Here is a 69,292-nt window from a genome sequence, read left to right as displayed (position 1 = left end):
ATTGGAACTGACCACATGCAAACCTACTGTTTCAGTATCAGTTATTTTTTTTAACACACACACACACACACACACACACACACACACACACAATCACACCTCACACTCACTGTTTCTGCACCATGTCTGTGTAGGCCCCAGAGTTGAGCTTCTTGCGGATCCAGTCACAGATATGGGAGGTCTCTCCTGGGCATCGTGGAAGACCATACACACCTGACAAAGCCGAAACAGCAAAGAGTCACGGAAAGCAGAGAGGAATGGAAGCGCATTAGAGGAGACAAAAGGATGGAGGAATGTGTTTATGTAAAGTGTTTGCCGTTGGGTCAGCTCACCTTGCTGTTGCCCCCCCACTGAGATCAGGTTCTTCATGGGAGGAGATGGGCATCTCTGAGCCACTGCCCTCCTGAGACAGGCAAAGACAAAAAAGGAGGGAGGTTGTCATGGGCATGCTAATATTTAGTGAAGATCTGTGTGTGTGTGTGTGTGTGTGTGTGTGTGTGTGTATGTATGCGCAGAGAGAGAGAGAGAGAGAGGAGAGGATGTGGCCGCTCATAATGGTTTTAGTGCAACACAGCTTGCAGGAAGGGGTTCTGGGGTACTTACAGGAACTGCCCCCCCTGAGAGAAGCCCATGGCGTTGTAGCCGTCCTTCAGTTTGGGGTTCTGTGCCAGCTGGTCACACACAAATGCCACCTGATCATTCACATCCTTGAAGAAGCCATTTTCTGTGTCCTGGGAGAGTAGAGAGTGATATTAGCCTTGAGTGCTAGCAGAGGCTCACTCGTATAAATGTAAGAAATAAAGTGTTGTATACGATGAAAAGCTATTGTACAAAATATGTACCTTCATTTAAAACCGAAGTCAAACCAAATACTGTTCCAGTACGATACTTCCTTAAACTTAATATTGTAATTTTAATATGTAATATTAAATTTGGAACACCAAGGAACTGACCAGGAATGTTTTCTGACTTTTGTGTAATTATCAGGGGATGTGTGATGTCAAAAGCAGGCCGTGGTGTAGTCTCTGTGTGCTATCCCTGTCTATGTGGTTGTAAGTGTGAAGGTGTTGGGGGTACAGGAAACAATAATATTGCAATTCTATATTTTTTACGATACAGCAACTATTGCAATTTGATTTTGCAATACATTGCGATTTTTCCTCTCCCATATATAACATTTCATATACTGTGAGTCTGCAGCCATCTTGGTGTATTTAACGTGTTATCGACTCTGACTTCTTTTCCAAGGTCTTGTGCCATCTTGTGGACTTCAGAAGCAATGTTTTCAGAGTAGACGTATGTACCAAAATAGAATTAAAATCATACTATTTAATACATTTACAAATATTGCGATACTTGGTATTGATATAATATTGTGCCAAAAATATTGTAAAACTACACTGTTTGGATTTTTTCCCTCCAACCTTTAGAAGGTATAGTCTGTCTTAACAGTACATTTATGATTGCTTGTCTGTGCTAGTTCAGTCTGTTAGTTTAGTAGCTGTATTACCAGTGTATAGTGCATTGTGAAGTGTGTCTCGAGGTGCCCGTTTGTAAGTAAGTAAGTACATGTTAGTCAGTGTAGTGTAGTGTAGTGTAGTGTAGTGTAGTGTAGTGTAGTGTAGTGTAGTGTAGTGTAGTGTAGTGTGTGTGACTATGCAGCGAGGCGTTTCCCCATGAAGAGTTGGTACCTGTATAACTGACTGCCCAATCATGAGGGAGAGCACGTAGATGCCTGGCACGTCCTCCTCCACCATCTTCTTGATAGAACCCATGCTGAGTGGGTTGCAGCAGCTGTCACCTGTTCACAGTTCAGAGATAACAGCTAGCTTGAGGTGCGCATGGATGGAGCAAATCCTCAACGACTCCTAGTCAATCACTGGAATGTCCTTAACAGCATAGGCAGTTGTAATTGTAGTCTAGCTAGCTAACCAAGTTCCCCCTCAGTATCAACTCAACTAGCAATATTGCATGGATAAGGTAAATACTGCTTTCACTTTTTCACTTCGTCTGGCCTCGATATTTTTCATTTCCTGAAAAAAAGCCACACATCACTGCTGAACTGACAAGTAGCAACTAAATACAAAGCAAGCCAGAGGGCAATACCAGACATTACATTTACAGAGAACAGACAATAATTAGTTTATGTTTAAATGTTAGTTAAAGTGTCGCCTGCATGGCACTTGTGTGTCGCAGCTGGAGGCACTGCAATCAAAAGCTGACGAAGCCATGTATAAAGCAGTGGGCCTTGAGTGTCTCACCCATGCCATGCCAGAGTACCAGTGGCACAGTGTCGTTGGAATCCTTCGCTGAGCCGGACGACGACAGCAGCAGAAGAAGAGCGGTCCCCACCAGCATCTGGGTTGCTGAGATGGTCATTCTTAATCAAAAAATTGTCCTAAAGACAACCACAAGAGACACGACAAGAGTTAGGAGATCAGAGGCTAGCACCCAAGTAAGAAGGAAGAGGAAGTTAATGCTGGGAAGAACCTGACCAGGTGATTTTTTTTTTTTAACTTTATCCACACATTTCGAAACAACATTTCGGTTCTCTTTCCACAAATATGTCTTACACTGGTTAATCATTAGCTGATACTGATTAAGTCTGGACTCAGTTGAAGGAGCTAGCAGGCCAGATGGCTGGCCATGCTACTGTACAGAACGCGTGAAACACCATCACAGTCAAAACTATAACCTTATATCACTACCTATCTACTGCAACCTACCTCGGTGATACTGTGAATATCAGCAATCGGGTTTAGTTTGAGCGTATTATGGAAAACGACAGGGAAAAGTCACTCAGGTTTTGAAATCCACAAACGATGTTGTGACCGATGAGAAGGCTTGAAGGCACTTCTGCGGTAGTCACATGACTTCAGAGCTGCACGAGGAAATGTTACTGGCTACGCAGTGTTTGATCTATAATGCAGTTTTCGTTCAAATAGACAGAATGCAGTTGGTGCACATGCTTTAGGACTCTACACTTCCTATTCCACGGGATGCCAGCTATGTCACGTGACTGACGCAAAACAATAATACCAGCCTATGATCGTCCGGTCGTCGTACTGGACAGTGTTGAACCACGGTTACAGATGGATTCTCTTCCCAATTTCTCATAAGTGCATTAGAGATACAACAAACGGCATGCGGTGGTATTTTCCGTGTATTGTTTTCATACCGAAAGAATAAAAAACTTCAATCCAGACACGGTTCAACCGTGCTGCCTGATTCCTAAAATCATCCTCAGCACATCGGGTCCTCCGAAATGTTGACATCTTTGTTTACACTGGTGAGTAGTACTTGTCTTGTATCCAAATCTATGGGCAGTGTAAGATTCTACACTATAATCTTAGTGTCTTACTATATTATGGTGCGTTCACGAACAACTGGGAAGTGAAAATATTACCCGAGAGGGAGAATACACCTGAACGCCTATGTAATTTCGAACATCAATACAAATATATTGAAATATGTTTTGAATGATCTTTGGGTTGTGGTCAACAAGTCTGCTATGTCTTGTTATAAAACATGTGATTTCGAGAACAAAAGGGGAAGTGAAAAATAAGGAGTCCACATTCTAAACTAGGACACAATAGATGATCTGTTGTTGTGACAGGGCCGAAGAACCGAAGTCTGAACAACCCTGCCAGACTTAAGTCCACCGTAGCTAATAACTTAGTGATGGAATAATATTAGATTCCACTTGTTTTTATTCATTTCAAATATGAAACAATGTGACTGAAAGTGAAGCCCTGGCTTCTTCTACAATGTAAGCTGTCCTTTGGACAATGGGATTCAAATTTGCTCCTTGTTTTGGTGGGGACGGGATTAAAAAATATTATATTAACAACCAAGCACCTGAACTTACTTGGCCCATGATATTCAATCTGGCTACTGTAATTTGTAAATCTTTGCCACCACTAATTTGAAATATGAAACAATGTGACTGAAAGTGTAGTCTTACCTCATGAACTAGGACTATCTGAACTGTTCATTTTCTAGCACTTCTACACTGTACGCTGTCTTTTGGACAATGTGATTTAAATTTGCCCCTTCTCTGTTGCAAAACAAAACAGTACGTACTCTCCATACCCAATACCTGCATAATTTAGGATGCTGCGCTTTTTTTTTTTGAGGGGGGAGGGGGGAGGGTTACAAAAATATTATATTAACAACTAAGCACCTGAACCAACTTGGCCCATGATCTTCAATCTGTCTACTGTAATTTGTAAGTCTTTGCAGTTTCAAATCTGAGCCAGCACTCTACAAGCCAGGCTTACACACATGATCCAGTGCCTAGATCTGACTGCCCGCCCTAGTTGGTTAGTAAACCTCCAATTCCACCAGAAACAATTATTTTCTTCCGTGTTTTCATTGACCCCATGTAAGCTCTGTGAAATGTTTATGCTCTGGCTCATGCAGGTGTACTGGTAAACGAATGAAATGTTTTTTTTGCTGGAATGTCTTCAGCATTTGTACAAGAAAACTCAATACTTTCAAGAAGTCAATAGTTTGAAGAAAGAGAAGCATTAACCCATAACAAGAATCAGAAGCCCGGTCAGATGGAGAGACTAATCTGAATGGTTGTGGTGTTAATCTTTCTGTTTTTTCATGTTTTTTGTTTTTTACCAGACCATCACCAGATACCAATGGTTCACTGACATTTGGTGTGGACGCACTAGCCTGGAGCAGTTGCCATGGCATCAAGCGGTGGCTACTCTATTAACTCAGCCCAGGACGACGAATCGGATGAGACCACACCCCTGCTGACTGGCAATGGGCAGCCAACTGGACCCAAAGCAGGTACAGCACACCTGGTTGACACTGATCATGTGTAATGGAGCCTAAACAGTAACAAGTCATGTGGCCTTGAGGGGATGACTCCATGTTGAGGAATAGCTATAATTGTGTTCTGTTATTGTTTTTGTTACATATAATCCTAACGATGTGTGTATTTACTTTCGGGCTATGTAGCTGTGCAATCATATTTAATGTGTACGTGTGTTGTTCTACTGTTGAACTGCGTATCAAGCATTTTGTACGTGTGTTATCTTGTCTCGCTGTGTGCATTTGTGTGTGAGGTGCATGCATCAGCTTGAGTGAAGTCATGAATCATTTTTTCTTATCTATTAGAGTATGCCTGTGGGTTTTAGTGGTATCAATGTGTATCTGTCAGCTCCTCAGTGCTGCTCAGCGCGATGGAATTTGGCTATCCTCATGTACTTCGGACTTGCTGTTGTCTACGGTCTCCGAGTCAATCTCAGCGTTGCTATGGTAGCCATGGTTAACAAAACGTCCCCTCAGCCCTCCCTGAACCACACCATTGGTCAGGAGTGCCCAGCACCCATCCCCAGCATTGACAACTCCACGCAAACCCCAGAACAGCCAGATGGGGTGAGAAACTCACACACATACCTATACCTGTACAAACAAGATCTCACATACAAATATACACTTACACTTTCAGTCACAAACAGTGAAAATATATATTCATATATACATGCATATGTGTCAATCATAAACGTGTGTTTTTCACTGCAAAGTTCTCCTGCACCCTTTTCGCCTGTTCATTCTTTCTCTGTATTTGTCTTTTCCTTTCTCTCTCCACTTCTTTTACGCTTCATTCCTCCTGTACCTTCTCCCCTCCCCACCCGTGTCAGATCCCTCGGTTTGCGTGGGATTCTGAGACTCAGGGCATGCTGCTGGGGGCCTTCTTCTTTGGCTACCTGTTCACCCAGATCCCTGGCGGGTACCTGGCCGGGCGCTTTGGGGGCAGCTTGTTTCTGGGGGGCGGTGTGCTGGTCACAGCGGCCTTGACCCTGCTGACCCCAGTGGCTGCTGAGATGGGTGCCGACTGGTTGTTGGCACTCAGAGCACTTGAGGGATTTGGAGAGGTGAGTTTTGAATGTGTGTTTTGTGGACTTGTTGGAATTCGAGGTAGTCTTGATGTGTTTATATGATATGATATGTAGATATGTTTACCACGTCTGTTTTCTCTTTTTCGGTCTCGTAATAGAGTTTTTGTCACTGTTATTGTATAATGCCTAAACCAGTGGAATTCTTGAAAGCTTATACCTAAAACAATCAAACCATTATATAAAAATAGTATTTATTCCTCATTGTTATCATGGACATTTATACTTCTGATCCATGTATCAATGAGTAATCTACCTCATAAAGTATATGAATTATTTGGCTGATTGTTTTCCACATGTGGCTTGGCTGACACGGTGTTGCGCTCTCTTGTGCTATTTATGTTTTTGTTCTGTACGGTCTTCAGCACTCCCTCTACGATACTATTTTAGACTTCTTTGACCGTTGCACTGTTTGTATTGTTTTGTGTTGTGATTTATATTCTGTGTAAGCTGAGAGCCACTTTAACAAGTCAAATACCCTTGTTTGTGCAAACTTACTTGGCCAATAAAACCTGATTCTGATTCTGAAGGGTCTGCTGATGTGTGACTGTTTTGCTCTAGGGTGTTACATTTCCGGCTATGATGGCCATGTGGGCGCGCTGGGCACCTCCTCTGGAGCGGTCGGGACTCATTGCCATTTCTGGTGCGGGAGCGAGCTTCGGGGCGTTCGTGGCCATGCCCCTCACCGGCTACATCTGCCATGCGTGGGGCTGGCCAGCTGTCTTCTACTGCTGTGGTAAGTGACAAACTCAGGCGGACATCTTTTGTTCAAGTTCAAGTATTTATTTGTCAGATACACAGAAAAGTCAGACTGGGCATGGAAATTCTCAGGACAAGACACCGCACAACAACCTACCATACCATAGCATAACATAACATATAAATTCTCTGAACCTAAATTACACATATAATAAACGTATAATAAATCTACAAAGCACATACATATATCTAAACATTACACATCCAAAATCACTCATACCATGGGTATGTCAACTGTGTCCGACAGCTGTTGTAAGAACATTACACATGGCCCTTTGCTACCTTGATAAATGTAACTGATACCAATTCTAATTTTGTGTGTGTGTGTGTGTGTGTGTGTGTGTGTGTGTGTGTGTGTGTGTGTGTGTGTGTGTGTGTGTGTGTGTGTGTGTGTGTGTGTGTGTGTGTGTGTGTGTGTGTGTGTGTGTGTGTGTGTGTGTGTGTGTGTGTGTGTGTGTGTGTGTGTGTGTGTGTGTGTGTGTAGGAGGTGCTGGCTGTGTCTGGGCTGTTTTCTGGTTCGCTCTGGTGTCTGATGATCCTCGGACACACCCTCGGATCAGCGAGTGTGAGAGAGACTACATCACACAGTCCATTGGCCATCAGGTACCCCAGTCAACTCCCTATCTCTCCCTGACACACTTTCTCTTTCCTCCTCTTCTTTTTATCTATTCACTCTCTTGTCCTTTGTCCTTTGAGCTAGGTATTTCCTCTTTTTTATTTCTTAGTTTCCTACATCTCCTCTCTCTCTCTCCATCTCTGTCTCTATCTGTCTTGTTTCATCATCTGTTTTACTTCATCTCACTCCTGCTGTGCCTGTGTTAATCACTCTCCTCCATTCTGCATCCCTCTCTTCTATGACATGTTCTCTATGCCTTCTCTCTTGTCCTTGTCTCTCACTGTCCATCTGTCTGTCATGATTTGTGTCTCTCTCAGGCAGGTGCCCATGGCTGGTCTGTACCGCTGCTGCCCATGTTGTTGTCCGTGCCACTTTGGGCCATCATTGTGACTCAGATGTGTGCCAACTGGTCCTACTACACCCTACTGACCTCTTTACCAATATATATGGACACGGTGCTGCACTTCGACCTGCGACAGGTGAGGTCACACGCAATGTGGAGCCAAATGGATGTGTTGTCCATTGTTTATATGCTCTTATGGATGTGTTTTGGTACGAGGAAGATTTGGTGTGTTTAGTGGAGGTTGTAAATGATCAATACTTAAGAGGTTTTAACACGGAGGCTGCTTGCAATTGGGTGATGACCATCTTAATCCCAACAGGCACGAAAATATTAATACGCTCAAGCCACAGAACAGGGTATTTTTTTTTTTTTTTTTTTTTTTTTTTTTAAGATTTATTTTTGGACATTTTTTGGCCTTTTAATCGATAGTTGAAGTGATGAGTGGGACAGGAAATGAGAGGGAGAAAAGGTGGGGAGTGGACAGGAGAAAGGCCGGAGGAATCTGCGTCCTCCATGGGCATCAAGCCCGAATGTGGTCGGGGCTACTGGTTGCGCCACAGTGCCCCCCAGAACAGGGTGTTTTAATGTTTGTACCATCTTGATGTTTATCCCTCTTTGTTGTGTTTATATTTCTCTCGGTGTGTGCTTTTTTCCCCTTACAAACAGAACTCATTCCTCTCCTCACTGCCTTATCTGGGAAGCTGGTTGTTCTCGGTTCTGTCAGGTGTAGTAGCGGACATTCTCATAGAGAGGGAGCTGTTGAGCACCACGGCAGTACGCAAGAGCTTCACCGTCATAGGCATGTCAATTTGCCCGCAGCATTCACACCTACCTCCATAACTTTTTCATAATCACATTAACAGACGAACACACCCACTTATACTGTATATCCCTCATATTACTGAAAGTCCTAAAAGTAGAAAAAAAGAGAACAAAATGAAACAAAAATATTGTATTTGGTCCTTTTATTATTGAGGAAAATGATCCAATGTTACATATATGTGAGTGACAAAAGTATGAGAACCTTTGCTTTGCGTTTCTAGTGTGACCCCCTTGTGCACCAATAACTGCTGCTAAAGGTCCAGTTACCGTAGGTCAGTTCTGCACCTTAGCTTGGAGGAATGTTAGCCCATTATTTTATACAGAACAGCTTCAGCTCTAGGATGATGGTGGGTTTCCTTGCATTAGCTGCTCGCTTCAGGTCCCTCCTCAATATTTCTATTAAATTAGGGCCAGTGTCTTTGACTTGACAAACTATCTTTTGTAGAACGACTTGGGTGCTTAGGGTCATTGTCTTGCTGACCTACGTTCTCTTCAGGACATTTTCCATCAGAATTCTCTGGTATTATTCTGGATTCATTGTTCTATCAATGGTGGCAAGTAGTCCTAGACCAGATGCAGCGAAACAGACCCAAACCACACAAATGGTCAGCAGATGGGATTACGTTCTTATGATGGAATGCTGCGTTTTCCTCACTGCAAACATAACAGTTCTCTTTTAAACCAAAAAGGTTATTTTGGTCTCATCCATCCACCAAAAAAAATATCTAGTAGACTTCTGGCTTGTCCAGTGTTCTTTAACAAACTGCACACGAGCAGCAATTTTCTTTCCGGAGAGCAGTGGCTTAATCCTTGCAAACCTGCCATCCCCGCCATTGTTGTTCAGTGTTCTCCTGATGGTGAGTTCATGAACATCAACATTGGTCATGTGTGAGAGGCCTTTAGTTGCTTAGGAGTTCCCCTGGGTGCCTTTGTGACCTTGCAGCAATCGCATACCCTATTCTTGATGTGATCTTTGTTAGTTAACCACTCCGTGGGAGAGTAACAGTGGTCTTAAATCTTCTCCATTTGCATACAGTCTGTCTGTCTGTCTGTGTATTGAGAAGGTTTTGTAAACTTTTCCAGCCTGGATGAGCATTATAAACTCTTTTTCTGTGGTCCTCAGAAATGTCCTTTTTTCATGCCTTGATACACTTCTACAAATATGTGATGTGAAGATCAGTCTTTAAAAGAGGCCTGTTCTTTAAATAAAACAGGGTGCCCCCTCACACCTGATTGCCATCCCATAGATTTAAAACACCTCTCTAATTCAAATTAACTGCTCAGCCAAAAGTTCATATACTTTTGCCACTTACAGATATGATATATTTGATCATTGTCCTCAATTACAGAGTTGAATAGTTTTGTCTTTTGAGTTATCTTCGTCTACTTTGTCTGATGATGTTTTAGGTCATATATAGGCAGAAATATAGAACATTCTAAGGGGTTCACACGTTTTCAAACACCCCTGTATATGAAATGCCCTAATTTGTCATTTCACATATCACATGTGCTGGGTATGTGATTGTCCTATGTCCCGTTCACTGTTTTCAGCACACATACACCCAACCTCAAATTCTCCTCATTTTCTATAATCTGTTGTACTTGGCACAGTGCTTATATCAGACAAGTATATGAAAATGTCATCATCATTGTGGCGTAAGATGCATAGACGCATACCTAACGACCCCTAACCCAACCCCACAGGTTTGCTGTTACCGGCTGCATTCCTGGTTGCTGTGGGGTTCTCAGGCTGCAGTGGCCTGCTGGCTGTTTTGTTCCTGACCACTTCCTCAACCTTAGGGGGCGTCGGTGCCGCTGGAGTCTTCATTAACCAGATCGACATAGCCCCACGGTGAGGAGCCCTTAAATATGTATGGTGTTAGCATGCTACTTACCAATTACAGTCCCAAAACGAAGGCCATTAACATATGGCTTCACTATCACATCACCCTCAGGCATGCAGCCCTCAAGCCGTCTCACCCTGCTCCTGTAGACCTACTGTTCTTTTAGAAACACGTCTTGTTGAACTCGTCGGGGCTGAAAATCTTGAAACCTGAGCAGACATGTTGAGCAGATCTGGGCCTGAATGACAGATGCTAGTGAATCTGCTCCCAATCAGCACCAGACTCATTCCAGCAGACTGTTACTTTACTGAGTCCCCAGTACCACAACTAACACATTTATAGTTCCTGATTTCGCAGACACTGTAGGGCAGCTGGCAGTACAGGTGGAGAATGCCTTACTGCCAACGTGTGCACTCGCTGGGTATAAAGGTTGAGGGGTTGGAGTTGTTACTACTTTATTTTATCAGTTGAGCAACAGGAAAACAGATACATTTCTTTGAGCTCAATATATCAACAGCTTCTCTCACCGGAAAAACTTAAGTTGAGGAATTGATCTCCAATAATCTCTTGCACTAACATCCCCTCTGTACTGACCTGCTGAACTCTACACCACATACTTTGATTTAATAGTCTAAGTGCACACATGGGCTGCTCCATTGCTTTGAGTAATGATTTGTTTTATAACTAGTAATTATAGTCACAAATGATCTAAAATCATTAACGCGGTGTAAAATGTCCTCACATGTAGTAAACCAGTTTAAAACAATGCACATTCAATGTTAGGACATACTGTTACATTTCATTAACTGTAAACCCTAATTTTAAGTACAACAATGAGGTCTTATATAAGAAGTGACCTGTTAGTATAAAGTACCGAAGGCTTTTTTTTAACTGTTATGTGTAAACATAATAAAGAAAACATTTTAGTTTAACAGTCTTTCTCAATTGCAAAAACTGTACGATAAAATGTATATGACCTTTACAGCCAGCACTTTTCTCCTTAAAGGCACAATATGCAACAATTATGCTTCAGGATTAGGGTTAGGATAAGCAGTTTAACCTTAAAATAACAGCTTAAAAAAAATTGGGGCGCTACAATGACTTTTAATATGGAGAATTGCGTCCGTGCCAATGGCATAGCAGGGTCGATAGGCATATAACTGCCTTCTGTAGTTTTGCCTGCCGATGCCCGCCGACCTGACTTTGATTACCTTCTGCCGATCTAGTAAGTAGCTTATTTGCCGTCTTGCTTAGTCTTGTGTTGCACATGATTGATGTTTGACTGTGTAAGGACAGTCGTTGAGTAATTAGTTTGTCATAATGTCAAAGTCAGCACATTTCAAGAGATTTCGTTAGTTTTAGCTGCTAGCATACCTTTAGCGAATAGCTATTAATCCTTAATGCACCTTTAAGAGAATGTGAATGTTTAATGCTTACATCTCACTCTCTCTTGTCTGTCTCTCTGTTTGATTTTTCCCTGGTCACATACATTCTCTCTCCAGCTATGCGGGAATGCTGCTAGGAATCACAAACACATTTGCGACTATTCCAGGATTCCTTGCACCCATTGCTGTGGGCTACCTGACCGAAGATGTAAGTTTTATATTACCTAAAGTACATTATGTAAGAGTCATATCTGGCATGTTCACTGTGATATCATATCATGAGAACACACGCTACACTTGCCCCTACTAGGATATCTTAGCTCTATCACAAGCCCTTAGGCTTTTACAGCATCTTAAAAAAAACATCTATCACGCAGCTGCTTGAATTCCTTTCTAACAGTTGCATGTGGACCACATTTCTTGGAAGGGATTGAAATTCATTCTTGACAAACCCCTGATTGTGGATTTAATTCTGATTAAATTACGTCCTGCTTTTCCGACAGATTTTTTTGCCATTTTGGCTGTGATCTCGTCACTGAAAATGCATATTAGTTAGATTTTGTTTTGTAAAGGAGGCTGTAGTCATTCTACACAGTGAGGCATTATACTCGCTCCTTATCCACTTCTGACTCACCTCTCCTGACTCATCTTGTCTTGGAACCACTCCCCTCTCCTGCCCTCTCTCCCTTCTGGCCCTTCTTCTCTGTCTCCCTACAGCGCTCTCTGCTGGGCTGGAGGAATGTGTTCTGTGTGTCAGCTGCAGTGAGTGCCTGTGGAGCTCTCGTCTTCGCTCTTTTTGGCAGTGGAAAGGTCCAGAGCTGGGCGCTTCCTACCAAGACACACACTGAAGAAGAGGAGTCTCCGTGTAGCAGTGACCCATAGTAATGCCCTCACACTGTGTGTGTGTGTGTGTGTGTGTTTGTGTGTCTGTGTCTGTGTGTGTTTCTGTGGGTGTGTGTGTCTGTGTCTGTGTGTGTTTCTCTGTGTGTGTCTGTGTGTCTGTCTGTCTGTCTGTCTGTCTGTCTGTCTGTCTGTGCACACGTGTGTTAAAAGAACATTTGATCAATGCAAGGAAATAAACCAAAGGCCTTACTTCGATGATGTTTACAGATCATTTTTCAATACTTTTTTCTTCTCTTTTCAAATAATGTACACTATTTTAAATATTAAGTAATTTGGTAACTAAGGGATTTTAGTAATTACAAAGTTTTCATTCCAGATTTGCAAAGACAAAACAACAAAGATAGTTTCTAACATGTTTATGCTCTTTAATGTGCACACATGGGGAACCACCATTGGCATTCATTTACAGCCTGATTGTGGTCCCATAATGTAATGCCTACACCGGTCAGTGTTTGGTTTTATACACAAATGTACTGTGACTGACATGTTTTTATTTCCTCAAATATTTGGTTTGGATGTGCCTTGTGTTTTGTAATTTTTGTAACTGTTGTGAAAAAAATAAATTGTGGTCATGTAATATTGTGCATCTATATTTGGCATTTCGACATTGTATCGTTCAAGATGCTTTTAAGTAAGATACTGGAATGCAGTGATGAAGTTCTGCTAACTGACTGTAGCTTGGTGTGTTCTTGTGAACTTACCTGACCTCTTGAGAAGTTCAGACAGAACCCCTAAAGATAGTTGTTGCTATACTTGCACTGAGAGATTAAATTGCCAGGGAGTTTAGATTGGTTGCTCATCATCGTTAGCATATACTATCTAAAGCCATATGAATGGATTTATAATCGTGGACTAAACTTGACAAATTGTGGACTAAACTTGACAAATACAGGCCAATTTCCCAATGGGAGGCTGTTTCTGCCCTTCAGTAGAATCAATAGCCTACCCCGAGAGGTAGCTTACTGTTATCAACAAGAAATTACTTAATTATCCATCTCTTTCAGTCAGATTTTTTAACAACTTGTGAAGTTATGCTCAAATGACACACTGTAGTGCCTGAACAGTCTGCTTAATTGTGCCTGAAAAAGGGACATTTCAAGATTAGTTTCTACTGACAGTGTTAAAAAGTGTAACTTTAACCACACAGCATGGACAATGACTTCTGTGAAAACATTAAGATTCTTGGAAGTTGTACTCTGACATGTGAAGGTTGGGGTGCTTTGTTCAAAGCTGTGCCATAACCCCCCAGCAGAGGGCGCAAGAGGAGACCTCGGAGCGCATGGACGGGATTTCCTTTAGGTTTGTGCGGTTGCATCAGACAAATTGACTTGAATTTCTTTGGTGTCATTTTAATTCACACAAACACAAGCTATCCGCTTTTACCACAAGTACATTGTGACAACATTTTAATTGGACAATTCTTCAATTCAACTAGATTGAATTCGATAAGACGAGTTTCTTCACAATTGCTAGGCTATTAAGATAAATGTGTTTGAACACCAATTAAGAAAGTCAGCGAAGTCTACGATTCCGAGGCAGTTAACGTACTATTCAGAATACAAAATGGTTGAAAATAAGTTATTGTAAACTCTTTGAATGAAAGGAATGTTGTAAGAAAACAACAATCTTGAGCTCAAACTGTTTTATAAAGCCTTAAGTATTTTGAGAGTATATCTCTGCTTTTCTTTTTGGCCTGGCGGAATTTTAAATGTGGTGTCTTCTCTTGTTCAACTGTCATAGGCTGACTGCAAATACAAAGGTTGAGTGTTTCTTTAACTGATTTCATAATGGTTTGGTCAAATTAATCTGGAAACAACCCTAATGTCCAACTGGTTCTGCACCATGAAAAACTATGACTGCATTCGATGTGTTTGGAATTAATAAGATTAATTTATTACTCAATTTATTTCAACTAGCCTATATAGGGCTAAAAAATGTTGGGTTACAATCAGGTTCAATCACAGACTGGAATTAAAGAACAGGATTTCAAAAAAGAAATGAATGAAAATGCATGAATGGTATGCTATTGTGTGAATGGCTCAAGGCTTTGTAATGCTTTTTCATTCGTATTTTCATTCAGCATCTTCCCAACGATGGGTGTTCTACAACAAATGGTTGGCCTGGGAGGGGTCCATTTGCATTGCGGCTTTGCATTCTCACCTTGAGTGCTATAATAGCAGCCACTTTATTATTCAGGCTGCGACCCCCTCCCCGATGCTGGGGAAACCGTATCAGGCAGACAGTGTTGTAATACATTGTCACCTGAATGTGTTAATGAGTCACTATTTCATCCGATGGGATTAAATAAAACAAATAAACCCTAAATAAAAGACAGTATTTTAGAACTGGGTCTTATCTAAGGGGTCTGTTTGCATTCATTGTGGGAGAATAATATAAAAAATAGAATAAGCACACTTCAGATCGATTAAAACAGAAAAAAATACAGTGAAACTCGAGGCAGATAGCCATGAGTCCCTGTGTATGTGAATGCCACTGGACAACCAATAGTTTGAATTTTTAATTGTATCCCCTGAATGAAAAAGAGTGGGCATTATCTAGTTTCTGATATGTTCATGTGTCTGTGGAGAGTGAGGTAGACGAGCAACATGACTCAACAAAAGTGAGTGGCTGCCAGGGTGTGACTGTCAAGTGCTGCTGCTGCCACCCCTCCCCCAACACGTCTGAAATAGCCTCCCAACCGCCGCCAGGGAAGAATATGAACATTAAAGAGCCTGTTAGCATTAACACCACTCCCTCGATTCAAAGGAGAGTTTTAATATTGAAGATCTTGTCAGTGTTAGCATTGTCACTATAAGCCTGAGGTTCACAAGCATACTAGAGGCGTGGGAAAAGATGTGTGTGTGTGTGGGGGGGGGGGGGTAAACCAGTTGAGTAACGAGTGTCATCACAGAATTCCTTCCGATCAAAGGTTGTGTAAACCCTGTTGTGGTTCAGGGGCAAAGACTGGTAGATATCTTAGTATGCATGCATTTGTGCAAGTATCTTAAGCCCATTATAAACAAAGATCCAGCTAGACTGCTGTTAAGAAGATACCTCATTATGATGCCGTTGATGACACTGAACCAGTGTGTACTTGGCATTCCGGAACCAGAGGCGTGACGTTTAACAAAGCGTCTATAATGCCGCGTTCGAGACCACTCTGAACTCCGATATTTTGAAGTCGGAAAATTGCACCAGACCGCCACTTGAGGGTGAAGGCTGAAGCTCCAAGTGGGGAACTCCGAAAAAAAATCACCTTGAGTATTACAAAGGTTTAAAAAACCTTTTTAATACGTGAGAAGATGCATGAAGCGGCAGTGTGTTAAAAATGTACATTCAAAATTGTACATACTTATTAATACCAAAGTCTGCACCAACCTTTTGCTCACAGTTCAGAGTGGTATTTACACCATTCTGTCAATAGTACCCTATAATCTCAATAGTGGCTTAATATTCTGTGCACTCTGGTAATCAAGTGTACTGGTTGCGGAGTGATAAGTATTGCTGTTTTCAAAGTAGTTAACTTTATGCAACTTTGTAAACATTCAATGAAAAATAAACATTCAATTTCTAGTCTTTTTTACACATAGTAAGTTTCAATAACTCCATACCATTACATATCGTCATTCAAGGAGCAAAGATGAGACGTCGTTGTGTGGTGAGAACTGATAGAAAATCGTAAACAACAACAATTGCCGGTTGGGGAGAGGCCATTTTTCCATTGACTGGAAGCCTGCTGTATTTATTGTAGGTTACAAAAAATAAAGAAAATGGCGGCGATTGTTGTTGTTATCTATTTTCTATCAGTTCTCACCACACGACGACGTCTCATCTTTGCTCCTTGAATGTCGATATGTAATGGTATGGAGTTATTGAAACTTACTACGTTTAAAAAATACTAGAAATTGAATGTTTATTTTTAAGCCTCGAAAGTTTCACTGGGTGCCTTTAACCCAGGTTAAATTCCAATCATGGCTAATTTTGATTAAATGATTATGGTCAGTACCTTTAATCAATTTATGATGTCAAAATGTTCCAGACTCAACATACGGCCTACACTGAGAGCCATGTCATGGAGGAGCGCCAACAGGGGGGCCATTGAGTACTGTGAGACGGCCCAGGAGGGGGCCTATACTGCCCTATTGCCCGCAAGTTGATTAAGCACTGCAATAAGACTCACCCCAGCAGGGGAGGCAACCCTTCTTTTGACCCTCTCCTCTGGCAAACACCATGTTCCCAAATGCTACAGAAATAAACCGTATGGATAAAGAAAACAATTGCCATGGAAAAAACATTCTGGACTGACTACATTTCAAACTATCAGTATCGAATTACGTAGCTGTAGGTGCCTTGTTTGAATAGTTATAACAATGTTTAGCAGTGGTAGAGCTAGTTGAAGTGATACGAACAGTTATAGCAAACATTGAAGAACTGAAATCGGAGCAAGAAGAATGTGCAGACATAGTCTTAAGTGCAAAGACATTGTTTATTTATCGCCAACAGAAAAGGCTAATGAGCTTGCACTGTTAGTGGCGAAGTAGGAAGTAATCCCAGAGTGTAAGTAAGTAAGTAAGACTTTATTTAAATAGCACATTTCATACAAGAGTTGCAATTCAAAGTGCTTTAAATAAAATCTAGGGATGCACCGATACATCGGCCGTACATCGGTATCGGCCGATGTTTGCCTCTTTTAATGTTATCGGCCTATCGGTAATAAACTTGACTTTCACCGATGGTACTGGCCGATGTTTATGGCAGGCAGTTTTTTATAATACAAAATATTGTATTATATTCGTTTTAATCTTGAATTTATATGGCATTCCCTAAGGGTTTATGCTTGTGTTTTGTAAGGCTGCATTGCAAGCATCTGTTTACAGTTGAAATGATGTCTTGATGCCTGGTGATATTATATTAAATAAAGTTAAACTAAATTTAGTTAAACTAAAGATTGTTTCATAAATCTGATTGAATTTGTGCTCATTCAAAGTTAAGAGTGATAAAGGGCTGACATTATTGAACACATTGCTTTTTAGATAATGATTTCATTATTTTCCTGGCACAAAAGGGTGAATGAATAACAACAAAAACAATATAAACAAATATCGGTATCGGTATCGGTATCGGCTAGATTGTTGTTTTGAACATCGGTATCGGTATCGGCCAAGAATTTCCATATCGGTGCATCCCTAATAAAATCAATAAAAGCAAGCAGCAGGAGCAATATATTTAAAAGATAAATGAGAGTGTTCATGCCAATTGGCAGGATGCTATGACTGACAACCCCTATCTGTTGAAGAAGATGTGTATTTCTCCCTCTGTTTATAGCCAGATTATTGTCAGGAAAGCAACGAGAATGCACTATTTCGTGTTTTTTTTTCCTTTAAAGTTTTCTCTAGGAGAGCATACCACACAATGATGACACGTTCAATGTACCAAATGTTGCCAGTTATTTGGGGCCCCCCTTGGAAATGTGCACCAAATGTTGCCAGTTATTTGGGGCCCCCCTTGGAAATGTGCTCTTGCACCACCCCGTGAGTCGCAGGCGGTCAGCATTTTTCTTTTTACCAATTTTTGTTCAGTGACATCATATACTTAGACTTTACGAATCCACATGAAGGATTGTTGTAGCCCCACTGATATGGAATAGAAGGTTTGTGTCCGGTGACACCCTGCGTCACTCCCACATGCTTTGGACGCATGCCAAATTTCAGGTTAAGGTGACATTTTAGTATGCTATTTGCTCTGATTTCCTTAGGTTCCTTTTGGTTGCCAATGGCCAATACATGTCTGTATGAATGGCCAATGTTAATTACATTTTCTAGGCTCATTCAAAATGGTATATATAAGCTATTAACGCAGTTTAAACAAATCAGCCATTAAATGTTGCTAAAACAATCTTCAAGACATTGTCCTCTGTTCCTTTGACATGGTTTGGTGTATCTTCAAAATTGATTTGGTCTTTAAATGTTACGTAACATTTACCAAATTCAAATGGTCCTCTTTCACAATCAAATGATTAAACCTTTCGCTACTTGGGGGAAGTTTCCACCGCTGCTTGGACCCCAATGATCACTGCTCTCATGTAAATTTAAACGTATTACTATGATATTTGTATTCCTCTGAGCATTTACTCTACATTTGGTTTTCAAACATATTCATTCCATTTAACTTATAATTCTACATTCTATATTATTTGTAATATTTATTTGTAATCTGTTACTGTTACTGAGAAAGAATGTGTAATCAAATTGCTGTTACTAATCAAAATGTTGGTGAAAACATCCGAATATATTCGGTTTGGTGAAAATCCTTTAAAGTTTGTATGTTGAAAATAACATTAATTCTGTTGCTTTTCCATAGACCTGGTCCATCGATTTGGTAGTAAATGCCCAAACTTTGAGCGTTTTTGATTGGTTTTGAATTTCCACTGAAAAATGTTTTAAGTAATTAAATAAATCACATTAAAATCTAATAAATTAAATTATTTTAATAAAGTTATTAATATAGTTACTTATTACATTTTTAACTAGTATTTAATAATATACAACCCTCATTTCGAAACTAACCTTTGCAACCCTGTCTATCAGTGTTCAAGCACCACATCTACAAACTTCCTTAAATTTTCAGTTTTTCACATATCAATAAGTTGTACAACAAACGTTTTAGTCTATTGTTGCCAGAAACATATTTATTCACAATACACTTTTCTTGGAATAGAAAATATCGTCTTTTCACTTCTCTCCCCTTGACAGTCATATTAAGCACTGCAATGCGGCAGTCTAGTTGTGTTTACATTTGGGTCGAACATGTCAGAAGTTCCCAATTCCAAGTCCCCTGGGATGCACCATAACATACGCTTTGGAAATAAACTAGCCTACCTCTTACCTTCAAAAACAATGATGAGTGAACTAAGCATTGGTGCTCTTGCAAGCTGTACATTTATAGCAATTTCTAGACTCTAGAGGAAAAGTTGGTGTGTGCATCATGCAGAACATGTTAATGCTTATGTCAGATTTGTGTGTTCTGACAACACAGTTATCTTGTAGGCTGCATCAAACCCCCTATCCCGCCATGCCGGCTCTCCTTTTCACACAGCTGTCACTTATGTGAGGCGAAACAACAGCAATTCCCCATTTTGTCTCCCTTCTTGTCATACAGATTAGTGAGGCCAACTGACGGAGGAATATGCCTTAAACAGACTGTATTAAAAACCCTTAAAAGAAAAGAGAGAGAGTGTGTGTGTGTGTGTGTCTGTAGGGGGATAAGGTCTTCCAGGGGGGCAAAAGCCAACATATACCCTCTTCCTCTTCTTTGTGTGTGGAAAATGGTAAAGATGTGTTAAGTCGGTGTCTGTGTTTGTGTGTGTGTGTGTGTGTGTGTGTTTGAGTGTGTGCCTTGACAACGCCCCCCCCACCCCCCCCCCCCCCCCCCCTCAGAACAGCATCTGGGTATGAGTATCTTGTTCAGCTGTGACTCCCTTATATTTCTCATCCCTCAGCCCTACATTGATAAATTCACTCTGCAGATTCCCATACTAAGATGGTTTAAATACAAAGATTGATAAATTCATACATTTTTGTAGAGCTTTGTTGTGCTGGCAACAAATGAAAAATCATTATAACTTCATCTTCACTGGTGGCTGCAAGTTAAGTACTAAAGTACTAAAATCAAGTTAAACTCACCTGACTTAATTTGCATGGTACATAGTAGTTTTATTCACTTCATAATGTTACCCTATAAGGATCTTAGATCAAATTAACCTATGCCAGGACACCCACTAAAAACACATCATCCAAGACAATTGAAGGAGGTGTTTGGACAAGGAACTAAACCATAGATTGTAAAATCTGACACTTCCATGAGTCATTCATTTTGATAATTTCTCCATCGGTAATCAGTTAAAAATCATGATCACCTTTATAAATGAATAAGTACTGCAGAGGTCATCACAGATCACTCTCCAGTCATGCTTGTTGGTTTTCTAATAGAATTATTGCATAACATCTTCTGATTTCTTCAGAGGACCTGTATAGTGAGGTCACCACATAGAGCCAGGTGATGTGATCAGTTGCATAATCATACATGTCCCTGAGCACTGGTCCCTCCCAGGGGACAACAACCAGTTGATTCTTAAGAGCATTCCTTGTCTAAGAACAACTTTCTTTTGCAGCAAGAGGGGAAACAAAAAAAACATAAACCTAGAGCGGGTATCTTTTCATATGCTGACAAGCACTTTTTAAAGCTCCTGTATTCTGTATATAATAGTACTACTAAGTCTTTAACAATCTATGTCCCTGTATCCTATCTTGTTGTCCCTGTACACAACTCTATGGGCCCTAGTTTCCTCTCTCTCCCACTCTGTTGATGACCCCCCTCCCCCGTCTCACTGCTCTCTTGAGTGAGGCCAGCAGCTGGGTGGAGAGCCAAGTTGAGGGTCGGGTACCTGAACCATGGAGGACAGCCAGCTCACAGCAGCCGCACTGGATACTCCAAATAGGAAGGGCCTCAATGAAAGGATTATAGGCCTAATGCCTGAGAGCATATGGCTTGAAGCCTGACAAGGCCTCAAGTCTGAGAGCAAGGCTGAAAGCCTAACACCAGGCCTAAAGCCTGACTATGGAACTGTAACCCATCAAACCTAAAACTCAGGCAATATGAAATAGTTGTGTTGTGCAATAAACTATCAAATATATGATATGTGTTAGCTTGATTTGTGGACATTTACTATTCTTAAGAGCTTGACTGATCAAGGGTGTATCAGCATGTGGGCCGCTGAACCCCATCCCTGTGCCTGTGTGCTTTGTCTAAAAAATGACTGAATTTGAATGAGAGGGGGTTACAGGATGATTCTGTTGAATGTGAATGGGTGACAAGATTTCTCTCTCAAACAATGAGGGTGGCACCTGGGAGAGATGAGTAGCCCACAACCCCCCTAGGCTTGTTAGCCTCTTGCGCAGTGCCTCACCTAAATGTTTTGATCAGCCAATTTAGAGGCTGATGTCATCAGGACAGGCTGTGAGAATGACCATTTACATATAAAGCAAAATATATAGTTAATCTACTACTATACTATCAAGTGTAACAACGTAATCGTGTGTTTAAGTACAGACGGGCTACAATTGTATATACTGAAACTCTGAAACTGGTATAATATTACATAGGCCTACCTGCAGTTCATATGTGGATCATATAATCTGTATTGAGCCCCCACACGTCATCCTTTTTTTTTTTTTTTTTTTTTTTTACAAATGAGAGATAACATTAAACCACGTTAAGACTCGTGGCAATCTAACGTGATGAAATGGTAGATAAAAACGAACTTCGTGGCCCAAACACTTTGTAGACACTGCTGATAAATGGAAGTAAGGAAAAATGTATGTATCAACGGCGAAAACGGTGATGAACTGATGACTAGCATACACTTTCGCTGTGCTTAAGAAACACCATCGAAAGTATGTACATAGAGGATATGAATGGCTGTCTTTCAAAAGATAACGTGATGTTGATAATATTAGCAATAATTTCATCTAGCGCCTACTTTCATCATGCCTACTGTCATCATTGCATTTGCACTTTAGAAACAAAACGATGACGCGTGAACGACAAGGCGGGGATATTTGCCTGAATGTACGTGATTTGCGGGTCGACGCGGAAGGGGGAGAGGAAGCGGGGGGGGGGTTGCAGCCCACTCTGGCCTCTCCTCCCTAGTATAAAAACACCAACTCCAAGCGATTTCTTCCTCTTTCTGTTACCTGGCTAAGGGGAGCAGTTGCTGTGGATTGATCTCGTAACACCGGTAAGTCAGGTTCCCCTCATTTAAGGCCTTGTGTAATCTACTTTATAGAGTCAAGTTATAGTTTCATAGAGACTCTAAATGTAGGCGTTATCCGCATGCTTGGAGTACTAATGTTGTTTTTTAAGCAATGTAATCTTCCATATTGTCCGTGTCGCTATTAATACTTGTTACGTTGTTAAGTAGTCATACACAATTCGCGGTCGAGTTACAACAGTGGCTTTTTATTAGCTTATGACATTGTAATATAATTTACTTTTGTATCCTTTTGTTGGTGGGGGATGGGGAAGAACAAAGACTAGCATTTGAATTCTTCTCAAAGCGGGCGAAGGGTTTTCCTAACCTTGTCTGCCGGCCAAGATAACAAGTTGTCTTAACATTTTTGTTCAACCGCCAGATGTCAATCTCCGAATAGATTCCCTTTAGATGTTTCGAATTTTTATGTTACTTAATACGACGTGGCCTTTCTCTAACACGTGTCTTCCCTGGCTCATGGCCGATGAGGCCTGCACCGCCAGTCAAAATGGCAATTGGATGTTAGCCAACTAGCTAGTTAGCTATGGCTGAATGTCTTGGCCATCCGGATTTACAGCCGCTTCATTAAGGCTTAGATGACTAACACGAATAGTAAAAAAGGGCGTTTTCACCGAAAGATGTTGCAACCCCAGTCGGTATACTAATGTTGAATTTTCTTTTGTAGAAACTAAAGCAATCATGGGCAAGGAAAAATTCCACATTAACATCGTGGTTATTGGCCACGTCGACTCTGGCAAGTCCACCACCACCGGCCATCTCATCTACAAATGCGGAGGCATCGACAAGAGAACCATCGAAAAGTTCGAGAAGGAGGCCGCTGAGGTAAGGGCTAATCTATATTTCGTTATACAGTCGGAATTCCTGCTGTTGCTCGGCTCAAAGATGGCGGCTTCGCACGCGCTCCCTGCACAAGCCGGCTGGGTGTGGGCGCTGGGCGGGGCTCTTCGATAGTGACGCAGCGCTTTGTGTAATGGCCGCTCTGAGGCCCGCGAGTCATGCTTAATGCAAAGCACAATGGCAAAATGGGCTTTGTGATGAATGTAAATTGGACAAGGCAATAGTGAAGCACCTTTGCTTGAATCAATCTGAGCATACATTAAGAATAAGTATCACTTGAGTGGAGTCAGATTTTGTGCTTTGTTGTGGAGTCTTGAGCCTGTGTCCTGATTTGTGTCAGGGTTAGGTTATTTAGTTCTATGTTCTCACTCTTGATTCCCCTGCTAGCTATGTTTTGGTTTCTGATGCACATGTCTTTCTCTTTTTTTTAGATGGGAAAGGGCTCCTTCAAGTACGCCTGGGTGTTGGACAAACTGAAGGCTGAGCGTGAGCGTGGTATCACCATTGACATTGCTCTCTGGAAGTTTGAGACCGGCAAGTACTATGTCACCATTATTGATGCCCCTGGACACAGAGATTTCATCAAGAACATGATCACTGGCACATCCCAGGTATGAATGCTGATTCCCTTCTACGTTAGTCTAAACTTTTCTTTTGGTTGACTGTTGCAGTGTTAGTGTTCGTGGCCTTACATGTTTGTTCTCTACCAGGCTGATTGTGCTGTGCTGATTGTTGCTGCTGGAGTGGGTGAGTTTGAGGCCGGTATCTCCAAGAATGGACAGACCCGTGAGCACGCTCTCCTGGCTTTCACCCTGGGAGTGAAGCAGCTCATTGTTGGAGTCAACAAGATGGACTCCACCGAGCCCAACTACTCCCAGAAGCGTTACGAGGAAATCACCAAGGAAGTCAGCGCCTACATCAAGAAGATCGGCTACAACCCTGCCACCGTTGCCTTTGTGCCCATCTCTGGATGGCACGGAGACAACATGCTGGAGGCCAGCGCCAAGGTAAACAATGAGTTTGACTAATTGATATGCAGTGATATTGCTACACTATGTTTAGCTGGTAATGATGTTTGCTTGCAATACTGACCTCTGTCCCTCCTCTGTAGATGCCCTGGTTCAAGGGGTGGGCTGTTGAGCGCAAGGAGGGCAAAGCTAGCGGTACTACTCTGCTGGAGGCCCTCGACTCAATCCTGCCCCCTGCCCGCCCCACAGACAAGCCCCTCCGTCTTCCTCTCCAGGATGTCTACAAAATTGGAGGTAAGACGGGTTAATAGTAGTGTTTGTTTTGAGCTTCCTACATTTTGTTTGTTGGTGTACTATTGCATTCCCTTGTCACTAACTTGACATTCTCCTCAGGTATTGGAACAGTACCCGTGGGTCGTGTGGAGACCGGTATCCTGAAGCCCGGTATGATCGTCACCTTTGCCCCCTCTGCCATCACCACTGAAGTCAAGTCTGTTGAGATGCACCATGAGTCTTTGCCAGAGGCTTTGCCCGGCGACAATGTTGGTTTCAACATCAAGAACGTGTCAGTCAAGGATATCCGTCGTGGCAACGTTGCTGGAGACAGCAAGCACGACCCCCCAATGGAGGCCGCCACCTTCAATGCTCAGGTGAGGCCCACTCAAGTGGTCATAATTTAGGGGTAGTGTTGCCCACTTGTTTTGATATGGCTTTTTGTTGAGTGGTTGCCCACTGTCACCCAACAGCTGTTTGATGGTGTGTCAATAGTAGAATTGAGATTGAGAAGGGTACTACTTTAAAAAGCAAAATGTGTGGTGTGTGTGTGGCAGTTGCATTATTTTGGTAAAATCCTTGAAAGTTGTGGTCCTTCCTTACATAGTGTTCTTTGTCACCAGGTCATCATCCTGAACCACCCTGGCCAGATCAGTGCTGGATATGCACCTGTGCTGGATTGCCACACCGCTCATATTGCCTGCAAGTTCAATGAGCTGAAGGAGAAGATTGACCGTCGTTCCGGCAAGAAGATGGAGGACAACCCCAAGAACCTGAAGTCTGGTGATGCTGCCATTGTTGAGCTGATCCCTGGCAAGCCCATGTGTGTGGAGAGCTTCTCAGAATATCCTCCCCTTGGTAAGTACCAGTTCGTCTTAATTGTGTGGATGCTGATCAGTGTATGAACAGAACTAAAGGTGTTTACCTTGTTAGATGGTGACATGGATGCTCAATGCTAACCTCATTCCTCTTCAACAGGTCGTTTCGCTGTGCGTGACATGAGGCAGACCGTGGCTGTTGGAGTCATCAAGAGCGTTGAGAAGAAAATCGGCGGTGCTGGCAAGGTCACCAAGTCCGCACAGAAGGCTGCCAAGACCAAGTGAACCCCCATCAGCCTTTCCGCCTCTCAGGCACTGGGCACTCCACACCATGGAGTTTCACTCAACCTGGGCACTCTACTTAAGGACTGGCTAATGCTGATTAAAACTCACCGTAAATATATTCGCAGGAAAGGAAACCAACTTGGAGTTATCGTACACATGGCTTTGTTAAATTGACTGTGTCTATCAGTTTTATTTGAGTTGAAATGGTTTAGAACTGCAACTGTTTGCCACAGTTAAATTGGAAGGAAAGCTGCTCAACTAATAAAGATCTCAAAAAAATTGACGCCACTTTGTATATTGCCGTTATTTCCAGACTGGACTGATGGGCTGTTCAGTGTCAAGTGTAACAGTTGGTGAAGTAACTTTCCTCTCCAGAGGTTGCAGCTGTCTAACCACGTGTCTGTTTAGTCCACTGCAGGGACCTACAAGAGAAGCCCCCCATCCAATCGGTTTGGTGGGTTTGCAGATCTGTAACCAATAGGGCACACTAATGACTGCTAGAAGTGTGGTTGTCTCTCGTATCACCGGTATATAAAGCATAGACAGTTAGGATTCGTTCCTTTTTCTCCGGGTTTTCTAGTGTTCTCAGGGAGCTGACTAAAGCAGGGTGGTAAGTTTGCCACTTCACACTAGATTGAGAAAAATGTCATAGAATGTTTCAGAATTGGCTTTCCCCATCCTAGTGTGGCATTTTCTGAATTGAGTAGATGTCTAGCGAGGTTGTTCCTTGGCTTGGAATACACTTGTAACTTTTTGTAGAAGGGGGAAAATACATTGGCTGATCTATTAAGGGTCTCCCCCCATTTTTAACTTTGTCAAGGGGCGCGATCAAAGTCACATGTCGTAATGCAAGACTATACCAGAAAAAGTTCAATTACTGTAATTTCTAGTCTTATTTAATGCGCCATGCCGCATTTATTGAAAAATCTTGTGGCTAACTTATTGGTAGAGCCGAAACAACATGGCGGCCCGGCGATGCGTCATAGCCTAACTTGGAGGATAGCTGCTAGGAAGGTTCCGGGGCTCAGGATAGCGCCGTTGCCGACAGGCGTCTAACTATTCATTTTGAATTAAAATGCCAATAAACATTCAAAAGCAGTATGATTTTGTCCTGAGTCTCATTTTGAGGTAAACGTAAATTTCTCCTCACAGTAAGCTACCGTCATGGGGAAGGAAAAGATACACATTAACATCGTGGTCATCGGTCATGTCGACTCTGGCAAGTCAACTACCACCGGCCACCTCATTTACAAATGCGGTGGCATTGACAAGAGAACCATCGAGAAATTCGAGAAAGAAGCTGCTGAGGTAGGTTTTCCAGTTGCTGACTGGGTGCTATGTACTGTGCATGACTTGAATGTCGGTATTCTAAGAGGCGGTGAGACGCGTGGGCTCTGCACGTGTAAAGAGCGGCATCTAGAGTCGAAAATTACGCACGTCAGCTTTTGGATTTTAACCTTAAGGCGAGACACTACAGGTGAATAGGGTATTTTTTTTAAATAATAGATATCACCATGAAACTTCCTCAGTTGATTACTCACACATGTATGAACAAAAAATGTATTACAAGTTTCTGTAATTACTATGTTTGATTATGCAAATTAGGCCTTATCTAATTAAATATGCTCAAATTTGCATATATTTCCGGTAGATATATCTGGACATACGATAAAGCCAGGTGATTTTTTTTATTTTCATTTTGTTAACATACAAGATGCAAACAAATTTACAGAGGGATTTCAGGATATCTGCTTTCATTACCTAGAAAATCAAAATATACTGTCTACAGCCTTAAAAAAACGATTTTCGCCACCTTTTTTTGATCAAAATGTCACATAAATCAGGCCAGGAATGATTAATTAACAAATCCTTCTGTAAATATCTTCAGAAGACTGCTAAGTGTATAACTGGAAAGTTTGGTGTACATAGGTGCTACATAGGCTGAGAAGTATCTACCGGAGAATGACAAAAAACTCATTTTGAGAAAATCGCATTTAAAGATTCAGGAAGTGTCAAGCCATACCACGTGATGCGTCTGAGCGAATCACGTTATCAGAAACCACCGCAAACCAATGAAATTGCGTCCTTATGTTTAAACCCCCGTTTTTGCTAACATCATTGGTTACTGCTGGAAAGGAAATGTCCTTATTTGGATTAGATAACGTTGTGTGAGAGCTATAGCGCTTTCCAACGGTACCAAACATGTCTAGCATCAGAAAGCCGACATACTGCACGTTACGTTAGACTGCTAACTTTCCTGGAAACCTATGAGAATGCTGACGCCGCGACCAGACAAAATGTGAATAAATATACACATTAATGTATAATTAGGATATTTTCTTTATGCTAGTATGAAAGATTACATGTTTAGGGAGTGAACTAGCTCAAAATCTCAAAATTGACCACTGCTGAAAAAACTATGTTTTTGCCTGCCGTGTCTCGCCTTAACAGGATATATAAAGTAAAAAGACAATAAAAGTTTCACAACATCCAACGTTTGTGTCCCACCATTGTTCAATAGGAAATGGTTTGGATTTTTTGTTCTTTACATGGATATAAAGCTGGCCAAACTCCTTTGGGCGAGTTGTGTTCATGTTGCTGAAACAGAAAACGATTAATTTACTTGATGTAGATATGTCCAGTGTTAAAGGGTCCACTGCAACACAGAATGTGACTTGGGTTTCATTTTTTCCCCTGTGTTTCAATCTGGATATGAAGAAAAAGATTATTAAAATGTATTCAATAAATTCATAAAAACAAAAGGCCTGGTGTCATCTATGGACTAGGCTTTTGAAAATCAAATGACAATGTCACACATTATACTCACTGGTTAAGGATTTATATCACAAATTTAAAATACAATTTCGTTGATCTGTTTGAGGCTGCGGCCCCCCATCCTTGCAACCTTAAAACCTCACAAATACTTTACCCTTCAGACCCTGTGTCCATTACGTCACATGACATCTTGGTTTTTTTTTTTTTTACTTTTTGTAAATTTATCACCACCTGATACCTCAAGCTCATTTAATGGGTGTTTAACAATCAATCATACGTCAGAATAGCTCTGCTTGTTGTCATTTGAAAAGAATCCACCACACTGAAGAGAGGCATGGCAGGACTTCACCCCACACGCTGGAGTAATGATCATTTCAACTGTTTTTTTTTTCAAATATTTATAGATATCTGTGCCAATATTTCATAGATTTGATATAATATTGAAAGATGTATTGTATGAAGTAAGTTGTAATATCACATGTTTCAGTGCAAGTTTTTACACAGGATTTTTTCAAATACTGATGTCCATTAGAATGGACAGTGGGTCTGAAATCATGTTTTCGAACTCAACTCTCCAGTATTGATTAATGACCTTATTACAATAAAAACAGTACATCAGAACAAGAGAATGAGTTGACTATAAGTTAAAAAATATTCCATATGAAGGATATACAGCCCTTGAAGTCCTTAAACTGATTGACAATGGAAATATCTCTTATGTATCTCTGACGATGAGGGAAGCGATGAGGAAGTTGGTGATGCTGATAGATTTTCAAGAGTTGGTGAGTGTAGAAAGTCAGTGAGGATGAAATGTCATACTGAAAAATAGTCTCAATATCACATATAAGATTTAAAATATATATATATATATATATATATTAGGAATACAAACTAAGTGTAGGGCCCTTACATACTCAGGAACAGTATGGTGACATAGCACAGCCTGTTTCAATCTGCGATGGTTGACAAAAGCACTCCCTAAATGCTCATATATTGCTTACTAGCATGTTATGTATGGCTTATGAAGTTGTTCTGAGCCAGAGGAGGCAGATAGAAACCTGTTACTTGAGGATGACCTTGTAGTCAGATGTGCAGACCAACATGCTGGACCACATGCCAAATTATGATGGGAAAAAAAGAAGCAACAAGGTGCAAATTGCCGGGCTGTTCCGGAAAAACACATGTCTACTGTGACAAGTGCAAGGTGGCCATCTGCTTTGTGTCACAGAGAAACTGCTTCAAAGATGCCCACAGAAAATTAGGCTAAAATGACAGAATTGTGAGATTCTCAATCGTTTTTTGCTGGTAAATTGTAAAATAATAAAAAAAAATCTATGATGTTATATTTTACAACTGTTTGGACCTTTCAAAAACAATAATTTTAACCGTTCATGTTCCATGTGATGTCAATGTGACAATGGTAAGACTAAAAACATGTATGGTCTTGTCATATGATTGGTCATATGATGGTTGGCATTTTACGACTGTTTGGACCCGATGTCCATTACAATGGACAAATCAAATTACAATTATAGAGTTCTGATAAAAAAAATTAAAAAATATCGAGTTTTATTTCTGGTTGCATTAAGGATGGGAAAAAGTAATTATTATATTTTTTCACAACCTTGGAACATAATTCAGGTCGGTTAAGACTTTGCATGAAGTAGAATATTAGACTCTCAAGTGTGTTTCAATCTGTGTTGTTGCCTCTTGTGTGTGGAACTAGGGCAGATCATCAAGACTATTCCTGGAGCAGTATTTTCTGATAAAACCTGAATTCATCTATCAGTATTAAATGGTCTCCAATTGTGTTTAATCTACTCAGATGGGCAAAGGCTCCTTCAAGTATGCTTGGGTGCTGGACAAACTGAAGGCTGAACGTGAGCGTGGTATCACCATTGACATCTCTCTATGGAAGTTTGAAACCGCCAAGTACTATGTCACCATTATTGATGCCCCTGGACACAGAGATTTCATCAAGAACATGATCACTGGCACATCCCAGGTATATTATTTGGGGTTCACCGAATCATTTCAAATGTATAACAAACTTCCATCTAGTTCTATTTAAGCTGCTGATTCATCACCTTGCTAATATATGCTAATTTCCAGGCTGACTGTGCTGTGCTGATTGTTGCTGCCGGAGTGGGTGAGTTTGAGGCCGGTATCTCCAAGAATGGACAGACCCGTGAGCACGCTCTTCTTGCATACACCCTTGGTGTGAAGCAGCTCATTGTTGGAATCAACAAAATGGACTCCACTGAGCCCCCCTACAGCCAGAAGCGTTACGAGGAAATCACCAAGGAAGTCAGCACCTACATCAAGAAGATCGGCTACAACCCTGCCACCGTTGCCTTTGTGCCCATCTCTGGTTGGCATGGAGACAACATGCTGGAGCCAAGCCAGAATGTGAGTGCATAATAATCTGCATGTCATCTACCACAGATAAACACCTGACTGCATACCTCACCTTGCTTTGCAGAGTATATAAATCAGGTCATCAGTATTTCATCAACTATATATACAGTATATACTATTTATATACTTTTCATACCTCACTCTTAATTGCTGCTATTCAATTCTGTTTATATTACAATTCTGTGTCATATTCTAACTCTTGCTGTACATATCATATTTATTCACTTAGTCCACCCTACATTTGCACATACTCTGCACTTTTATTGCTATTTTGCACTTACTGGTTAGATGCTAAACTGCATTTCGTTGTCTCAGTATTTGTACTCTTCACAATGACAATAAAGTTGAATCTAATCTTATCTAAAAAAAAAAACTATCACCCATACCCCCCACTCTCCCATACTTTTGCCCTGGCTTGCAGATGACCTGGTTTAAAGGTTGGAAAGTTGAGCGTAAGGAGGGAGGTGCCTCTGGTACCACACTGCTGGAGGGGCTTGACTCCATCCTGCCCCCATCCCGCCCCACTGACAAGGCTCTGCGTCTTCCCCTGCAGGATGTCTACAAGATTGGCGGTACACTTGTCTCACCTTTTACAACAGAGTTGTTATTAGCAAAGCTCAGTTTACTTCAGCCACCACACTTTCGATGCTAGGATCATTTCTTGGTCTCGTTGTTTTTGTTGAAGTCCACATGCAAACTATTTCCACACATCTCAAATAGTTTACAAAGTCTCCAGGTCTCAGTAATTTCTCCAGGAATGACATAGATTACCTCATTAAGCAAAATGTGATGGTGTTGCTCTCATTTCTGGGAATGATGCATACTGCTCTGTCCTACTGTCCCAAGTCAGCTAACTGAAGCTGGAATTTATGTACTTATGTACTTGATTTGCTGGAATTTATGTACTTAAGTTTCCAATAACTGTAGAATAATGAATCTGTACTTTAACCACACAAAGCCATAAGCAATACAGAGTATGTGTGACAGTGACTGACTACTATTGTTGAAACTATGTGTGTAATAAGGTATTCATTTGCCCTTCAGGTATTGGAACCGTACCCGTGGGTCGTGTGGAGACGGGCGTCCTGAAGCCCGGTATGATCGTGACCTTCGCCCCTGCCAACGTCACAACTGAGGTGAAGTCCGTTGAGATGCATCATGAGTCTCTTACCGAGGCTCTGCCCGGCGACAACGTTGGCTTCAATGTCAAGAACATTTCAGTCAAGGACATTCGTCGTGGCAACGTGGCTGGAGACAGCAAGAACGACCCCCCTATGGAGGCTGCTAACTTCACTGCTCAGGTGAGAACCATAGAGAAGAGATATCATGTCTACAAAATGCTTAGTTACTTGCCTTTAAAAAAAAGAGTTGCCTGGTCGCCATAACTCAAAATGTACTGTTACTCTTGACTCTTTCTATCTGGAACTGCCAAGTTGACCTCATAAAGTTTCATTCTTATTAGAAAAGGATCCGGCACCATTGTTCATTTTTTTTTGGATTCTTTTGGACATCTACGTTTCATAGTAGTTTTTCCGCCCAAGAGATCTATTTTCCATCCAGAGAAGTGTTTTGTGTCACATATATCCTTTCCCTCTGTGTCCACAGGTCATCATTCTGAACCACCCTGGTCAGATCCAGGCTGGGTATGCACCTGTGCTGGACTGTCACACTGCTCACATTGCCTGCAAGTTTGCTGAGCTAAAGGAGAAAATTGATCGCCGTTCTGGCAAGAAGATGGAGGACAACCCCAAGGCCCTGAAATCTGGAGATGCTGCCATCATTATGATGGTTCCTGGAAAGTCCATGTGTGTGGAGAGTTTCGCCAAGTACCCCCCACTTGGTGAGTAGCTGAGCGGATATAAATGTTTATACTATCGGAATAACAAACACATCTGTAGTTTAATTTTAGTCGCTGAAGTACAGCAGTTATGGTCTTGAAAAAGTTGTATTAACCCATGCCATGTCACTTTAGTAACCGTCTTCCTTCTCCTACTCCTCTTTCCTTCATTTCTCACTTCTCTCTCTGTCTGTCTTTCTCTCTTTGCTCTGTCACCAGGTCGTTTTGCTGTGCGTGACATGAGGCAGACCGTCGCAGTCGGGGTCATAAAGGCCGTCGAAAAGAAGGCCCCCAGCGCAGCTAAGGTCACCAAGTCTGCAGTGAAGGCCGCCAAAGCCAAATGAACCCCTACACCGGCCCGGAAACAAGCCGCAACAGGGACACCTCATCCCACACCCTTACAGAGCCTCGGCTCTTTGCTCAAGGACTGGCTAATGCTGATTAAAACCCATCGTAAAAGTTTTCGGAGGAAAGGAGCCGGAAAAGCTCTTTTTTTAAGTGCTTTAGCTATGGAGTATAATGAAATAAACAATAAATGATTGAACAACAAATACTTGTGTCTACTTGTTCTTATGACTCAGTCCAGTATAGATTCTCTCCCTCTTCTTCAGTATAGATTCCCAATTAATTAATTCATTTCCTAAATTTCAACGCTATTTGGGGCTTAGGCTGTCAGTTTGTGGAATCATAAAACCATATCAACAAAGCATGACAGTCAGAACAAGGTGGGATATATTAGTATTTAAGCTGTCTCCCTGGTCTTTATCTATTTAGCTATAATGTTTTTTGACTTATTCTGTACTAAAAAGAATGTAAAAAGTTTTTTTTGTATCTTAATACACTAAACCTCAGTTTAGGTATTAATGCTAAATAGTTACTTATATAAAGGGCACTACTGTACTTCTGAGATATAAATGTACTTGTAATCAGTGCATTTGTAAAATATGTATCGCTCATTTAGTAAAATGCTGTTTATATGTATATTTAATCAATGTTGATTTTATAACTGATTTGTCCACTTATAGTCCCCTCTATGATTTGTTCACAATCTTTCATAATTTACCATGTTCTGACCATCCTCAATAGTTCAGTACTTCCTTTGCAGCAGTCTACATTATATGAAATAGTACAGTGTATTTTTCCTGGAAGATAAATGCAACTGCAAAAGGACTAATTCAAAATGGGTATCTAAAATGGAATCAGATGAACTGTGCTGTTGATTAGGATATTTGATGTTCTGGTTGGACTGGATTTCTCCTTGAGGGATACATTTATCTAGCAATTTATTTAGCAAGTTGTTGCTCTGCCACCATAGTGTACAGATCCTTCAATAAAGCAGAGTATGTTACTTGAGCATATTATTTTATGACAGGTGTGGGCATGTTCCTCTCCGCCTTGTTCTTCCTTTGTGTGTGAAACTCAGTTCTACCAGAATGACTCAGGAAGCAGCAGTGAAAGTAAACAATACTTTTTTTAACAAGTTGCAATATAACAATTCAGTAGAAATTCTAGGGCTTGGAGCATTGACGCCCTCACAGATCGTGCCAGTTGACATGGCAGGGGCAGAGCCATCCCCCGTGACAAGAGGTGGTTATTTTGAAGACAGATGTAGGCGGGTGATTGGTCGGGAGTATTGAATAAATGGATGGCATATCATTAGAATGTTCCTGCCGGGAACTTCCTGGAATGACGAAGCATTAGAGACTCCCTGGGGCGAAAGCTCCCATTTGCCTGACCCGACACCTTCTGTGAATCAGAGAAGCTATGACAGAGAGTGACTGTTGAGTACTGGTGCACTTTTCACATCCTGCAGTTTAATTTTGGGAGTCGGGATTTATCCCTCTGTTTTTTATCAGTGTTTTGTAATTCTACCAAGAGTGAGAGGGAAAGGGATTGTGAAGTTGTTGGATTTGTACAGTGACCAAAGTTTTTTGTCATTTCTGAAAAAGTCATTCTTTTTATGTTTTTTTTTTTTACAAGGACATGGTTTTGTAATGACCAGTTAGTATCTGTTGTGAGATGAGGATTTTTTTTATTGTAATTTGTATTGCATAACTCTGTTACATGTACCTGGTTACTCTGTGTGTGTGTGTGTGTGTGTGTGTGTGTGTGTGTGTGTGTGTGTGTGTGTGTGTGTGGTTGTCTGTGTGTGTGTGTGTGTGTGTGTGTAGGTGTGTGTGTGTGTGTGTGTAGGTGTGTGTTTGTGTGTGTGTGTGTGTGTGTGTGTGTGTGTGTGTGTGTCTGTGTGTGTGTGTGTGTGTGTGTGTGTGTGTGTGTGTGTGTGTGTGTGTGTGTGTGTGTGTGTGTGTGTGTAGGCAAAGGACACATGTCTGTGTGTGGGAGTGTGTGTGTGTGTGTGTGTGTGTGTGTGTGTGTGTGTGTGTGTGTGTGTGTGTGTGTGTGTGTCTGTCTGTGTGTGTGTGTGTGTGTGTGTGTGTGTGTGTGTGTGTGTGTGTGTGTGTGTGTGTGTGTGTAGGCAAAGGACACATGTCTGTGTGTGGGAGGGCCCCTGTGTCTCCAACTCTGGACCGATGGATCCGGCAGCAAGCAGAGGGTGGACAGTTGACACCCAGCGCGCTGAAAAAAATGACAACCAGAAGAGGCCCTACGTCAGGCAGGCCAGGGCACTCCAGGGTGAAGGTAGGGTTTTGTGACTTGAGCAACAAAACAAATCAGGGGTGAAAAAGGGGTCAGCCATGACAGGGCCGGGCAGGGATCAGCAGGAAGGATAATCAGGGGTTGATCCTAAGTGAGTCTTAAAGTACAGTTAGAATTTTCTCAGATTTCACTAACAATTGCATAGATTTTTTTTTTTTAAATGACTAAGTTACCTAGATATACTGTATACATCAATATGAAAATAGGCAATCTGACTGCAGATAGTCATATTTCTAAATATGATATAGTTTATTTCAACTACCCCATGAGCCAATTACATGTCAAATTGGCAGCAATGGTGTGACAACACCATTCAGTCATACCTGTAATGTGCATTTAACATGTTACTGATTTTGCTGACATCACAGCTGGTTTGGGCAGAGCTATAGGAGTTTCCAGGCATATTCTACACCGTTTCTCTCAATCGGCGAACTCACAGACATGAGATCCACTCCTACCTTCTGGAGAATCAGTTGACCATCTCTGATGCAAGGATCCGCACAGACATGCAGGACCTTGTGTGCAAGTTCATCAGCAGTTATGAAGGTTCCACAAAACTACACCTGATTTCAACAACTGATGAAATTAACGTTAGCATTATGGGGATAGAAAGCACACCCTATGTTTTCAGGAAGTGTAAGCTATTTGACCTGCCTTGTAGAGAATCTCATTCTCTAGCAGTATTGGGCCATAATATTGGGTTAACAAAAACCAACTCAATGAACAATCTGTTCGCCCTGCCAGCTTCCCCCCTTGGATTTCCTTGTGGATGCAGAGAGAGAACAGCAGGAGTCAGATATACCCATTCTGCAGAACCCAGCACCCAACTGAGCTCACCTCTGCCCAGCACCACAGCCCCAACACCCCAGCACAAAGACCTAGTGGCTGACTTCTGTGGACGCTGCAGTGCCCTGGCTGACTCCTGTTAGACGCTGCAGTGCCCAGGCCGACTCCTGTTAGATGCTGCAGTGCCCAGGCTGAACCCTGTGTAGACGCTGCAGTGCAGGCTGACCCCTGTTAGACGCTGCAGTGCCCAGGCTGACCCTTGTTAGATGCTGCAGTGCCCAGGCTGACCCCTGGTAGATGCTGCAGTGCCCAGGCTGACCCCTGGTAGATGCTGCAGTGCCCAGGCTGACCCCTGGTAGATGCTGCAGTGCCCAGGCTCACTCCTGTGTGGACGCTGCAGTGCCCACCTCAGAGGCTTGCAGAGGCAAGTCCTCCCTCTTCATGGCTGTCGCAGGGTTGATGATGGTTCTGTTGGTTGTTGTGTTCTGTTGGTTGAGATGAATCACATAAAACATGCTATTATATGGTAACCTCATTGTCATCATTGGCAGTTGGTCAAATAGGGTCAGGGTTACTTCATAAATGTGTAAAACGTTTCTTAAATATCCTCAAGGTTCTATGCATTTAAAGAATTTGATTGTTTTAACCCGAGTGAAGTTTCTAAGAATATGTGATTGTTTATAAAAAAAACCTTGAATACAACTATGTCTTTTTTTTTTTTTTTCTTAAAATTAGTTTCTTTTGAGTTTCTTTTCTTCTGAATCAATTTACCATGTTTTCAAAACTCCACACTCTCAGAGCAACACTCACATCTGTACAAATACAACCATCTAACTTTCAGGTCCAAATCAAACTATGTGACTGTCCCTTACCCTTGCTCCGCCTGGTCGTCTCATAGTGTTTGTCTTTAGCTTAGTTTGTTTATATGGTTTGTCTATAGTTTTTTCCCGTTTTGTTTTCAACCGATTTATGGTGGACAATATCCTACATTACTTAGACTTCACTGTTCCGCATGAAACTTGGCATGACTGTAGCCCCCCATGGCTGATATGGAATAAGGTTTGTGTCCCTGCAGGGCGTGTCCCTTTGTAAAAGCGTCCCTTGAAGTGAGGTAGGCTCAAAGCACTTTTTGGGCAATAGCTTGACAACATTTTTACGGCAAGTTGGGCTCTAGTTGGTGCATTACCCTAGCTCAGTATGATTCATTTGTGGAGTATCGCCACTTAGTAAATAATGCAAAAATCTACCACTGCACTTTTTAAATTTCTTATGGGTAAGGTTCAAAGTTCACGAAATTTGACGCATGCCATATTTATGCTTATACTTATCTCCTATAGTTCCATTTGACTTGCTCTACAAAATAGTTACCTTTGGCAAAATTCAGCAGCCAGTCATGCTGCTGTGAAGGGCCAAGTTTAATATAATTGTGTAGGTTCATTAATAATTGCACATAGATTAGCTAATTACCTCATTTCAAACATATCAGACATTAGATGTTACTACAACAAGTGAAACCATGTTTTCCTCTGACATGACATGACAGTTTGCAGATTGTGCTTAGAACACCATGATTTATGGGTGTGGCTATTTTATTTATGTATACACCCTTGCCCTGTGTGTGCACAGGTGATCATATAGTGTTTAAGCAACATTATGTTACAATTTTACCATAAAATAACAGCTTCAAATTAATTTTAGTAGTACTCTGTCTTGAAATAAGGAGAATGGTGTCTTTACCACTGCCACGGCATGCCTGGTACGCCTCGTAGTGCACTATGTAACTTTTGCCACTAACCCTCCACTGGTCTTGTGTGTGCTTGACAACCTCGTTGCTTTGCTTCCGCTACCAATTCTGCATATTTAGCTTTCAAATGCTTCTTCAATCACATCCTCATAGGGAATCGTTGACTTAATAAAGTTAAAAATGCACTCACACTCAGGATATAACACCACGTCTGGACTCGTAGCAGTCACAACAAGCACAGACGGACTTGAAGTTGTATACTGTTAGTAATTTTATAACACAGGAATGGAAAACCTTGGTCAGGGGAGGTAAAACATTTGGAACAAGGTTTAATTTACTGTGATGTGCATCAAGGGAGAGAGAGCATGGTAACAATTCACCAGCTTCTATGGCTAGACAAAGAACAAGCTGCTATGACTTTAAGCATTCTATCGGTTGAGGGGTGAAAATCACAGAGCTCAGATAACGTGGGCCACCTTGGTTCCAGCTCTGATGTGTATACCAATTAATGCAGGCTGTAATATACATAATGACGTACAATATTGTCGTATAATATATAAGGTCCCAAGTCATCCAAGTCCTTATCACTGAGAACACAGAGGCCAATGGATAGAATGGGCACACTCAGGAACTCACAGATAACTGCTTATCCTACTTCTAATTCTAGGAAGCATTAAGGCATATGAGTAGAATTATAACACCTAAATATAGACAAATCATAAAAAGACTTGTTCTGACTGGAATCTCTCTCACTTCCGACATCAGCCAGCAATCTCCAGTCCAATACTGTGTGTTTCCTAATTTGCCAGTCCTATTTGTAAAACCTCTCTTCTAATAAAAAGTTTACACATTACAAAATCTTGAAAACGTAGGTAGGGCTATGAGTTTTCTTTCTGAGAGGACCAATGGTAGCCTATATGTAAAAAAACGGGAAGAAACTTAAATACACAGGTAGCCTATTCTAAAATGTTGCTTTAAAAAAAAAAAAACATAGACTTACAAAAAATATGATGTACTTGTTTTATCTGCTATTAGTTATGGAGCATATATTATAAGGACATGGTTATTATATTAGCCTATATTATCCACGAATAATTTGAAACATTAACCAACACCATTGGGTTTCGGTTAAACACAACTAGCCTATTTCATAACATAACAGAATTTTATTTGTGTTTGTCTGAGAACCAAATAGGTACAATTTCCAAACGAGTCAGGTGAATTGTTTGTGGGAACTGTTTTATGTTCAGTTCGGTGGCATCTGGGGGCACAGAAATCATGAACACTTTCCTATAAATTCTCCGCGCCGGAAGTGTATCGTCCTCTTCAAGTCATCAAAAATGGCGGTGAGTACGCGACAGAAATGCAAGATGTCGGTGCCTTTGTAAATCTGAAGTAATCGGCATCTAAGATCATAGTAATTAAGAAATAATCTGTTCATAACTGTACACATCGATGTGATGTGTGTCACAATTACTGTATTTCTTTGCAAAAGCAGTATGTGATGATAAAATGTAAGTGGAGAACTCGGCTACGGGGACTCCATTCTGCTGCTGTAAGCTGCCATTTCTGCCCCGCTTCTCTAAGTAAACGTGTACTTTAGTTGTAGTGTTCTGATTCCCTTTGGGCAGTCTTAAAGCGGTGTGAATTATAGTCGTGTGTATGTTGTAGTTTTTTGCTATTCATGTCGCGATCGGTAGACTGTATCGGTCCTGTTAGCTAGATTCTGCTAACATGAGCTTCAGGATATGTACGGGCATGTCCACCTAACAGTTCAGTTGTCCCATGTTGGGAACATTAGCGAGGTTACAAGTTAGCTCAGCGTTTGCGTATTAACATCTATGGCGGCCGGTGCTTGTTTTCAACGAGATTAAAAGGAACTCCTTAATGCACTGACACTTGTGTTGGTAACTTAACCTGCGGGAGAAAAGTGTGTGTAAATCAAGTACTGTCTTTGCTTTCCTTTCTTGATCAATTATGGCTATGTTGTCGGAACAATGTAACGCTTACCTATGCTAAGCTGCTCGTCAAACGTCAGGCAATGGTATGATGTGTGACCATCTTGTGAATTTGTTTATCAGGACCAGGCCGAAAAGAAGGCGAATCCCATGAAGGAGCTGCGAATCCGCAAATTGTGCTTAAACATCTGCGTAGGCGAGAGCGGAGATCGACTGACCAGAGCCGCTAAGGTGCTGGAGCAGCTCACCGGACAGACTCCCGTCTTCTCCAAGGGTATGTGGGGCACCTGTTGGTATTCTACTGAGATTGTGTTTTGTTTTAGCGTGTGTTCTTCTATAGAGAAATATATATATATATATATATATATATAGGCTTAACCCATTTAAATAACTGTCAACTGTTGTGGGGTTTGTGTGTGTACAAGCCAAAGGAAGGAAACATGAACATGTGTCAATACCACAGTAATTTTCAACTCTTTGTAGGCCAAGCTAGCCCTCATGTAATGGTGACTTGATATGCCCTTTGTGTGCGAGTGGCTTTGACACATCTCCTCTCCTCTTTAGCACGCTACACTGTGCGATCCTTCGGTATCCGCAGAAATGAAAAGATTGCGGTCCACTGCACCGTCCGTGGAGCTAAAGCTGAGGAGATCCTGGAGAAAGGACTCAAGGTGAGATGACTTGTCATTGCTGTTGCGTGCCACCAGATTTATATTGAGTGGGTGGTAAATGGAAATAAGCCCTAGTGACTATGTTTATGGCAGAGATAGTGACACACACACACACACACACACACACACTCTGATTTCTATCCCTGCATTTTACCCATCCAGGGTAGTGATGCACACAGTAGTATGTCGTTAAGGTTTATTGCTCCCTGAATTAATTGGGGCAGTTTCACCCATAAAGTAGAGATGTAGTCTTTGTGCCTTTTAATATATATATATATATATATATATAGAAGATGGGGTGTGTAGATTCATTTAACTCTATCTCTTATAATGCTAGGTGTTGTGAACAGTCTCGATCTCTGAAGTGTTCTTGGTAGTAATATTGCTGTGTCTGTCCAGGTGCGTGAGTACGAATTGAGGAAAAACAACTTCTCCGACACCGGCAACTTCGGCTTCGGCATCCAGGAGCACATTGATCTGGGTATCAAGTACGACCCCAGCATTGGAATCTACGGCTTGGACTTCTACGTGGTAAGTGTCCTAGGAAGGTTTTGTGAAAGAGCTGTGTTGTATGCCACGTGAAGTTATGCCATATGTCACAGCACACAATACACTAACTTTTGCGCACATAGAATGCATGGATTGTCACCCCATACTCAGGACAGAGGCACACAAATTGAAATGGTGGGGGAATGCTCACTACTGTCATCCTGGGGATCCTTTAGTATAGGAAGCGCAGAGGAGTGTAATGCTAAGTAAATTGTTATTCTGAAAAAGAGGTGTATTTGTTCATGTAGCACTTGCAGAGGAAAACCGTTTTAAAAGTGGCCAGTTTCCAGCTCTGAATTTAGCTGAGTTGGTCCTGTCTTAAAATACATGTTTTGTGTGCTTTCAAACCTATGTCAGCACTGATTGTGTGACCTGTTTTGTTTGATTGCTTGTTCACAAGCTATCGTTGCATTAACTTGAATAATAGCCGCTTCAGGCATCACCTCCTAATCCTTGGAAGAATACTTAGGTTGAATGTGATGTCTTGTTTACAGTACATATTTTAATCTGTAGTCAGTGTTCATACTTCCTATATGCAATTCCATTTTGTGAGTTGGTGATCAGCATTGCCTAATGGTTTCCCTGAACTCAATAGATGGTAGTCCAGGCAATTACATTGAAGTGAGTGGCCCAGCTGTGGAGTTGAATTTACATTTAGTCATTTGCGACAAAGCGACTTACAAGGATGTATACACATTTTTTACATTTACACTGATGGCACACTGCACATCAGGAGCAATTAGGGGTTCAGTGTCTTGCTCAAGGACGCTTCGACAGGGGGAATCGAACTAGCAACCTTCTGATTACTAAACGACTTCTCTACCTCCTGTACCACCTGTCACCCGCCCACCTGATTGAGTTATAAAGTCTCTTCTATCTAGGTTACCATTAGTGTTTCCAACATCGGTTAATATTTCTATGCTACATTAAATTAGTCAAGGCAAACTTCTGTAGGTCTGCATTTATGTACTCTATAGTCTAACCATTAATCTTAGTTGATGGGCTTGCAACTGAAGAAATTGTTGGTACTAACTACAGGATAGCCAAAGTTACTTGGGTCCATTTGTAAATTCAATGTGACTCACTGAAAATGGATTGGGGCTCTACTAAAAATGAGTTCCTTTTCTCCAAAAATGTAAAACTAAGTCATTATTGATGAGATTTTGGCTATTTAAAAACTACTTTTTTGACGGTGTAGGCTTATGCCCATGACTGCCTTTCCTTTACCTTGCTGTTTTTGCTGCAGTGAATCATAAGTGCCTCTTGAGGTGCAACTGGTAGAATGAGAGGATTTAGCTGGTTAGCTTGCTAACTTTTAGCAGATATCTAGGCAACACAGTTCATAGGCTATTTTGACATTATGTCAATAGTTATTTATTTTCTTATTTCTAGTTAATTTCTGAATGCTTTAAAGGGAAATCCTTGCATACACATAAAACATTTAAGAGAAACTATTTATAGCCCTCAAGGGTAGTCTGAAATACCAGTGAAATGTTATTGATATTTCAGCTCGGCAGCCAATCAGATCACACCCCTCCCTTCTGTGCTCCTGAAGCAATGTGGTGATTGGCTTGAATTGTTTATGACTGTCCAAGCCACTATATTTCTAATTTAGGACTGTGAACAAACACCAGAGTTATTGAGCGCACTCACTGAACGAAAGCTTAAACAATTTGCGGAATTTGGCAGTGTAATGGATTAGTTAGACACTACCTTTGAGGCCAGAGGCAGTAGACTGTTGAAGACCGACTCAAACATGTCAGTCAACTTGTAGTGTTTGGTTCCAACGATTATATGAAGCTGCCTGCATCAAAATAGCAGTAGAGCTCTAAAGGCTATGTACTGCTTGCTTGTGTGCCTGTGAACATCACTTCCTGTTCCTGTGGCACTGTGGTCATTTGATCCGTCACTTCATAAAGGCTTCTGTTGAGCTGTTTTGGATGTCACTCTGTTTGCAGGTTATGGGCCGACCAGGCTTCAGCATTGCCGATAAGAAGCGCAAGAAGGGACGCATCGGATACAAGCACCGCATTCGCAAGGAGGAATCCATGCGCTGGTTCCAGCAAAAGGTACCTTTTCAGCCCAAACCACTTTCTTCTCCCCTATGTTTTTACAATGTCTTGCCCTTCTAAAGTTTCCCAAAATCTTGGCCCATGTGAACACATCCAAATGGCGCTAGAGGTGTGTTCACTTTACCTCTGTGTTGGTTTGGTCCACTAATGTCTGTTTCTTTCTCTTCTCTGCAGTATGATGGCATCATCCTCCCTGGAAAGTAGTGGACCATGGTTTTTGATCTTGTTTATATCAAACAAATAAAAAAAAAAGAAAATCCATCCTTCTTACCTTTTGTGTTCCCTGCATTGATTTACTTCTGGTATTGGGGCCCCGTCTGGAACTTTGTAGCAAGCAATCAGATGTTGGTTTGTTTTGAGTAGTTCTTAAAGAGCTACTGCTTATTTTCCATAAGTTAATTATTTTAGATCTTACCATACGAACTTAATGACCTAAGGAAATGTGTGTCAAAATTAAGCATGGAGCCTTATTTCTTATTTCAATTTTTTTTTTAAAAGTCTATAACAGGGGTACTCAATTAGAAACCCAAAAGGTCCACTCGCCAAATGTCCGTTCAATCCAGGGTCCGGATCAGAAATCTAAAAACATAACTCCAACAAAAACGTTCAAACTATGCACCAAAGGTGATGTGGTCTGGCCTTATTTATGTGAAAGGTGACACCTTTTTTGTGCTTTAAATTTGGGCATAAAAGGTGTGAGGGCCAGGCAGAGGCACTGAGGTAGATGTTCATTAGTGAGTGTGCTCCTGTATTTGTTTTTCACCATATTCATGGTTGAAAAGGCAGACTCAACATTTTTGTCGCGTTTTGAGCACACCATGATTTTCATTTACTGAGAAACGCATACCGTTCACAAATCGATCTTCCCGCGTTGTTGCCATTGACACACACAACCTGCCTGGCCAACATTGAATGAGTGAGTTGTCAGTGATGTTATTACTGCTCCTGATTGGACCTCTTGATTGGACACGGAAGATAGAAACCACAACGACGAGTAGGAAAAAATATAAAGCATGAAATCACGCACCAATGAAAACCAGCTTGGATCATGATTCATTTAGATTCATTTAGAATGTTGGTTTTGGCTTCGGTCCGAATTGTATTGCGTTTGGGTCCGCCTATTGAGTACCCCTGGTCTATAACTAATGACTGGATCAGTGAAGAGGACAAACTATGTGTGGTTCTTGCTATATAGAAGTGTATTCTCAATTTGGCACAAAAGTCAATGTTTAAAAATAAACATGAAATGGGTCAATTGAACATAGAAGGGGATGACTGGCTGTGCCATGAGGTAAATGTTGATGTGTGATCAGTGGCTGTGCCCTGAGGTAATGTTGATGTGCGAAAAAATTAGTTCCTTTTCTCCATAAATGTAAAACGAAGTCATTATTGATGAGATTTTGGTGATTTAAAAGCAACTTTTTTGACTGTGTAGGCTTATGCCCATGACTGCCTTTACCTTGCTGTTTTTGCTGCAGTGAATCATTAGTGCCTCTTGAGGTGCAACTGGTAGAATGAGAGGATTTAGCTGGTCAACTTGCTGATCTGCTTGGGATATAAAGAAACACATCTGCAGTGTTGTCTTAGGTTGGCTTTATTCAGTGAAACTGTTGGGATCCGACACAACATCCTGCATCACTTTTTTTTTTCTGTGTATATATCCCACTTTTTGCCTTCAGAAACCATCCCCCAAATGACTGCTTCTTTTTTAGCTTCTCCAACCTGTTCAAAGGGGTCTGCATATCGCAAAACAATAAAAGACTTTGCCACATTAATAAACCAATTCATAGTCAAATCTTCACTTCCCTCTTAAGCATTTGTTTCTTGCCCCGTAATGGGCAAGCATCCCGTTGGTAAGTTCCACTGGCACTCGCATAAGGTTTCTCAAGGTCAAGAAGAGAGTGGGTCTCCTAGTGGGGGAACACCCATGCAGTCTCAGGCCAGGGGGGGACCTGCAGCTTAGACCCGCCTTATAGCTCCGGTCCGTGGCATCTTCAACATGCACTCCGTTGGAAATGTATGTGAAGTGTTTGTGTATCAAAGATTCAAAGATGTGTTTCCTTATATTGGTATGGGAAAAGTTTGTGGGTACATAGATCTATGGGGACCCTCTTTAAAGTAACATGATTACTGAGGCAGTGACGGACTGCATGTGATGCATCAGTTTATGATGCCATAAAGCGGTCTCTGAGGGCTAGTGTGTGTGTGGGAGCTGGGAGGTAAAGGCCACAACTGGTCCCCTTAGGCCTGTGGCTGCATGGTGGGTTTGTCTCCACATTCTCATGTCTCCACTATATCTGCTGTTACATCTTGCTATATAAAAGCTTCAATGTCACTAAATTACTTTTTTTTCTCTTTTAATTTTTAAAAATTTTTTTTTAAACATTTTGTAAAGTTTCGAGCTAAACTACTATGAGAAATTATCCTTTATTACTTCACATAGGAATACACTGTATATAATAATAATATTTAAATAAATGAAAACTTTGGTTAATGTCATTTGAGAATTTACAACCTGAACCCTGGGGAGAGTGCAAGATGATATTTGTCAAAGAACATAGCGGCTCAAATGCTAAAATTCACTCATGCTTACTCAGATGTGCATGTTCAGGCACTCTTCCACTAGACAGCTACACACACACACACACACACATTCTGTCACTCTTTCACTCTCAGACTGGGCTACATTACAAACTTTCATGTGTGTCAGGCACACTGAATGCTGACTTCAGTTAGGTCGTTTCACATTCTTTAATGATCTGGGCCCTTGTTGATTCTTTTCCAAACTCAAGAACACTTCTAATCTCGTCTCCTCTGTGCTGCTTAGACACGTCACCCGACTCTTCATCCTTCCTCTCGATCTCTCTGCCTCGCCCCTTCCTCTTCCTCTGTTCTCCTGTTCTCGTCTGTACATGTTCCTCTCCCTCTTTCTCCCTCTCCTGTACTTTCTCTGTCTTCCTTCTTTCAAGCAGTGATGGGCTGCTGCTCGTGGATGGGGGAGGTTTTTGGTGGGTTGGTGAATGAGGGGATTGGTGGGTTGATGAATGAGGCGATTGGTGGGTTGATGATTGAGGTGATTGCTGGGTGGATGTTTGCGGTGTTGCTTGGCGAGTTGGGGGTGTTGCGGTGGCGACGGGTGGCGTGACGAGGGGGCAGGGCCAGAGCGCAGCAGGATACGCCCACCGTGGGCTCCGGTAGCTCCTCCCCTGCGGCCCAGCTGTCGGTTTTGGGGTCGTAGCGCTGCACGGCTGCCTTGTAGCGCTTCTCGGACTCGTTCCAGCCGCCCAGCAGGAACAGCTGCCCGCCGAGGACCGACAGCCCGGCGGTGCTCACGCCCATGGGCAGCGGCGCGATGCGGCCCCAGGTGCCGCTCTCGGACTGGAAGACCTCCACGCTCTGAACGTCCACGCGCTCGCCGCCCGGCCCCAGCTGGCTGCCGCCCACCACGTACACGCGGCCCTCCAGCGCCGTGCTGCAGTGCCAGCCGCGCGGCGTCTCCATGGAGGCAACCTCCTGCCAGCTGTCTCCCTCCAGGCTGTAGACAGCCACCGAGCGGGTGTAGGCACAGTTGACGTAACCGCCGGTGACCAGGATGTCCCCGGACGGCAACACGGCGCTGGAGTGGCAACAGCGTGGGGCCTCCATGGGGCTGCGCAGCTGCCAGGTGTTGGTTGAGGGGGTGTAACTCTCGATCGTAGCCAGCAGGCCCTCGGTGTTGCGGCCCCCAACAGCAAAGAGGCGCCCCCCGGTGGCCACCAGGCTGAAGTGCGTGCGCTTTTGACGCATGCCGGTCAGGTGCAGCCAGGTGTTGAAGCGGGGGTCATACCTGGGCACAGGTGGATAAAAGGGGCCAGGGACAGAAACAGTAAATCAAACAAGATTCTGGCCTTTTAAGTCCTACAACTTGCATCTGTTTTTTTTTCAATATAATGAAGGTACTAAATAGCGTGCTTGCTGAGGGTGTTGCCTGCCTGGTGTGGTAATAAGTATGTGCTGGTATTTGCCTACCTGCTAAGGCAGCTGACGGCATGCTTGGCTTGATTGCGGGCATCATTCTGGTCCTCTCCTCCAGCCACATACAGGAAACCATCCATCACGGCCACACATTGGTTAAAGCTCTTAGCTGGCAGCTGGGTCAGGTGACGCCAGGCAGCCACACCCTCACGAGGGTCTCTCCACATTACCTGTATTCAAGTAGAGGTTTGTATTTTGCTTTTGATAAAATTTGTGGTGGGGAAATGTGTTTGGATAGCAGCTGTTTTTCTAACCTTGTGGTTTTGCAGAGATTTGTGACTCTGTTGTGTGGCTATGAGTTAATGTGAGTGTAAATGAGTTAAGTTGTAATACTTTATTTGATTCTCACCTCACGACTCAGTGTTCTCTCTGTAAGTGATGGCCGTCCGCCGACGGTGAGCAGCGCCACCTGGCTTCCACGCACAGAAGTGCGCTTGGACTGCAGCACATTCTGCTGGTGAGGCAGCAGGTGGTAGTTCATGGCATCCACCAGCAGGCGGTGACACTGAGGGTCCAGCATCATGCGGGCCACGGGCTGCACCTCACTGACCAGCTCGCTGGCGGGGATCGTCTCAAAGCGCACATGGGACAGGACCTCAGCCGCATGGACCTGACGCTGCGGGTCAAAGTCCAGCCACTTCATGGCCACCTGTCACACAGCCATATTTAAACACACACACACACACACACACAAACACACAAACACACACACACACACGCACACATACATACAAGGCCACATTTAGAAATTAACAGATCCAGTGTGCTTTATTAATAGTCCTCTATCTGTAGTATAGTATTCCCCTGTGGCTGGGAGTGAGATTCAGCTTACAGTAAATCACAAATACGTATTTAAGGCATCAGAAGGTACTGTTCCTACAGCTGGGACACATTTGTATCAAGTTTTCAGCGTCAGGTGTTGCAACAGCAGACTAAGTTGTGTGAGGCTAACTTCACTGAACCGCTCCATGTAGAAGCAGAGCAACCAGCAGAGTGTCTATCTATGACAGCCCTGCCTGCCTGCCTGCCTGGTGTTGACCTGATGAGAAACAATGCGTGTGTGTTCTTTGTGTGTGTGTGATTCACCTGTAGTACTTGTGTTATGTGTAGTACTTAGTGTGTTTCTATGTTCTATGTTTTATGTTATGTGTAGTACCTACTGTGTGTGTATGTATGTTTTTTATGTTTACTGTATGCACCCATACACCAGAGCAAATTTCAGGTAGGCGTACACCTACTTGACAATAAGTCTGTTTCTGATTCTGATTCTGACCTGGAAGGTGCTGATCTCCGAGGGCAGCACAAGGGCGTCGTCCTGCAGGAAGGAGAGGATCTGTTCCTGGGTCAGCTGGTTGAACTGGGACGACTCGGCGAACTGGGCGAAGTTCTGCATCACGTAGCGGCGGGAGGCGTCTCGCACGGGGTTCAGGCCGTAGGCGGTGGCGATGTTCCAGATGTACACGCAGGTCTGCATGTTGAGCTCGGCCAGGAGGAAGTCACTGCACATCTGCAGCAGGTGGGGGATACGCAGCACCATGGCAGCCCACAGGGTGCAGCCCACCGTGTACAGGGACATGTGCACACGGCCCAGGTAGGCAAAGGTGATCACATTAGCCAGCCCTGAGGAGGAGGAGGAGGAGGTGGTGGTGGAGAAGGAGGAGGTGGAGAAGGAGGAGGAGGAGAAGGAGGAGGAGGAGGAGGAGGAAGAGGAGGAGGAGAAGGAGGAGGTGATGGAGGAGGAGGAGAAGGAGGAAGTGGAGGAGGAGGAGGAGGAGGAGAAGGAGGAGGAGGAGGAGGTGGTGGTGTTATGGCTGTTTATGTGGTAGCCTTCCAACTGGGCTCTCAGTCCATAACTATAACTAAACCTGTCATCATGATCATTAATGATTAATTCTTACGAGATCTTTCAGCCCAAAAACTGCTCTATTGAAAAAAGTTTATACTGTAACAATGGCTCGATAGATACAGCCCAAAACGCTTTTGCACATACACTTCTCTCTCTCTTCTAAGAGTTTAAGGTGTGGATGTGGAATAATGACATAATTCATCATGAATGACAGTATCAGTGCCAGTGTACACAGTATATCAGGCCTACCCAGGGGAGAGAGTGTGGGAAGCTCCAGGCGCTTCAGTGTTGGGTCTTTGGCAAGGACCTCCCTCAGGTACTGGCTGACTGAGGACAGGACCAGTTTGTGCACGTCGAAGGCTTTGCTCTTGGTCGCCAGCTCCATGTCGGTGAGGAAGCGCTCCTGGCGCATGCGACTCAGCTCCTCCAGCATGGCGGATCCATGGAGGGGGCGGGTCAGCTCGTTCCCAATGCCCAGCCCCCTCTCTCCGGGACGGATGATTGGAGGAAGAAGAGGAAGTGGGAGGGGCAGGCCGTTGAGGCAGTTAAGGTGCTCCACGTTGAGCGGCGCCTCCAGCTTCTTCACTCCCTCGGACACAAACACACCCTCGGATGACAACACAGTGCTTTCTGATGCTGTCACCACGACTTCTGAAGGCTCCGGCACACCTTCCTTCTTTAGGGGGCGAGAAGCCTTCTTCTTGGGGGCCATTTTCTTCAGTTACGCTCTTGGGAATTCACTTCAGTGATAATCTGAGACAAAGCGACCGACAGGCAGGCTTCTAGCAGATGGAGTCAGGCAGCTGGTAGGCGCTGGTGTTGACGTCACAGTGGCACACAGCTCCTGGGAAGACGTAATGATAAACATTAATTATCAAAGTGGGAGACAGATTGTCACTGTCGTCCAGCACTGAGACATTTAGGGGAAGCCGCATTGGGTGTCCTGCATAGGCAGCCTGCCTGAGTCAGTGTGACTGACAGCTGTGAGTGGGCTGGGGCTGGAGAGAGGGTGGGGTGGGGTGGGGTGGGGTGGGGGAGGGTTGGGGAGGGAGCCAGAGACAGGGCCAGGCTTTCAGTTCACAGCTCTTGCATTCAAGCTTACAGGCTCAGATATAAATAACACTATGCGGGCCTTGCAATTATAAATTGAAATTTCCCAGAGCTGGGCAAGAGGTTTTGTTATTTATTTAGCCGTCATCCATAAATGACTAGCTGGCGGCGGTGGATCTTCAGGGTACAGGGCCATCTGTTCGACTAAAATACTGTAGAGATAAATATATGTTTACTAAAAATATTACTGCCCATAATTGCCAATTAGTCAAGTTAGTCAATAGAAATGGTTAATAGTATAGAAATACAACAAAGCGAATCTTTGAGAGAATGTAGGGAGGTTGAAACATTAACAAATATACAACAAAAGCACACATACTTACATGTGGAGGCACAATATAATAATAACTGGAGTGATGCACACAAGTCACTGTCTAAAAATAGGCTTAATCGGGGGCAGGGGTGAGTCTCCAGTGCTTAAATTACCCTCCATCTGTCCTTCCTCCTCTGTGTGTGAAACCCCCTCTCCCCTCCATCTGCCTATTGGAGTCCGTCCGTCCCCTCCCGTCTCCTCTGTGAGAATCATTCTCTCTTTTTTCAATGATGACATGATTAAGGTAGTTAGGTTGAATTGGATTCTCTCTCAGTTTTCGTTTCAGGGGTTTCCTTTAAACTTTTTTCCTCGTTTTAGTCAAACAGGAAATATTAGTAATATGCCTGGGAGGGATCCACCCACAGATAGTGACACCATTATGGAAATATAGTGTCTGGGGGATGGCCTGTATTTAAATACCTGCATGTTACATCACGGTTGTACAACTGTTGATCTGAAGTGGTATTGAAAGCTTCCACTAATAAGGCACCTTCACCGGGAAGGACTAAGAACAAATAGGAGTTTTCTCAAGGCGAGTCAAAATGTCAAAATGTTACACATTAATTCTGCTTATGACGCTCATGTTATCCACCTTGGATGTGTACACTCTCTCTTTTTTCTGCGGCTGTGTTTATGTGCACGCTGTACGGACAGATAAGCACCTGTGATGTCAGAGTTACAAAGTACACTGATTATCAAAAACACATAGACGTCATTAGAAGGAAAGGAATCAGAAATCAGGCACATTCCATTCTCTCCCTTCTCTCCATGTTCTTAGTAAACAGAGGGCCTGATGTTAGAACCTGATGTTAATAATAATAATAATAATTCATTTTATTTTATTTTTAACACACTTTTCATTCACAGGAATCTCAGAGTGCCTACATATTAGAAACTAACTATAATAATACAATAAAATAAAAAATTGTTAACATAAGCATAACAAAAATGCCTTCCTGAATAAAAATGTTATAGCCTAATACCATGACAGAGAGATTAGCTGGAACAGGTGTGCACCCCCTGGCTGTGTTTCATACTTGAAGCGTGATACTGGTCAGCAGGAGGGGACTATTTATTTCTCTGGCCCATGTTTACTAATAGCAGGTGGAAGTGCAGAGGGCTAATTGGGTCAACAGGCACTGGTCACCCAAATCCACCCCCTCAACCTCCTCAATCAGAATGGCGGGGTGAATGTCATGTTCAGAAAGGCCTTCAGGGGTGCTGACCATCAGGCGACATAAGCTATAGTGTGAAGAGAACCATCCAGAAAGACAGAAAACCAGCCCTATTAAAGAACCAGATTAGTGTAGTGGTTCTTACAAAAGTTATTGGAGAGTGTGAAAAGAACCATCCAGAAAGACAGAAAACCAGCCCTATTAAAGAACCAGACTAGTGGAGTGGTTCTAACTACCGCAGGCATAGCTGTCTGATGGACAGAAAGAGGTTTCCTGTTGTCACAATATTTGGTCAATCCGGTGTTATGAGACACTCAAATGTGGTACGAATTAAGTCACTCTAAACTGTCTTTATGCTCATTTTTATGGAATGTCTAATGTGATACAGTGTTTGGCTTTTCCAGAGATAGGGGAGGCTATCTGGATACAGAACAATCAGGTATACAGAACTATCTAGGTTCACTCTGCCCAGAAATCCCTCTTTAGAGCTTTGTTTGGCGTGCGGTGTATCATTTTACTGAGATTGCCAGTGATTGAAGTGGGACGTGACTCCCTGATGTGTTGTGTTTGTGTTGCAGATTGGGTTAGACTGTGAGAGTGTGACATTAAGTGTAAGGTTATGTTCTGCAGCATGAGGTGATTTTGATAGTTCTCTCCTAATTGGATGGGATTCAAAGTGAAAGTAGGTCATAAACACGTTTATCATTGCCCTGACCTATCTCTACCACACACACAAACACACACACACACACACACACACATACACACACACACACACACACACACACACACACACACACACAAACACACCCACACACACACACACACAAACACACCCACACACAAACACACACACACACATACACACACACACAGATGCAGATCAGTGTTATGCAGTTAGGACCTTTCTATGTCAACATCTTGTACATCTTGTGGCCTTCAGCGCTTAGGTGCAGCTTGACCCCACACACATACATGACAGGCACTCAAAAACAACATCCATACAGACACAACAAGCACACACACCCACAACTACCTACGTATGCATGTCAACCCCCACTTGACCACCAGATACACCACCTCTTGGTATGAAATGTGCCGTATAAATAAAGTTTGATTTGATTTGATTTGATTCGATTCGATTCGATTCGATTCGATTCGATTCGATTCGATTCGATTCGATTCGATTCGATTCGATTCGATTCGATTCGATTCGATTTGATATGACATGACATGAAGCAACAGCCGTCGTCCCCGTGATATGTGTGTGTTAAACTAGGACGAGTCGGAGAAAGAAAGAGGGAAAGAAGAAGAGTGTCGGAAGGCTGGAATGAAAGAAAAACAAGAAGAAGATTTCTCATCAACCCATAGAGGAGGAGAGGGAGGAGGAAGCACTGAGGAAGAGGAGCTGTCGGATGAGGAGGATGAACACGTATAGATGAAGGTGTGATGGGTCAGTAATGGAATGATTGGTGAAGATGAGAAGAGTGCAGCAGGAAAGAAGAGATGGGCTGAGTGGTGAGGTTTTCCAGTGGCTGTCTGCAGCTGCTGTGCTTGTCAGAGCAGGGTGTGTGTGTGTGTTTGTGTGTGTGTGTGTCTGTGTGTATGTGTGCAAGTGTGTGTGTGTGTATGTGTGTAAGTGTGTGTGTGTGTGTGTGTGGGGGGGTGATCCTAAAGCTGTTGCCCCATCAGACTGGCATGCCAAAGTCACCATGCACAATATTCACTCCCCTCCCCTCCCCTCCCCTCCCCTCCCCTCCCCACCTCACGACCCCCATGAATGCCTTCTGCTAGCGCTGCTAGTTTTTTATAGGTGTTGAGCAACACTCTGTGGTCGGCTAGTACAGTCCTTCTTCAGCAGCTCACACACACACCCACACACACACACACACACACAGACACACACACAGACACACACACACACACACACACACACACACACACACACACACGGAAACACACACACACACACACACACACACACACACACACACACACACACACACACACACACACACACACACACACAAACATCTCATCCCAACCATCACTGAGAGGTTTAGAGAGCTTGTGGAAGACAAGTTACTCATTTGAGTGGGTTGATGCTGTGGTGTGCTGTCATGGTGGTGTGAGACCCATTGAGATGATGTATTCAGATGGGTGAATGTGTCCACAGAAACACAAAGCAGAGACCCCCTTCATCCACCCATGCACCCATCCTGTGCTACATGTCCTGTTTGTGTGTGTGTGTGGCTCTATTGGCTCTAGTCATCTCACCTGACAGACAGATAAGTTGGAACAGCGTCTGTTTACATTTGGACATACTGCAATCTCCTGCTCTTGATGTCAGAGATGAATGTCACACGTAATTTACGTATCAGTCCTATTTCCTATCTGTGTGCTGACATGCTCCAGTCTCTGAACAGTACCAGGCTTTTATTTGTGTCTGTGTTTGTCTCACTGGTATAATACATCCTCTGCCATCTTGCTGCTACACATCAATAACCTCTGACTAAGGTCCCACTGTAGTCTTATAACGATTATAGCAAGCTCTCAATCATGTCTTTGTGAATGAGAATGGTCTACTGTTTCCTTTCAGCTCAAGTGTCAGGAATAGCAGGTCTCTCCTCTCAATGCTTGGGCAGTCATGCAATCAGTTGCACATTACTGAGTAGGCTAATAACAGTTTTGTCTCTCATTGTTGAGAGAGATTGTTACTCCACTCCAAGAGTAATATTTACCTTATATCTTTCCTTCTTGTGCTCTTTCCTCTCTGTTACTTCCCTTCCTTATCCTTCTATCTTCACTTTCGTGGCGCTGTGAATGTGTAGATGTTATCCTCCTCTTCCACGTAGCAATGTCCCTCTGTCCTCTGCCTGTCTGAGGTGTTGTGAGCGTGCCCGTGTGTGAGCATGCATGTGTTTGAGTTGTCTGACGTCCCACCAGAACTATGAAAGACGAGCCTGTCGCTCACGCACCCAGCTATGCGTCCAGCTCCAAATACACACACACAGGCACACACACGCTCACATGCACACACACACACACACACACCCTCACATGCACACCGCCAAATACAGAGAGACAGCCTGCCAGAGTCACTCCATATACAGTTACCCCTTCCCTCAAATGGCAAGGGGCTGGTTTTGTGTGTGTGTGTGTGTGTGTGTGTGTGTGTGTGTGTGTGTGTGTGTGTGTGTGTGTTTGTGTGTGTGTGTATTTAAAGCTAGGCCTGCTTCTCTGGCATACCTCAGTTCTCGGCTTGAGTATGTCATATGGCTGCCTGTAGAGGGCACCTGGGAACATGAATACAAAGCACTAAAGTGCAACAACACAACAGTGCCCCAACAATCATATTTAACAACAGGTCAAAACAACAGCAGCCACACACTGATCAGGACATCACAACGAACAATGAGACAAGGTCATGGAGCACAATTCACACAGAATGCATCACAACCATTAACTGACCTATGTTCTGTTGCTTATTGTATGTTTTATTGTTGACTGTTGTCTGTGTATTGTTATTTATTCTATGTTCTATTGTTGACTATTGTCTGTGTATTGTTACTTTTTTGTATGTTTGATTGTTGGCTATTCTATACAAATATTGACAATAATAATGAAATAATGTACCTGTGTAACCTACATTTCCTTGTACTTTTTTTTCTTCATTGGGTCTTTCCTATCCTTTAGCAGAAGTGCCAGAAAATTGATTCCATATTGTAAGGCAAGAAATCATGAGTTTCTCTCGGATATGTATGTATGCATGTATGTTATGTTATGTATGTATGTACACACTCACACACACACAGACACACAGACACACACACACACACACACACACACACACACACACACACACACACCACTTACTGCATTTATCAAGTTGAAATATCATCAAGAGAAAAAGACTGGGTTACTGGTAATAATGGGTATTACGATGGTGTCATAACATTACCTTAGCGTTGTCTACACACAAAAAACACACAAAGACTATTCTGGAATGTAGAAGAGTACTTTAATACTGTAGTTTAGTGAGCTTAAAGTATTTTTAAACAGAATAAGGTATGGAGTGAAATTGGAGTAGAAAAAAAAAATCTGAATAAGAAAACAAAAAAAAGATTTAGCTTGTTTGCTCTGTAGAGGCGATTATGCCGGGATCCTTCCCGATACACGAAACATTCTGTCCCTACCTGGATGATAATAATAATGGATTAAACCATTCCAGTGCTGTCAGCTGTTTCGTGACGTAGTTCCGGGAGCTCCATGCCAGTAAAGGTACGGTGAAGCCGCGGAGCTGGGGAATGAAGCAGTTTCCGGGGCCTTCGGTTCCACTTGTAAACATGGCGGAGGAGCTGCTGGAAGCGGTGGAGAGATTGCAGTCCAGACTCTCCGAGAACCAAGAGCCTCGGAAGGTAAAGGCCGGTGGATTGCTGAGGGCAGGATGTAAACTAATGATGGTCGATCGTATTGTGATTGGTTCTGTTCCAACGTGGCGACGCAGTTTACTGAAAGTAGCCTAGTCCACTATCCTAGCTGCTTTACAACAGCACGTCACGCATTAAATGCATTCACTTTTAAGCAGATTATGTTTGTGGATCGCAGTATCTAGTATGATATATAGTGATATCTTAAGATGTTTTACTAGAAATCTCGACGACACTTTTATGCCGTAAACGCAGGCATAAGAAATGTCAACCACAGCTATTCCTGAAGTAGCCAGCGTAACGGAAACAGGCAGACAGTGGTTACAACACTGTTGCCTGCACTTGTCATACAATGATATTGCCTCTCAGACAGTGTCGGATCAGACCAGTTATATATATACTGCACCACAACAAGGGATATAAACGCGATTGTATTCTTGGCCTAGAAAATTGTAATTTTTTCACAAAGCCCCGTGAAGCCCCGCTGACTTGCTGGGTAAATAGAACTCTCGTAGCCCTTACGTAGGCTACTTTCTCCCCCACTCATGATTAGGGCCCACGTCACCAGGCGTAGACACAGCCAACATGGTCATGCACAGACACTGGAGTCAGATTTCTCACTCCTTTTGGTCGCACCTGGTGCCAGGTGCTCGTCACATAATTTGGTGCAAATGTGAACTCAGAAGATCTGATTTTATGTGCCCCCCCCTCTCTCTTGCTACCTTGGACTTGGACCTAGGGTGTTGCATTGCTTACGTCTGATAGTGTTTATGCCAATCCCTGCTTTAGTGTAATAATTTGCTAAATTAATATTGACAACACTGACGTAAGTGTGGTATTACTTCCAGCTTGTACTGTGGGTTGATAAGTGTGTGTGTGTGTGTGTGTATTTAGCTGCAGAAGACATTGAAGAGGCTGGCAGAGCTACCCATGACTGTGGACATCCTGGTGGTGAGTGCACTTTTTTTTTTACCTTTTCTCTCCAGAGAAACAGCAAGGGCATATTTATGAGGAGATTATGCACAGATTGTCTCGCGTTGCCTTGGGCGATTGTAGCACATCTCCATCGACAGTCTGTTTTCGACTGTGATGGCTCCCTCATGGTGTCTTTATGGAGTGTAATAACACTAATGTGTGCTACTTTATGTACACAGTGATCTTGTTCAGATATTGTCGTGGTAGTAGTGAATGAGTGAGGCGTGTTTAGCCCCAGTGGTGTCTCCATGCAACCTATGAAGATGATCTCTGTCCCTCCCTGACAGGAAACGGGTGTTGGGAAAACTGTAAATTCTCTCCGGAAAAATGACTTGGTGGGAGAGTTTGCTAAGGGCTTAGTGGCTAAATGGAAGAAACTTGTGCCCCAGCCTGCTGATCGGTAAGTTAATGTGTCATTGGTGCTTTGCCGTTTGTAGTTTTGTCTGCTATTCAGATATCTGATGATTTCATGTAATGAATGAGAGGGGATTCTTTTGGTGAGGAATTCAAATCTTATACAAATACAATACATCTTATTATCTGTGACGATGGACACCCTAGATGTGGTTTTTCATGCTCGTCTATACATTTATTTCCGGTTATCCATACTAGACACTTCTCTCCCGAAAGCTGTTTTAAATGGTTGTTTTTCATCACGTTTTCCCATAGGCCTACTCCCACTAAAGATGTCCGCTCACACTCACAAGCATTAGACCTTAAAAGAGGCCATAAACGACCACGCGAACCTTCTCCCGAAGACATTCGCCACGCAGAGGAGGAGGAGGAGAAGGAGGAGGAAGATGAGGTGGAAGACGAGGTGGAAGACGAGGAAAAGGAGGAGGAATACGAGCACCATGAGCAAGAAGAGGAGGAAGAGGAGGAACATGAACACGAACACGAACATGAACATGAACATGGACACGAACACGTCAGCCGGTACCAACACAATTACTCCCCCTCTCCTCCGCAAGCATACAGCCCCACAGCTCCTGGTCTCACTGGCGAACGCCTGGCACAGTACCAGCCGGGCTACGACAGTCCTCAGGAGGAGTCTGCACCCAGCCCCCCACGGAAAGAGCCCCGCCACAGCAAGCCTCACCGAGACCCAGCCAGAGAATACAAAGACCGCCCGAGAGAACGTCACAGCACCCCCGGTGGCCTGGAGCAGGAGCGCCGGAAACAACCTCCTCAATCGGCGTTGAGTATTGCGGGTGTTGAAGGGAAGAAGAGCAGCAACCGGGAACAGAGTAGTAGCAGCAGCGGCGGCACACATCGACAAGACAAACACAAAAATACACACACACCGCACGACAGGAAACACAACCCACATGACAGGAAGGAGAAGAAGGGAGGAAGCGATGGTAAATATATATAGTGTGTCTGTGTCTGCGTCTGTCTGTGTCTGTGCCTCTGTCTGTCTGTATCTGTGTCTGTGTTTGTGTCTGTCTGTGTCTGTGTCTGTGTCTGTCTGTTTGTGTGTGAAGGTGATGTGTTTGCATGTGTATATGGTTATCCTCTTGGTCTGCACTTGTGTTTGTGGTGATGAATGTGTGTATGAAAGTGAAATGTGTGTAGAAATCTGTGTCTGTGTCTGTGTCTGTCTGTTTGTGTGTGAAGGTGATGTGTTTGCATGTGAATATGGTGGTCCTCTTGGTCTGCACTTGTGTTTGTGGTGATGAATGTGTGTATGAAAGTGAAATGTGTGTAGAATATTTTGGGCATGTATGGCTGTTAGTGAGTTGTTGTGATTGAGTTGTGTTTCATCAGTGACTCTATAGAAGGACCTGTGAACCTGGCTTGACTAATTCCCATGTGTGTCTGTGTCATTGGCAGGGAGGGCTCCGGTGAAGAGAGAGGAGGTGGAGCCTCCTCAGGAGGAGGACAAGGACGATTTTGAGACCCCAACCATGTCCTTTGAGTCCTTCTTGACGTACGATGCGCCCACCCCAACCAAGAAGAAGAAGAAGCCGCAGCAGCAGCTGAAGCCTTCCCCGAGGCCTGCTGCTCCTCCACCTCCAGCGCACCCCTCCAAACCCAGCAGCTCCAACGGGGCCCGCAGCAGCAAACGCTCGGAACGTGCGCCGAGCCCCACTTCCACCCCCATCGCCCCCACACCTGAGAAACGCAGAAAGGTGAGGCCCCATGCACGACATGCACCTGCCTCCTCCACCCATTATCCAGCCAGCTCCTCCCACCCCTAGAGCACCTAGCAACCGCTTTTGCTATTTTTGTGGTTTAAGTTCAGATGTTTCTGATTTTGTGTGTTCTGTAAGTTACGATGTTCAAGTGCACAGTTTTACTGATCTGGAGTAACTTCAGAGGCATTTATAAAGATGATACTGTCATTATGTTTAGTATTACCTGAAAATAGTGCCCAACCCCAGCCATTGATGCTTACCTCCAATACATTCCTCACTCGATTGACTAAGACTGAGTGTCGTAATGAGAAGACTGCGAGAGAAAGAGGCTTAGATGTCTTATCTCTATAATAAAGAGCTGTCGCTAGAGGCACTGGCTCCTCCACTCCTTAAACTACATGCCTGGGCCGAGCCTGTCCCACTCTTCTAATCCCTGGAGCCTCCACATGTGCTTCATACTCCTAGAGTAACTCACCAGCACTCCTCCCTCAGTCTCCATGCCATGTCTCCATAACGGTGGCTTAGGCCGAAACGCGTCTGGGAAATAAACTGGTCTAAATAGCAATGAGAAAAGCTTGAGAGTGCGGTTTTATTCTACTCTAAGTTAACATTCTTTTACTCGCACCCGAAATCGCATTTATTTTTGGAAGTGGAGTGCGCCTATCCCTACTGATGTGTCCATGGAGTAACAGACTGCGTTGTTTCTCTTCTCTGACCAGGTGGTGGACGTGATGCCCACCCTCCCTGACATTCCTCTGCCAGCCATCCAGCCCAACTACCGGCCCCTCCCCTCTATAGAGCACCACACGCCCGTGTCCCCGCAGAGACGTAAAGGTGACTCACTCTCTCTTGCTCTGACATTTTCAACTCTGCTGTAGTATTGGTAGTGGCAGCGGCAGCGACAGCAGTAGTGGCAGCAGCAGAACTACCAGCGGTAGCAGTTGTAGTGTAGTGGTAGCAGTTGTAGTGGTAGCAGCAGTAGTGGTAGCAGTGGTAGCAGCAGTAATGGTAGCAGCCTTAGTGGTAGCAGGTTAGTGGTAGCTGGGGTAGTGGTAGCAGCAGCAGTGGTAGTAGTGGTAGCAGCGGTAGCAGTAGCAGCAGTAGTAGTGGTAGCAGTAGTAGTGGTAGCAGAAGTAGTGGTAGCAGCGGTAGTGGTAGCAGCGGTAGTGGAAGCAGCAGTGCTGGCAGCGGTAGTGGTAGCAGTAGTAGTAGTAGCAGCAGTGGTAGCAGCAGCAGCAGAAGTAGCGGTAGCAGTAGCAGTAGCAGTAGCAGTAGCAGTAGCAGCAGCAGCAGCAGCAGCAGCAGAAGTAGCGGTAGCAGCTGTAGTAGTGGTAGCAGTAGCAGCTGTAGTAGTGGTAGCAGTAGTAGTAGTAGTAGTAGCAGCAGTAGTTTAGTATAGTATATGACTGTATATAGTATATCACTGTTATGGTAAATTGTGTGTGTTGAGGACAAGTTCATGGGTAACTCAAGTGTTAAGATGTCCTCTCTCTCTCCAGTAAGTCAATCTTGACAGCAGACTGATACATTTCTCTTCTCCTTCCACCAGTTCCTGTGTCGAATGAAGAGGAGGATTCCGGCTTCACAGGCCGACGTTTTAACTCTAAAATGACGGTGTACTCCGGCTCCAAAACGGCCTACCTACCCAAGATGATGTCCCTATATGAGCAGTGTATCAGAGTTCTCCAGAACAACATTGACTGTAAGTCCCTGTGAGGGAGACTGGACTGTACTGGACTGTATCTCTATGTCAGGCTGAACCTAGAACGTGTCTTTATATTATGGCATTACTATGCATCACCAAAACAGCCACAAAGACATTGTACTTGTAGAGATCTTCTGCATGTTCTTCCAAACTCTGTGTTTATGTGTATTAGGTCATACATATTATCTTAGTGATTAGCCATTGCTAATAGTTATCTCATGTTTCCAGAATGTTATTGTTATTGATAGATGTTATTGTTGTATGTTTTTGTAAGAATTTCTTTGTGTTGATCCATGGTGTCTATAGTGAATGATGCTGTATTTGTGGTGAGGTTTTGAGTTATAGGTGTTCAGTAGGTGTTTTTTGTGGTGACATCACCAGTTGAGAGACCACTTTATTGCACTGGATTCATTTATGATTGATGATGTTTCCTTAGCAATTGATGAGGTTGGGGGCGTACCATTTGAGATTCTGGAGCCAGTTCTGGAACGCTGCACCCCAGCACAGCTGTACCGCATTGAGGAGTGCAATCAGGTGGGTAACACACTTGCATAGATACACACACACACACACACACACACACACACACACACACATGCATTCAGAAAGTCAACTCATCTTCTATTGGTTTCATGGATGGAGTGTTTTTATTAATTTATTAAAAATAAGACTGAAATACGCCATTTGCGGAAGTATTAAGACCCTTCACTTAATACTTGGTGAAAGCCCCTTTGGCAGCAAGGACAGCCTCAAGTCTTCTTAGGAATGATCCTACAAGCTTGGCCCACCTAAGTAAGGTGGTGCGCTTCGGGTTATTGTCTTGTTGAAACCTTTGCCCAAGCCTGAGATCCTGAGCACTCTGGAAAAGGTTTTTACTCAGGATTGCTGATATTACTAAATTTTTCCCTCAGTTCTGATTAGTCTTACAGTTCCTGTCGCAGAACAACATCATCCCCACAGCATGATGCTGCCACACATTAGTTTGACTGTAGGAATGGTATTAATGAGGTGATGCTCAGTGCCTGGTTTCCTCCACACATGCCGTTAGAAATTGTCAAACGGCCAAATAAATCAATCTTCGTTTCGTCAGACCTGAGGATTTTGCTTCTCATGGTCTGAGAGTCGTTTAGGTGCTTTTAGGCAAACTCCCAGTGGGCTGTCATGTGCCTTTTAGTGAGGAAAAGCTTCTGTCTAGCCACTCCACCAGAAAGGCTGGATTGGTGGAGTGCTACACTGATGGTTGTTTGTCTGTAAGGTTCTCCCATCTCCACAAGGGAACTTTGGATCTTATTCATAGTAATAATTTGGTTCTTGGTCACCTGTCTGAGCAAGGCCCTTTGTCCCTGATTTCTCAGTTTGCCTGGGTGGCCAGATATAGGGAGACGAGAATGATTGAGGCCAACATCAATTGGGCAATTTCATTCCTGCACAAAGTTTCTTGTATCCTTTCCCAGATCTGTGTCTGGACCCAATTCTGCCTGGTAGATCTAGGGGCAGTTCTCGCGACCTCATGGCTTGGTTTTCTCTCTGTCATACAACATCAACTGTGAGATATTATATAGACTGGTGTGTGCCTTTCCTAATTATGGCCAATGGATACAGTTAGGCACAGGTGGACTCCAATCAAGTTGTTGAAGGATGTCAAGTACCATTGATAGAAGTAGGATGCACAGCTCAACTGCAAGTGTCATAACGGTCTGAATATTTATGTAAATAGGATATTTCAGTCTTTTATTTTGAATAAATTAACAAAACACTTCAAAACCTGGCATAGCTTTTTCATTGTGGAGCGTTGTGTCTAAACTGATGAAATACATTTCAAGATGAGTCTGAAACATAACAAAAAGTGGAAAAATCGAAAGGGTCAACATTTCTGAATACACTGTACATTCATACATACATGCACAGACACTCACACCCCTAAAAGGACCCGTAGTATGTTGAGGAATTTATTGTATAAGACTCAAACCTGCATACATTAGATTCAACTATTGTCAATATGCAGTGTATGGTTTACGAAGCCTATGAAATGCAGGTAGCATTTAACCAGAAGTGCAAAAATAAACTGTTATCTACAGATAAGTGCAGGAAAAGTAAGTACAACTGGTGTGCAGTGGAGGGTTACAATATACAAATATTGTATATGTATATATTTTAAATGCGCACATACAGAGAAGTGGACAGAGTGAGAGAACAGAGAGTGTGAATATAAGGTTGTATGTTCAGTATGAACTGCATGTGTATATTTGGTATAAGTATTTGTCAGAGTATAACCAACATGTGTACAGTTGAATAGTGCAAACAACATGTTCTGAAGAACTGAAACAGGGCAGTAGTGAGTGCAGTGATGCTATTACAGTGCTGGTGTGGAGTTGAACAGTATGGGAGCAGATGCATGGCGGTTGTCCATGGAAGTCCATGGTTAGGGTGGGAGGCATCCTTGAGGATGTTTCTCGCCCTGCTCAGGCAGAGCTGGTGATAAATGTTGTTGATGGTGGGTAGCTTGGGGCCGGTGATCAGGTTTCACCACCTGCTGGAGTGCTTTATGGTCTGATGCGGAGCAGTTGCCATACCACTCTGAGATACAGTTTGTGAGCATGCTCTCAATGGTTGGAGCCATAAACAGGAACGCAGTCATGGCTGAACTTGGGGGTACAGAAGAGGGCTTAGCACGCAGCCTTGTGGCACGTTGGTGTTCAGGGTGATGGTGGAGAATGAGAGCTTGTTCATCTTAAAGGATGTGCTGATGCCAAGCTTGCTAAGCTTGGAGGGGATCACAGTTTTAAATGCTGAACTGAAGTCTCTGAACAGCATTCTGACGTACAAGTTCTGACTGTCCTGGTGGGTCAGGGCAGAGTGGAGTGCCGTGGAGATGGCAAAGTATCTGAGACCGATGGTAGGAAAACTGATGTGGGTTCAATGTAGCAGGCAGACAGTATTTCAGGGTTGAAAGAATCCTTCTCTTGAAACACTTGGTGAAAACGGGGGTGAGTGCGATGGAAGTTATTAAGAGCCTTAACAGTAGAGTGCTTCAGCGCTGGCACCATAATGGGGAGCCAGGGACCGATTGAAAGTGTCCTTGAAGACCCCAGCCAGCTGCTCAGCACAGGCTCTAAGCAGGCAGCCAGGTGTTCCATCAGGGCCAGCTGCCTTCCGTAGATTAACTTTGCTCAGGAGGGAGCAGACGTCTGAGGTGAGGGTGTGAGGGAGGCTTCTCATCAGGAGGGCCTCCTTATTTCCCTGGTCAAAGCAAGCATTGAAGTAGCTGAGATTGTCAGGGAGGGAGTCAGAGCTGGATGGAGGCACAGTGCTGGGTGGTTTGATGTCTGTGTTTTATCTGTATGGCTTGCCACATGCACTGGGGGAGAGGAGCTGTGTTTAGCTAGCCTGGGAGATTCCCTTCCTCAGGCTCCCCAGGTCATATACAGTACAGTGTATATACAAACATACATACACAAACACACAAATACAACATTGTGATCCTTCATTTTCTCTGTCTCTTTCTTTCTTTCTTTCTTTCTTTCTCTCTCTTTCTTTCTTTCTTTCTTTCTTTCTCTCTTTCTCTCTCTCTGTCTCTCTCTCCCTTTCTCTCTCCCTCCCTCTCTTTCTTTCCCTCTCTCTGTCTCTCTCTCTCTCCTGCAGCACTTTTTGGAGGACACAGATGAGCTGTGGAACAAGCACTGCCAGCGTGACTTCAAGCGGGAGGGCCCGCAGGAGTATGAGTCATGGCGGGAGCTGTACCTGCGCAAGCACGACGAACGGGAGGAGCGCCTGCGCATGCTCACGTCGAACATCATCTCGGCCCACGCCAACAAGCCTAAAGGTAAACACACATGCACAGGCTGGATTTGCCAGCTCGGCTCACGCTAGATGCCCTGAAGGTACACACATGCATACCATGAGGCATATATAGATCACCTAGTGTAGATCCCAGGGTTCCGGAGGAGCCCAATTTAAACCCATGGACCCATGGAGAATGGAATGGACTAATATTAGTCCCATGGAACAGTGAGAGTGAATTTGAATAGCCCCCTAACTGTGTGCGTGTGTGTGTGTCTGTGTCTGTGTGTGTGTCTGTGTGTCTGTCTGTGTGTGTGTGTGTGTTGATTTGGCTAGCTGCTGTTGGAGTTGTGTGACTGTGTGGTGATGCGATACGGTTGCGCTAGTATGGGATAGTGATGGTGAGGATTGTGGCGCTCCCTTGTGTTTGATGAGCACTTACCTCTATGCTTCTCCCTTGACAGGTCGTACGGTGAAGATGGCGTATGTGAACTCGGTTGCCAAGCCTCCGCGAGATGTGCGTCGCCGCCAGGAGAAGTTTGGCACAAACAGTGGCCCCTCCAGCTCCAGTGCCAGCTCTGGATTACCTGCAGTCCGGTAAGACACCTGAGTGGGTAAAACAGTTTGCATGGTTTGCCAGGTTGTGACAGAGGTGACATCAGCTGGTTAGAAATCCATCTGCAAAAACACTCGCAATTTAAGATAAGATACACTTTGATTAATCCTGTGAGGGAAATTCAGTTGTCATAGCAGCAAGGTAGTAGGAATAAGAATCAAATATCTATGTACATAAACATCAAAAATAAATGAATACAAATATGAATAAGAAATAAACTAAATAGATAAAATAAAGAGACAACAAACTTATGTCTCCAGGTGTAAAAGACAGGCTGGGATCTGTGGGGGGGCATGCTTCTGCCTCCTGGGGTAGGGGGCTGGTGGTGGGGGCAGACAAGGTGTGAGTGGGGGCACTGATGGTGGTGAGTAGGTACCCCATCTGCCCTGCTGAGCTCATGGGCGTTTGGAGGTCAAACCTGTTGAAAAACTGGTTCATCTCGTTAGCACGTTCCAGGGTCCCTTCAACGGCAGTGCTTGACTGTTTGTAGCCAGTTATCTTCCTGATTAATGATAAAATCAGATTTGTATTCAATGTCAAAATGATTTAAATTTGTGTCTGCCTTTGTGTTCCCATCAGGATCAAGCCGGCGATGGCCTACAGCTCTCAGTCGGATGACGGGGCCCACTCGTCCTACAGCAGCCCCCCCGAGCCATCCCGCCCCTCTGTATCTGGGGGAGGGCACAGCGCACGTGAGAAACCACAGGTCAAAAGTAAGTCCTGCATTTATCTTCGGGTCTCTAAGCTCACTCCGATGGACCTACCTTTGTCTCAAACTCACACTGAATCACTCAAAGCTTTTTAATTAATATAAATCACTTACTCACAAAATTAATTAATGAGGACCCTCTAAGGGAATGTAACCTTAACCTGTCAGTAAACCTTTAGACCATATTTTATATCAATAATATTATTTACACACCATATAATGTCTAGGTAAGGCATTGTGGTGTTAATGGAGATTAAGAATTAGTTTTCTTGATACAAAACAGGAAAAAAAAAATGTTGTCTCTTTGTTTGCCTTTCCATATTGTTTTCCTGAGCAACAAATAAGTGCACAGATGCAATGTTGTATGGTCCTTACTGGAAGATAGCCCAGTGTCCACGCCCAGAAGCACACAATACACTGTGGGTCAAACCTTAGTTCCTGCCCCAGGGGGCGTTAACACTGTACTGTACTGAGCTAGGCTTAAAACAGGCCTTATCCAGGAACACAACTTCTTTTCCATTATTTACAATGGCAAACATGGAACAGTGCCAAAGGTTTCCACCAGTGGCGTTGGTTACATGACCCCTAGTGTAGACGTAAGAGTAGAGTGTAAACGCATCAGGATCTCTAGCCCTGTGTAGGATAGGATAGGTTAAACTTTTATTAATCCTGTGCGGGAAATTCAATTGCCAAAGCAGCAGGGTAGTGGGAATAGTAATCAATTATCTATATACATTATCATCAAAAAAAAAAAAATTGAATAAGAAATAAAATAAATAAATAGATAAAATAAATAGACAAAATAGCAAATTATAGACAAATTATATAAATATTATATGAAACGTATGTTTGATTGGTTTGGTTGTAAAGGCTACTGGCACAAAGGACTGGCCAAGGCGCTTTGTGGTGTGCCGAGGAGGGATCAGTCTGTGGCTGAATGTGCTCCCCATCTGCAGTAGCTCGTCATAGAGGGGTGTACAGACGGCACATAGTGTAAATGGGGCTAATGTCTTGATACCAAGGCTTATCTCCTATAAGGCAAACCCCTTGATGTTTGTTATAAGTGTAGGCCTGAATTCTGAAAGAATCTTAGCGCTAAGAGTTCGCTCTAAAATGTATTGGCCAAAAGGTCTGATGTAAAATGTTCTTGCTAAATTGTTGAGCGGAACTTGCATGAGGAAGCACTAGTTAAAGTTCAAAGCGACATGGGGGTTGATCTCAATTTAATTGTTTCCACTTCCAAACAAAGATGTAGGCAATGCAAGTCTTACTTGTTCTTCAAATAAGGCACACATGCAAATGCTTAAGGAGGTGTTTTAGACATCGTACATTTTAAATTAACTTAAAATTAAAATGTATTAAATCTAAACTTTAAAACTGCTGCCCAGTCGTTTCCTGGTGTGGTGTTCTTGATTGCATCGTGTCTGACACTGGAGGTCAGTGCATTCCTTTCAAACCATGAAAATACTTGTGTGGTTTCTCCATCTTGACAGCTTGATATCATTAACTCGGTCCAACTAGTGACTCAAGACTCATCCCTGGAAGCAGAGTGTTCAGGGAATATATGTGATTTGGTTGGCCTTACTGGCACAGGAGTTGTTGTAGGTGTAGGAGACTCCATTAAATTGTTTTGTGGATTACATTTCCCCCCCCTCTCTGCTTGTTAGGGGGTACTTTTGGCCCCAGGGTTTTTGTGAACATTGGCTGTTTATTGTGATCATTGTGAGAATGCTGTTGAATAGCTTTTGTTTCCCGATGGCACAGAGTTAAAGTAAACTTAGAATATCTATTTGAAAGAGGACCTCAGTTGTCACCGTTTAAATGAAAGATTCAATATAAATTGAAATGAATACATTTAGTTGTATGGAAAATGCAATAATCGTCTCTTTGCCAGCCTCCTAAATGTCTTTTTTTCTTTCTTTCAGAAATTGCTCCAATGATGGCCAAAACAATCAAAGCATTCAAGAACCGTTTCTCTAGGCGATAAGGAGAGAGAGAGAGTGAAAGAGAGAGAATGAGAGAGACGGACTGCAGTGCAAGACTGTAGTTTTGTTTTTTTAAAGAGGAAGCGCACCATAGGATTTCTTAAATGTGTCTGTTCAAATCCCTACCCTGCCTAATCCTACAATGTCTTTATGGTTATACATGTTCTGGACCGACCACTGGACCCCTTCAGTCACACCAGAACACGCACACACACACCAAATTCATCCTGGCGTGTGGTCCTATCTATTCTTCATTCAAAGGCTGGCACTAGAAATGGGGCTGAGATACCAGGCTATGAACTTTTACGGCATTCATATTTTTAAAACACATAGCATTTGGTAGGATATCAAATAACCCAATGGATTTGAATTTTGTTCTTTCGGTGAGATCACACATACACGTACATATACCTGTTACATCCCCCTGTTTTCACACTGTGTGCAGGTCTGAGTGTAACATTCACACTGGGGTTTTCACACTGTGTTCCGGTCTGAGTGTAACATTCACACTGGGGTTTTCACACTGTGTTCCGGTCTGAGTGTAACATTCACACTGGGGTTTTACTTGATGTATCGTAAAAGAATGTGTTCGTGGAGCGCAGGGCTACACACCACCACCACTGAGAGCGAGAATGGGAAAAGTGAGAATCTTCATAGGAACCCTGCAACTTAATGCAACTATTTATTTAAACCCTCGGGGCCAGACTCCTCAGAGCCTGCCAAACACAAGTGGATCAAAAATATTAATTTTAATAGATTTTAATAAATGTAATATGAACATTTTTAATAAAATTGACTTTTGCCCTCATTTGTTTGATCGCGATTTTTTTTGTTCAAAACATGTCGTTTTATTGTTCCTAACCATTGCTCAATGTAGACTAGACTACCATATGTAAAGATTTAGTTGAATGTTTGATATATCTCAGGATGAAAATATTATGAAAGCCTCCTTAAAATATACTAAAGAAATTATAACATCTGATCCAACAGCTCCGTTCTTGCATCATGTCTGTAGGCTATTTCTAACGGATTTATTCAGCAGTGTACCCCTTTTGCAAATGAGCATAGAACGAGGAGCTTAATATTGCTAAATGTCATGTAGAGGTAGGCTACACAACCCACACTTTTACCCTAACTAACAGTATTAGCTGCTGTATTTTTACCATTAGACCTACACCTGTGTCGTATCAGCATGATGAGTTATTTCTCGTCATCTATCCTGGCCTTCCAGAGAAATACTTGTGAGACGGCAACGTTGAGTGAAGCTACTTTTGTAGTTAATATTTCAGTAGTCTGGCTTTGGTGTAGTTCTTTAAATTGCCACTGAGTGGCGTAGACTAAAAGGAAACGTTTTTATGTTAGCCAATCAAAAATCGTTGTCTCCTACGTCTAAACAAGGCGACTCCCTGATGAGCAGCGGATTGGTTATGA

General features: G+C 43.0%; 7 protein-coding genes across 7 annotated transcripts in view; 5 read left to right on the top strand and 2 right to left on the bottom strand.

The window, feature by feature from the left end:
* ppt1 (palmitoyl-protein thioesterase 1 (ceroid-lipofuscinosis, neuronal 1, infantile)) overlaps window positions 1-2,872 on the bottom strand; it is a 4,301-nt gene extending 1,429 nt beyond the window's left edge. The window contains exons 1-6 of the mRNA XM_080859372.1: window positions 2,727-2,872; window positions 2,262-2,398; window positions 1,692-1,801; window positions 604-731; window positions 333-403; window positions 111-213 (exon numbers count right to left, since the gene is read on the bottom strand). Of these exons, the coding sequence (XP_080715498.1) occupies window positions 111-213; window positions 333-403; window positions 604-731; window positions 1,692-1,801; window positions 2,262-2,379 (530 nt within the window). The 5' untranslated portion in view covers window positions 2,380-2,398; window positions 2,727-2,872. The remainder of the gene's footprint in view (window positions 1-110; window positions 214-332; window positions 404-603; window positions 732-1,691; window positions 1,802-2,261; window positions 2,399-2,726) is intronic.
* Window positions 2,873-3,194: 322 nt separating this feature from the next.
* Window positions 3,195-12,652, top strand: LOC308381774 (sialin). The gene is made up of 11 exons (XM_080859361.1): window positions 3,195-3,289; window positions 4,633-4,803; window positions 5,177-5,394; window positions 5,661-5,894; window positions 6,477-6,651; window positions 7,159-7,277; window positions 7,608-7,769; window positions 8,300-8,432; window positions 10,160-10,307; window positions 11,802-11,892; window positions 12,402-12,652. The coding sequence occupies exons 2-11, from the start codon at window positions 4,698-4,700 to the stop codon at window positions 12,564-12,566; spliced, it is 1,551 nt and encodes a 516-aa protein (XP_080715487.1). The 5' UTR covers window positions 3,195-3,289; window positions 4,633-4,697; the 3' UTR covers window positions 12,567-12,652.
* A 9,676-nt stretch (window positions 12,653-22,328) lies between these two features.
* On the top strand, window positions 22,329-25,880 carry LOC308381777 (elongation factor 1-alpha). The gene is made up of 8 exons (XM_080859365.1): window positions 22,329-22,383; window positions 23,081-23,238; window positions 23,685-23,864; window positions 23,964-24,260; window positions 24,365-24,515; window positions 24,615-24,871; window positions 25,118-25,352; window positions 25,473-25,880. The coding sequence occupies exons 2-8, from the start codon at window positions 23,095-23,097 to the stop codon at window positions 25,595-25,597; spliced, it is 1,389 nt and encodes a 462-aa protein (XP_080715491.1). The 5' UTR covers window positions 22,329-22,383; window positions 23,081-23,094; the 3' UTR covers window positions 25,598-25,880.
* Window positions 25,881-26,121: 241 nt separating this feature from the next.
* On the top strand, window positions 26,122-33,178 carry LOC308381776 (elongation factor 1-alpha, somatic form-like). Its single transcript, XM_080859364.1, has 8 exons — window positions 26,122-26,207; window positions 26,750-26,905; window positions 30,198-30,377; window positions 30,485-30,781; window positions 31,212-31,362; window positions 31,835-32,091; window positions 32,396-32,630; window positions 32,847-33,178. The coding sequence occupies exons 2-8, from the start codon at window positions 26,762-26,764 to the stop codon at window positions 32,969-32,971; spliced, it is 1,389 nt and encodes a 462-aa protein (XP_080715490.1). The 5' UTR covers window positions 26,122-26,207; window positions 26,750-26,761; the 3' UTR covers window positions 32,972-33,178.
* Window positions 33,179-39,106: 5,928 nt separating this feature from the next.
* rpl11 (ribosomal protein L11) lies at window positions 39,107-43,326 on the top strand. The gene is made up of 6 exons (XM_080859378.1): window positions 39,107-39,161; window positions 39,897-40,047; window positions 40,338-40,444; window positions 40,844-40,975; window positions 42,952-43,062; window positions 43,240-43,326. Exons 1-6 carry the CDS (start codon window positions 39,156-39,158, stop codon window positions 43,267-43,269), a joined length of 537 nt encoding a protein of 178 aa, XP_080715504.1. The 5' UTR covers window positions 39,107-39,155; the 3' UTR covers window positions 43,270-43,326.
* Window positions 43,327-44,643: 1,317 nt separating this feature from the next.
* On the bottom strand, window positions 44,644-54,485 carry klhl43 (kelch-like family member 43). Its single transcript, XM_080859358.1, has 6 exons — window positions 54,265-54,485; window positions 49,175-49,769; window positions 48,353-48,699; window positions 47,429-47,728; window positions 47,074-47,249; window positions 44,644-46,891 (listed from the first exon to the last, which is right to left on the bottom strand). Exons 2-6 carry the CDS (start codon window positions 49,635-49,637, stop codon window positions 46,030-46,032), a joined length of 2,148 nt encoding a protein of 715 aa, XP_080715484.1. The 5' UTR covers window positions 49,638-49,769; window positions 54,265-54,485; the 3' UTR covers window positions 44,644-46,029.
* A 1,328-nt stretch (window positions 54,486-55,813) lies between these two features.
* On the top strand, window positions 55,814-68,659 carry eloa (elongin A). Its single transcript, XM_080859027.1, has 12 exons — window positions 55,814-55,941; window positions 56,848-56,904; window positions 57,216-57,328; window positions 57,598-58,289; window positions 58,762-59,060; window positions 59,786-59,900; window positions 60,616-60,768; window positions 61,208-61,305; window positions 64,414-64,594; window positions 65,016-65,148; window positions 65,747-65,880; window positions 67,802-68,659. Exons 1-12 carry the CDS (start codon window positions 55,831-55,833, stop codon window positions 67,861-67,863), a joined length of 2,148 nt encoding a protein of 715 aa, XP_080715153.1. The 5' UTR covers window positions 55,814-55,830; the 3' UTR covers window positions 67,864-68,659.
* Window positions 68,660-69,292: the final 633 nt, after the last annotated feature.

This window comes from Sprattus sprattus, assembly GCF_963457725.1.
Source record: "Sprattus sprattus genome assembly, chromosome: 20".
Taxonomy (NCBI): Eukaryota; Metazoa; Chordata; class Actinopteri; order Clupeiformes; family Clupeidae; genus Sprattus; species Sprattus sprattus.
The sequence above is the reverse complement of the archived record's forward strand: the minus strand, read 5'-3'. Positions and strand labels throughout refer to the sequence as shown.

Bases quoted from the DNA above. Each gene is read 5' to 3' on its own strand.
- LOC308381774 (XM_080859361.1), top strand. From the start codon at position 4,698: ATGGCATCAAGCGGTGGCTACTCTATTAACTCAGCCCAGGACGACGAA. The intron at 4,804-5,176 runs GTACAGCACACC...TGTATCTGTCAG, and splicing joins GCCAACTGGACCCAAAGCAG to CTCCTCAGTGCTGCTCAGCG. The intron at 7,770-8,299 runs GTGAGGTCACAC...CCTTACAAACAG, and splicing joins TGCACTTCGACCTGCGACAG to AACTCATTCCTCTCCTCACT.
- LOC308381777 (XM_080859365.1), top strand. From the start codon at position 23,095: ATGGGCAAGGAAAAATTCCACATTAACATCGTGGTTATTGGCCACGTC. The intron at 23,865-23,963 runs GTATGAATGCTG...GTTCTCTACCAG, and splicing joins TGATCACTGGCACATCCCAG to GCTGATTGTGCTGTGCTGAT. The intron at 24,261-24,364 runs GTAAACAATGAG...CCTCCTCTGTAG, and splicing joins TGCTGGAGGCCAGCGCCAAG to ATGCCCTGGTTCAAGGGGTG.
- LOC308381776 (XM_080859364.1), top strand. From the start codon at position 26,762: ATGGGGAAGGAAAAGATACACATTAACATCGTGGTCATCGGTCATGTC. The intron at 31,363-31,834 runs GTACACTTGTCT...TTTGCCCTTCAG, and splicing joins GGATGTCTACAAGATTGGCG to GTATTGGAACCGTACCCGTG. The intron at 32,631-32,846 runs GTGAGTAGCTGA...CTCTGTCACCAG, and splicing joins CGCCAAGTACCCCCCACTTG to GTCGTTTTGCTGTGCGTGAC.
- rpl11 (XM_080859378.1), top strand. The intron at 40,048-40,337 runs GTATGTGGGGCA...TCTCCTCTTTAG, and splicing joins GACTCCCGTCTTCTCCAAGG to CACGCTACACTGTGCGATCC. The intron at 40,445-40,843 runs GTGAGATGACTT...GTGTCTGTCCAG, and splicing joins TCCTGGAGAAAGGACTCAAG to GTGCGTGAGTACGAATTGAG.
- klhl43 (XM_080859358.1), bottom strand. From the start codon at position 49,637: ATGGCCCCCAAGAAGAAGGCTTCTCGCCCCCTAAAGAAGGAAGGTGTG. The intron at 48,700-49,174 runs GTAGGCCTGATA...CCTCCTCCTCAG, and splicing joins TCCCACACTCTCTCCCCTGG to GGCTGGCTAATGTGATCACC. The intron at 47,729-48,352 runs GTCAGAATCAGA...GCTGTGTGACAG, and splicing joins CGGAGATCAGCACCTTCCAG to GTGGCCATGAAGTGGCTGGA.
- eloa (XM_080859027.1), top strand. From the start codon at position 55,831: ATGAAGCAGTTTCCGGGGCCTTCGGTTCCACTTGTAAACATGGCGGAG. The intron at 55,942-56,847 runs GTAAAGGCCGGT...GTGTGTATTTAG, and splicing joins AGAACCAAGAGCCTCGGAAG to CTGCAGAAGACATTGAAGAG. The intron at 58,290-58,761 runs GTAAATATATAT...TGTCATTGGCAG, and splicing joins GAAGAAGGGAGGAAGCGATG to GGAGGGCTCCGGTGAAGAGA.